The sequence below is a fragment of the Perognathus longimembris genome, chromosome 4, assembly GCF_023159225.1.
Source record: "Perognathus longimembris pacificus isolate PPM17 chromosome 4, ASM2315922v1, whole genome shotgun sequence".
Classification (NCBI taxonomy): Eukaryota; Metazoa; Chordata; class Mammalia; order Rodentia; family Heteromyidae; genus Perognathus; species Perognathus longimembris.
Genome location: NC_063164.1, coordinates 62,617,971 through 62,690,059, shown reverse-complemented (window position 1 = coordinate 62,690,059; position 72,089 = coordinate 62,617,971). Strand labels below are relative to the sequence as shown.

Sequence of the window (72,089 nt, the reverse complement as noted above, 5' to 3'; positions counted from 1 at the left end):
AGTGGTGGCCAGAAGGAGGCACCAGCAAACTCGAGACTGGATTATCCAAAGTGGGTCCTGGTGACTCTCATAGCCCACTGTCTTTATGCTTCAAGAGAAGGGAGAAATGTGGTTTTTTTATACGGAATTATCCATTTAAAAACCTTCAATTGAATGTTCTTTCATTCAAACCAAATAGGCTGGCCAGTAAGGGAAGTGAGAGGCAGTACAATTATTTTTTCCCCTAAAACTGATAACTGATGTAAATCCCTAGATACTTTTAAATCCCTTACTTCTTTCTTTCCTTCCTTCCTTTTCTCTTTTGTTCATTCCTTCTTTTTTTTTTTTTAATTTAAGATGAAGTCTCCCCAAGTAACTCAAACTCAAAATATTCCTGCCTCAGTCTCATGAGTGCTGAGAGTTATAGGTATCCACCACTCTACCTGGCTATTCCTCTATCTTACTGCCTGATAACTTTTTTTTTGTCGGTCATGGGGCTTCTTTTAACTCATTGAAATTTGTGTAGGGAGAAGTGAGACAAAGTTCAGAACAACAAAAAGTCATTGATTAGATATGATGTACTAAATTGAACTAAAAAAAAAAAAAACTAGGGGCCAATGGTTCACATCTGTAATTCTAGCTACTCAGCAGGCTAAGATTTAAAGATCAACATTCAAAACCAGCCTAGGCAGGAAACAAGAGTTTCATCTCCAGTTAACCACTAAAAAGCTGGAAGTGGAACTGTGGTTCAAGTGATAGAGTGCTAGCCTTGAGCACAAAAGTTCAGAGTTAGTGCCCAGGTCCTGAGTACAAGCCCCAGGACAAAAAAATCAAACAAACAGAAACAGTAGTTTTGAAACTCAAGAGCCAGGTTCTTGGGAAAGGAGAGTCTCTGGATTCTGAAAACGTCTTCTTCTCTTTCTAGAACAGAAGTCCAGCTGTCTCCGACTCCGAAGAATTTCCCAATGATAGGTTAGATAGGTCAATCAGAGAGGAAGGAAGCATCAGTCAGAGGAAGGAGCAACTGAAGGCAGGACTCTTGACTTCAGTCCCTCCTACATCCCAGAGAATGCAGCTCATCTGTGGCCCTTGTCAGCAGCTACATTGAAGTACCAACCTCAGTAGGATAGGTAAGAGAGGCAGAAAGAGGGTCTGGGCCATTTCTCCTTTTATAGGCCTCTCTGGCTCTCAAGAGGTCTAGAAAATTCTAAAATTTCCCATGGGCCTCAGCAGAGAGAGAGATGAGCTAAGAAGACAGTCCTGAGAGCTGAAAGACCACATGATAAACACACCTTGCCCCAGTGGCCAAGACCTTCAGGGTGTGCTATCTGGGTCACAACAGGCCTCAGGAAATCCAACAGGTCTACCTCCCTCCATTCCTTTAAAAAACCAAGTAGTCACATGAAAAGCAAATTAGAATTTGGACTTCCTTACACTTTTTTAAATTACTCTTGGGACATGTGCACCATAGTTTCTTCAGCACTCGGGACATTGAACCTGATCCCGCTTTTGAGATGGATACTTAGATGAGCCAAAAAACACAAGCTGGATGGAAAGAAGAAAAAAAGGAGGGGTCAAGGGTAATAGGTCTCCATGGGACCTGGGAATTGTCATTGAGGTGGAAGGGTGTAGGCAAGTTGGAGTCTGAGTTTCCTGAAAAGCAGGCGCTGTGCTGTGGCCACAGAGGTGGGTGACCAAATGGCATCAGAGACGGGCACAAAGTTGTTGAAAAGGTCAAGCAGAAACAATGCATTATACAGGATCAAATAGGGACCAGACAGGTGCCAGAGTCTTGTGGGAAAACCAGTGAACCTTCAATGCTCGGCAGGTGCTAAATTGCATTCAACTCACTTGCATGTAACCTACTAATCACACATTTTATAGCTGGATTGTCAGCAAATGTAAGGCCCTATGTAGAGAGCTGTGAGTTTAGGCTTCTTAATGTAGTGAAACTATAAAGTATACAAAACAATACACATTAGCTATTTTTCCTACATCTGTAGCAAAACTGAATGCCATATGCACAAGGTTAAGTCTGCACTATACTGTTTCCTGTTAACACACATAAAATTCAATTTCTCTTTCCCAATTATTCATTGGACAAAAGGAAATAGGTTGGCTTTTGAAGGTTTTATTTTAGGCCTTGAAGACAGACACAAGCCACCAGGGGACTCTATTCTATGCATTTTTTTATTTGACAAAGTGAGATTGCAGAGACTTTTATTTGACATAGATGTTTTATTTTTTTAACTTCCAAAGAAAATAGCTATCCAGAAATGCTGTTTTTGAAATAACTTGTTTTCATTTTCCCTGTGCCAAACTAAGTATTCCTGAGAGAAAACAGACCATCCAGAGAGACCTAGACTCAGTGTTCAGGATATCAAATTCTGAGCAAATTAACATTTTTCCCACTGAAGGGAATTTTTAAAAAGCCAGCTGTAAGAGAATCTGAGTTGACTACTAGTTAATCTCAAGTTTTACAACCAGCCCGGCTGTCTTTTCTCCTTAATGATTTAAGTATTTGGTATGAAGCTTTCCTTTCAAATAAACTACAAGTCTGGCTTTATTCTGTTTTGAAGTTTATAGCTAAATATTTATGTATGGTCTGAGGAAGAGGGAAAAGACACATTGGTAGATGCACATGTCATCAGAAAGGGTTGAAAATGGTGATGGTGTTAATGGCTATGTAAATGCTCAAGCTTGCCAGCAAAGGGCCATTGTTTTTCTGAAACTGTCTGCTTTATTTTTCTCTCATTTTTATTTTTCTCTGTTAATCAAGAGTTCTCCCAGATCTGCAATTATGCTAGATCTAGTCAAGGAATCGTTAGGGTGAGGGAAACTCTTGAATGCTTAGTTGATCTCCTTGATGGATCAGAGCAAATGTTCAAGAGTTCATGCAAAGAAAGGGAGCAATGTAGTGAGAAATAAACCACAGTAACACAGAAGTCCTTTTGGTTTCATTTGGATTTTTTGTCCTACATGCACATACATTTATATCACATAGCCATGTGCTATGATTGCAAATTATTGACAGAATTTGAAGGGAGAGCTTTGCCAGGCTGCTTTCTTGTCTCCATGGAAACTTCAAAAAAATAGCATGTTATGGCTTGTAGAGTCCTAGGTAAAGTTTTGAGAACTACTTAGGTCTCTTGAGTAAGAACTCCTCTTTGACACTTTAAACCAGATGTATTCTTTTGTTAACAGTAGGAATAGGAAAAGAATAAATGACCACAAATGTAATCATTTAAACATGGAAAGATTAACTGTTACAACTCTGAAGATTAGACATCCAAAATGAATCTCAGGGGTTTAAAATCAAGGTGTTGGCAGATCTGTGGTCCTTTCTGGTGGGTCTAGGAAGAGGATCTATTTTCTTGTAGTTGCTTCTTAAAACCTATGGGCTTCACTGCATCTTTAAAATGCACCACTCCAACTTCTATCATTGCATCTCCTTTTTCTGACTCGGATTCTCTTTCTTCTTGTTTGTGAATATTGTGGTCCACACTGGATAATCAAATAATAGCTTCATCTCAAGATTTCCAATTAGTCACATTGGCAAGTATTTTTGTTCAGTGAGGAAGCATATTTAGAGGCTTCGTGAACAAGAACAAGGCACGACTCAGTCTATCAATCCTGATACTTATCCAGTCCTTCAGTCACCACAGCATTATAAGCTGTGCCAGGACTCTTCAGATTCCAGACTTCTGCAATAGCCCATACTCGTGGCACTTCCCTAGATCCTGCATATGTTTTACATTCCATTTGGAGGCCTATTTTATCTGAGCAGCCAGGAGACTGAGCATCCAAGAGGAATTGTTCTCATATCTCCAAAGTAATTTCAATTCAGACGTTACAGATGTGGTGGATAAACATGAATGGGGACATATCAAAATGCACCTTTATTTTTGTCCCCCATTTTCTTTTTAAAGTGTGTCCAGGGAAGAGGTAATCCTGCCCTAGTCCATAATTGTGTCTCAGTGGGGGCACTGTTAGCATTTCCAACAGGACAATTCTGGGAATACTAAGATGGTTAGTATCCCACGTTCTTGCCTGGTATATGCCAAAGCATTCTCTCCATTAACCATTGTGACAATTAAAGCACACTCCCACACATTTCCTGATGATCCCTAGGGAGGAGGCATTGCCAAAAACACATAGGCAGGCCCATGACTTAGCTGTGCATGCTCAGGACCCCAGAGAGTGATTGTCTTATGATCCCTTTTGTCCCATGAATAGGCACCATCCATTCAGTAGAATGGCTGGTTCAATGGAAAACCCTGAAATGAGGGTTTAGGGCTGCTGCTGTGGAAACACACTAACAAAAGCCCTGGTCAACTTCCTCATTGTCTCACGCCCTTATCGCCAGAGTGGGCAAGGACTAGGGAAAGGGAGTCAAAGCGGACATAAGTGTCTTGCTGATAGGTTGATGCTATGTATGGTTTGGCCACTCTGACAATTACACTGAAATTTGGTTGTGATAGTGTTGGAAGGCAGAAACTTAAGAGGAATGGAAGCTTTACTCAAAGGACTAGCTTCATTGTCTACAAGAAGGAGTTGTTAGGTTATCCATTTGCTATGTTCTGTCTCTTTGCTCCCACTTGGTATTTTCTGCCACATTATGACATAGAACAAGACTATCATTAGATCTGGCCAACTGGTGATAGACTTACAGCCTCCATACAATGAGCTAAATAAATCTCTATTCTTTACAAGTTACTTGGTCTCCAATACTTTTTATAGCAACAGGGAGTGAATCAAGACACTTGATCACAAATGACCTTTTCTTTTATATGAGCTTTTGTGGGGTTTTCATAGCTCTGGAAATCTCTGGCATAATTCTCAGAAAGTACAGGATACATCCATCTTCAAGGTTATGCCCTCTATATCCCTGGATCTCTGATAGTACATTAAGAGTACACACACACACACACACACACACACACACACACACACACACACACACAGAGCCCACCTTTCTGCAAGGTGAGGAAGTCAAACATCAGAGAACTGCTTCTTTTCTCTGTTCAAGCATGATACCTCATTGAAGTTTGTAAAATCCTACTGTGGTCAAGAATTGATAATATTCAAAGCAAATAGCATAGAGTTGATTTCTCAATGACTAGAACCTTTGGGTCCCTGAGTTTCCATAGCAATGTCAAGCTCATTCAACTCATTTTTATGATCCAATATCGTTTCAAGTAAAATGTTGAAGATAGTCCTGGAAATTTCTTTTTGTCTAGACGAGTGTTTAACAAGCAGGTTTTTCTCCTTTGAAAACTCTAGGGAGCTAAGCATTGTGCTGTATGCCTATAATACTAGCACTGTGACAACTGAGGCAAAATGGTCACAAGTGCAAGGCCAGCCAGGGCTTCATAGTAAGACCCCATCTCAAAAATAAAATGCAACAATTTAAATAAAATCAGAGGCTGGGAATGTCTAGCAAACCCCAGTGCTACCAGTAAGTTAATTTTTTAATCAAACTTTTTTCCGAGCCTTAAGGCTCAGAACCCTTCTATTCAACTCTGGTCAAACAAGAGGTATTTTCTTTGTTGCTGTTTTTATTTTCTATTCCTTTTATTTTGTTTGCTCATTTATGTGTCATAGGAAGGGAAGGAGAGACATAGAAATGGAGAAACAAAGGGTGAACAAATACAGCAGTGGTACTCACTAGATACTATGTTGAAGATGAACTATACAACTTGTGGGTGGGGATGGGAGGGAAAAACTGGGAGGAGCAAGGGAAAGAGTAACATTGTCAAAAAAAAAAAAAAAAGGTACTCATTACCTGACTTATGTAACCGTAAACCCCCTGTACATCACCTTTATAATAACAATTTTAAGAATTGGAGGTTTTAGGGTCACAAATATCTTGTCATTCAAGCTGTGTTTTCACTTTAATGTTTGGAACACAGAGTAGTAACTGACTTAAATATGAGGAAAATATAATTGCCTGTTTCACAGTGACTACATGCAACCCTCACAGCTCACAAAGGGTCTACACGGAAGATATTGTTTTCTGGGTGAGGGTGTCCCTCAGCTTCCAAGCTTTCACACAGAGCCACAAGTCCCCAAGACTCTCATGAGAAGAGAATTTCAGGGTATCTCATAAAAGAGAGAATCTCACAAAACAAAAGTTTTAACAAGGATTTTAGTATAACAGGGTTAATGTATGGAGAAATGGAAAAGAAAGAAATAAAAATGGATAGACAAAAAGTAAAAGGCAAACCAATGCAACAGCAATACTTCCAAAACTGTATGCTGTAATCCAACTGTACAGCTCATGGGGAGGAGGAGAGAAAAATGAGAAAGGAGGTAACAAGTTTGATAAGAAATGTACTCAGTGCCTAATGTATAAAACTGTAACCCCTCTGTACATCACTTTGACAATAAATAAATTTTTAAAGCATTAAAAAAAGAAAGATATACATCCTGTTTTCCACATAGGAGGTTAAAGACTCAAATGACAGTTTCTATCTGTAGTTTTTGAACTTTCTGAGCTAGGAAAATATAGGTGGTCTAGCAACTCCTAATCCTCAGGCAATAGTTCTGAGTGGATAAGATGAGGGAGGCCCACATAACAATTACATCCTTTCTTTCTGAATCTACCCATTCATGAAGAATTCTTAGATTTTTATCATTTCAAAGAAAGTCCATTTAGATAGCCCTTCCTCTATTTCAAAGGAGAAAGCAGATTTAGAAAGCCCCTCTTAGGTCTTCTAATCTTATAACATAGCATCCAGAAATAAGTGTGGTAGGAAGGGAGCTTAGCTACTTTTTAGATTACTTTCTGATTTCAACTCCTGAGTCTGATCCTTTTGATATTTGTTAAAGATAATATAATTTCCCTGTCTTCTCATCTATCCTGCCTCAGTGAGGCAAAGATGAACAGTCCTCTTTTCAGAGGAAGTGAAGCTCAGACAAAAAGTAAGAGAACTTAGTGGGTGCTATTGTGTGGCTGCTGTTTTTTTTTTTTAAATACGTTTATTGTCAACATTCACTGGGAAATATATAAAGTTAGATTTGTTATCATCCCAGGAAACTGAATCTCTGAATGTGTAAGTAACTTATCCAAAGTCAAAGAGTTGGTAAGTATGCCTCAAAGATGTATGTTTTGGGGGCTGGGAATATGGCCTGGTATACATGAAGCCCTGGGGTCGATTCCTCAGCACCACACATATAGAAAAAGCCAGAAGTGGCACTGTGGCTAAAGGGATAGAGTGCTAGTCTTGGGTAAAAAGAAGCCAGGGACAGTGCCCAGACCCCGAGTTCAAGCCCCAGCACTGGCAAAAAACAAAACAAAAGATGCATCTTTCTTTCCACACCTGTGCCATATACTTAGCTTTCTCTCTGGACAAATATAATTAATCATTTAGTCATGAAATGCTCTGATTTTCACCCAATACCAGAAAAAATGTATGGGGGTGTTTGTAATCTATCTTAATAAATTTTAATGCCAACAGAAGGCCAGATGGCTAAAAAGAGTAGACTTTTATGATTCCCAATGTTGGCATTTAAGAGTGAGTAAGAAGGAAGAAGAATTGAGGAACTAGCAGTGCAAGACATTGTAAGCCTCTGTGAAATGAGTATGCTGGGACCAATCAAGCCAAGATAAACATGGGATCATTTCGAAGAAGACAAACACCAGCTCCTAGTCCCTCTGTTGCTCATTAGGAGCACAAAGCACAAAGCTCACAAGACTGGTAGTGTCGGGTTCAATTCTGGAACTCTGCTGCAAACATTTCCAGAGACCTCTCTTTGCCCTTTGTCAAGTGCACATTAAACAACTTCCTCAGACCTCTGGTCAGCTTCTTTTGCAGCCCTTTTGTAGGACAGAGCCTCCTCCTACCCATGGTTTCTCTCTCTTCCTTTAGTTATAGGAAAGCTCTGTTACTACCATCAAGGCTTGATAATCACTGAGTTGCAGCAAAAGAAACACAACTGCATAGTGCAAGCTCAGATAAGAGATGGTTTGCTGGACACCAAAGGTTCTTATGAGAACAAAGAGTATAAACACTTAGCAGTGCTGATGTTCTTACCAGTAAGCTAGAATCATACACAGAGGAGAATCTTCTCTGAGAGGATGAGGTGGCTTTTAGAAGGAAGTAAGGCAGAGAATGAAGGAAGGAGCAAAGCCTCACATCCAATCAACTCTCTAGAAGGAAACTTCTCTATAGATGACCAGTTCTGCCTTTCATAACAGTGGATGGATGATTCCGTGAGGAATGGGGGAGTGTGATACAAACTCATCCCCAGTGCCTGTTTACTATCAAAATGGTTAAAGTACAGACTTCAGATTCCCTAAGCAGGTCTGCATAGTCCAGGGGTACAGCTCCTTCTTGTTCAAATAAGTCAAGCGGTTTCAGTTCATCAGGCAAGAAGGCTTAGCTGACTACTTCTCAGTGATAGGTTATGATTAACAAGTGAAACCCAAAGGCCGGAATATAACTAAGTCTTCGGTGTATGAAGTCAGCTGGCTGATTCAATTCTGGCTCTCCCACTCCTCAGCAGTATGAAATTATCAACCACCTTCAGCCTTCATTTTGCTATTTGTAATATGGGAAGTTTGATGTCTAATCAAATGAAACAATGCTGCCAAAGCGTTTTGTGGCTGGTGCTCAAAACAATATTGGTTTGTTTCATTTACAAAACAGAAACTTGAAGAGGCTGGGGAGGGGGGGCATAGACCAATAGTCACAGCTATTCAGGAAGCTGAGACAGAAATATCATTTTGATTCTGAAAGTTCGAGACCAGCATACTGAATCTATTTAGCAGAAAAGGGAAAAGAAGGTGAAAGGGTGAGAAAATGACCAGGAGCTGATTGCAGTGGCTTACAGGCCTGTAATCTAGCTGCTCAGGAGGCAGAGGTAGGAATAACACAGTCTTAAATCAGCCTGGTCTGTGGAGGGGAGTGGGAAGCACAAGATCTTATCTGGAAAATAACCTCAAAAGCAAAAAGGAGGGGCTGGGAATGTGGCTTAGTGGTAGAGTGTTTGCCTAGCATGCTTGAAGCTCTGGGTTCAATTCCTCAGTATTCCATAAACAGAAAAGGACAGAAGTGGTGCTGTGGCTCAAGAGGTAGAGTGCTAGGTTTCGGCAGAAGGAAGCCAGGGACAGTGCTCAGACCCTGAGTCCAAGCCCCAGGACTGGCCAAAAAAAAAGCAAAAAGGACTAGGAACATAAAAGGGGGGGGGGGCCAGGATGTATAAGAATAAGTATGTTTACAGCATATTTATTTGAAAAAAGAACCCATACCAGAATATATAAAGAATTGTTACAAACAATAAAGATGCAGCTCATGGAAGACAATGCCTGAGTTGCAGCTCTACTGCCAGCACTGTGAAGCCCTCTGTGGTTATGTCTCAGGAGTTTGAAGAATAAAGTCCAGGACAACAGAGGAAGAGTGTGAAGAACTTCTTTATGAAATACCTACCTGGAAGGCGGCTGCCACTGCTGCTGCCACAACTGCTCCACCAACCATCCCTCTTCTTCAGGAGGCTGTCTCCTTGTGGTCTTCATCATGGTTGTCTGCCTGCTCCCAGTTTTGAGTCTTGGGCTCTTACACCCTAGGCTGTGTTCTGATTGGTTGCCCTTATTGGTCAGGTCCCATTACATTCTGATTGGTTGTTTCCCAGAGTCATGGGACAGTTACTGAAAGTAGAAGGGAAAGAGCAGAGGGGACATGATCCAAAACAATGTCTGTTTTGCATCTGGTTTCAGCCTGCTAGGCCAAGATACTGCCCAGGTGGCCTGAGCCATAATTTCTCTTTCATTAGGGTCAATCAGCCGCAAATGTCATCATCATCATTAATAAGCAAAAGTCATTGTTAGAAGCAGCAGCATCAATCAACCCTATAACTTAGAAATTATAGTATCTACTATTTAAGAAAATTCAAATGACATCCCGCAAACAACTTGCACATGAATGTTACAGCAGCCTATTCTTAATAGCCCTGACATGAAATTAATCTGAATGTTCATCAACAGGAGAAAAGATGAATTGAAGCCACCCGGCAATGGAACACTGATTAGCCACAAAAAGGAACAACTATTGATACTTACAACAGTGTAACTCATTCTTCAAACACTTAAGATCTATGTAGTGCTAAGAGTGTACCTCAGTGACTAGTGAGGCCCTGAGTTCAATCCCCACTACCACACGCACGCACACATTTTTCCATGTATATTCATGTGTTAAATTATATATGCCAGTATATCATAGCATAATACTTACTTTTACTTTTTTATTTACACAGTGGATTATCAGCAAGTCCATAGGCTGTGGGAGAACTGGAACAGGCATCATTACTGTTAAGAACATACCAGAAGTTCTCTGACTCCAATATGGTGTGACCCCCCCAAAAAACTGAGCATCTGTTGTTTCCTAATGGAGTGACTCTGTAGCTCCCATGACTCAGAATTTCTCCCAACCCCCAATTACTTCTGGCTGAGATTGTGGTTTTCCTCCCTCCTCTTTCAGCCCCAGGGGCATAGCATAGGTTAAAGTTAGTTCCAAATGGGCACCCCAGGAGTCTGATTTCTCATATCCAGCCCAGTCAGGAATCTCTGCTCTCTTTACTTACAACTTACAGAGTTCTTGGCAGGATCTTGTTTTGATCCAGAATATGTAACTATCTTGACATTACACACACACACACACACACACACACACACACACACACACACACACATAATTTGGATGGAAGGCAGGAGCTCAAGGGGCTGAGAAGGCAACTAGGCAATTAGGCAATTTAAAAAGTCCTTAAGTCAGTCACTGAAGTGACCTGTAATCCTGCCACAGGAAAGCAGTGGCCCCAGTTCCCTCTTTATAAGTCTCTGGTCCTAGCTTGGGGAATACCTTACCAAATGAGGGACCCATCCAAATGCATGTTTTATATATACAATGCTGCTCTCGCCTTATCGATAAGGCACGACGTTAGTGAAATTATAAGTTAAATAACTTCTCAAACCCAAGAGAAAATGTTTGTTGATGGAGTAAAGCTAAGAGAGAGCATCACTTTACATAGTCATCATGGAAACTCAACACAAGAAGTAGAGCAGGCTAGAATCAGGGGTTAGTATCTGGGCCTAGGGAGTAGAATGAGGCAGAGTTGATGGCATTAAAGCTTTGCCTTTGGGGCTGGGGATATGGCCTAGTGGCAAGAGCGCTTGCCTCGTATACATGAAGCCCTGGGTTCGATTCCCCAGTACCACATATACAGAAAATGGCCAGAAGTGGCGCTGCGGCTCAAGTGGCAGAGTGCTAGACTTGAGCAAAAAGAAGCTAGGGACAGTGCTCAGGCCCTGAGTCCAAGGCCCAGGACTGGCCAAAAAAAAAAAAAAAAAAAAAAAGCTTTGCCTTTGCAGGCTTGGTGAGGTGAGGGTCTTGATGAATAAGCCATAGTAGAAACTAAAAAACTATTTAATTGGCTCATGCTGTAATCTCCCAGGAGTAAGAATTTTCTGGAAAAAGCCATGGACTTATCTCTACTTGATCCCAGAGTTGTTTAACACAATGACCAAAAACTCTTTATCTCAACCGCCATTGAGATGATTTATTTGTAAAAATTTAAAATAGTTTCTCACATATTCTGCTTTGATCTTCCACTTTCTAATTTACTACTTGCAAGCCAAGGTTTCTGTGTAAGTCACAGCTGTCAGAGGCTTTGAGAGGGTTGTAAAAAGTTGGGGTTTTTTCTAAATTTTGGGGAAATCTGACAATGCCTTTTTAGATTTTCCCCTACTTTTCATTCAATTGACCAGCTGATCTCTTACACTCCTCAACTTCCTCGTTTGTGAAGCAGGATGTGGTGATTAGGTTACAGGGCTCCTTGCTTCCTCCAGATCAGTGTGCTCTCAGAAGCCTTGCTTTGAAGGTCTGGATTTGTGACCTTGACCAGGAAAGTAAGTTGTTACAAAGTGAATCTGACACTTTCCTATACTCTCTTGCACACATTTTCCTTTTTGTATGAAGATGTTCATCCTTCCATTTCTTTTCCACTACAAAGTATTGTGTGTAGCTCTCATCACATGTGGTCACCATATCTTAGATTTTCCAGACTCTCAAACCATTACTAGAGTCAAAATAAATTGTGTGTGCGTGTGTGTGTGTGTGTGTGTGTGTGTGTGTGTACTGGACTGGGGCTTGAACTCAGGGCACTATCTCTCAGCTTTTCTCTCCAAGGCTGGCACTCTACCACTATAGCCATAGCTCCACTTCCAGCTTTTGGGAGTTAGAGATAAGAGTCTAACTGACTTTTCCTGCCCAGGCAGGCTTCAAACTAGGATTTTCAGATCTCATCCTCCTGAGTAGTTAGGGCTACAGGCACGGGCCACCACCAGGCTTAAACTTCTTTATAAATTGCTCAATTTCTGGTATTTTGTAATAGCGTCCAAAGGGGATAAGAAACCAAATAATAATATGTAATCTTACAAAAATTTGAAGGTAATGGATAGATATGAAGTAAGGAGACTGTGTCTAGGTAACATGGCTTTGTTCTCACAGCCATCCTGTGCCTTGCTGGTGGGAGCTTTCTACCCAGCTCTGAAAAACCTAGAGGTGAGAGAGGCCGTTCTCTGAATTGCAGGTGTCATGCTGTTTAACCTTAGGAGAGTTTTGGCCTCAGGGAATGCTGGCCTTGGGTTTCACCAAAATGATCAGATTTGCTTTCCTCAGATTATCTCCCTAAATTTGAGATGTATCCCCTTAAATGGAAAAATTAAGCTGATCCCTGAGTTACTGCCCTACATGGTCTGTTCCTATTGGATTGGATCTCCACCCCAAATATGTGGTTTTGTCTTTAAAAGTTTGGTTCAAGCTCAATTCTAGGCTGAAAGTCTTTGAGACAAGTATCCACCTGCAGTCACCAGCTCTCCCTTAAAGACTCCCAACTCAACCTCTCAAGATATGGATTCTCTGTTTTTTCATGGATGAGTTCCAGTACAACAGCCATGGGTCGACATATGGGTGTTTATGGCTAAAAGTGAGAATCTCCATAGATTGGCTACTTGAATTGGATTCCATGTATGAATCCTCTACCAAACCCAACATTATTCCCAGCTAAGGGCATCCGAACAAGTTATCCTCTTCACATCCTTGACCAGAGAAGGCAGACTACATGGGCCCAGAGGCTGAGAGTCCTTTGTGTCAGTTCAGCCTCTGGCAAGAGAACTGCCTAGCCACAGGCCCTCTGCCCGAGCCTACAGAACTCAGCTATGACCTCAGTTTAGGTTGATGGCATGCTGATGTCGATGCCTGCAGCATCTGAATTAAAGCCCTTTTCTCCTCCATGAGCACTGTTTTTTGCTTTACCAGATGCTCAACTTCTGCTTCTCTCAGAGGCAGAGGCAATCAGTTGGCTTCCCCCTGGAAGGGAAGAACAGATTGCTTGTTCACTTTCTTCCCATTAGGGCATTGGACAATAGGAGCAAGTTGAATATATCTCCCACACTGAGACAGGCCTAGGGTGAGAACTGGGGAATGTGCTGCTGGCCTCGCTCTTTCTGATCCTTCTCCATAGCTGCAAGTGCTGGAGCAGAAGTTCTTTTGGCTCAGGAGGAGGAGGAGAGGAACAGATGGCCGTGGTAGGGTGAGGCTGAGTGCTCTCCACCCCCTATGTGGCTTGTCCTGTCAAGTTCTTCAGCAGTGTAGCACAACCTAGAGATGACAGCAGCCACTTCCCTCATCTCGCCACCTCCACTGGCTCCTACTGTCACTCAGCCTCCATGAAGCTAGAAGCATTCTCCTCAGCCTTTCTCTTTACCAGCCTTGATTAACTTTTGGGTTACAGGATACAATGCCAGCTCCTGAGCTTGGCCTGCATTACCTCCCATGTGCCACTACATGTGGTGCTGCTGTCATTCCTGTCATTACTATTCTCTCTAGACCCTTCCCCCAAGGCATTGGCTATGACTTCCACACAAAATTTCTAGAATTTCCTTCATCCTCTTCCCACCTGCAAAACTCTTATCCACCCTTCAAGACCCACTTTACTAAGCCTGGCACCTGTGACTCACACCTCCTCACTCAGGAAGTTGAAACCTGCAAGATCGTAGGTCAAGGCCAGCCCAAACGGAAAAGTTCGTAAGACTTCCTCTTCACTTAACCAGGCTTAAATGATAGAGGGTAGTCACAAGCAAACTGAGCAAGCAGAGGCTCTGTGTTCAAGTCTCAGTACCAACAAACAAGACCCATTCTACTAACCCTTACCCTGGAAAGATTTTCCCAAGGCCTTACAGGAAAACATCATACCTTTCTCGGAGTCCTCTGAGTACTAGGTTCATAAATCTGCAGGTTTTGTTGTAACAGATCTGTTTGCATATCTCTCTTCCCCTCTAGACTATAAGATGCTCAAGTATATAAGTCCTGTTGTAGGTTGACACTCAATATGTTGAGTGAATAAATAAGTCAAAAGTTGATTATATTTCAGCAAATGAATAGTTATAGCTTCCTCTTAAGCTTTAATATACCTCTCAATCATGTCAATATTCTTGTGCCTCCCTCCTCTGCCAGAAGAAAGGAAAAAAGATGAAAGGGGTAGGATGGAGTCTGGGGAAAGAGGGTAAATGAATGAAGAGCAGAAGGGGAGGAGAATGCACTCAAAATTTCAATGTGTATCCTGCAAAAATAAGAAACGTGAGGGAAGAGTTGAGTTGGGAGGGATGGATGAGAATGCTAAAAAAGAATGACATTAAAAAAAAGAATGACATTGATCAAGGTGCATCATATTTATAAACTGCTTTGTTGAATTTGTACAACTTTGTACAACTGCTTCAGGATAATTAAAGTATTTTTAAAAGGAAAATAAAAATGATACTGACTGTGATGTGAATCCCTATATATCTGGAATCTTCCACTTGCCCTTTCAAATGTCCTTTTTTCTCTCCACCTCAGATGCTCAGGAAAGAAAAACCAAATACAAACCAATGTGTTGCCATGGGTGTCAGGGATTCTTCTAGACTGCAGTATTTTATCTGAGAGATTGGAACAGGTGATATCAAAGGCTTTTGCAGTTTTGACAATCTATATGTAAGTCACAAGGAAGTAATGAGATCTCTAGGCATTTCCAAACAAGAGGAAAAGTCTTTCTGGGCAGAGTGCTCTTCAGCACTGTATGTGATACAGTCCTGTTTCTCTGTAAACAGGGCCAACTCCTTGCGGCTTCTCTTCCCACTGACATCGCCTCCTACCACTTCTGACTCACAGCTCCCTCCTGAGTTGCCAGCTGGACACCTTGGCAGATTTTAGTTCTGGCTTTGATGTAGCCATATTCTCAACCACTACAACCTGTGTAATCCAAGCTCTTCACATCAGAAACGTGCTTATCTTTTCCCATTTCTTGGGCCACCAGAATACCCTGGACCATTTGAGAGCCTTGTAGAGATGAGAAGCATTCTGTGACAAGCTTTGCTGGGAATTCTCAGAGTCAATGCCAAGGTCATTGTGGACTTGAACATGCATGAGGATAGCTTTCTAGAAGATGACAGCAAACATGTGTGAGGAAAAGACATTTTACTCACACAGAGGTGCTTTGGAAATGAACTGCAGGGCTAAGTTTTTTAAATGAAGCAATGCCAAATGTGGTTTCACAGATAGTGATGGGTCACCAGGGCTTTTGTGTTATGCATTAATGTACTTTCAGTTGTGCTAAAATACACATTACACAAATTTACCATTTCAATCTTTTGATTTTCATGCCAGTACTAGGGCTTGAACTCAGGGCCTTGCACTCTCATTTGGCTTTTTCATTTAAGGCTGGCACTCTACCATCCGAGCCACACCTCCACTGATGACTTCTTGCTGGATAATTAGAGATAAGAGCTTCATGGACTTTCCTGCCCTGGCTATCTTTAAATCACAGTCCTCAGATCTCAGCCTCCTGAGTAACTATGATTACAGATATTAGCCACCAGATCCCAACTTCATTTCAATGATTTTTAATTACACATTTCCATATTGTAAAAATTACTCATATTGCAATGCCACTCTCCAGAATGCTTTTCATCTTCTCCAGAACCCCTTTTCATGTTGTAATACTGGAACCCTATATGCAATCATCAATACTCCCCATTCTCCCCTCCCCCTGGCCTTTAGCAACTACCATTCAACTGCCTCTATGGATTTGTCTTCCTTAGGTATGTCCTACAAGTGGAATCATCTCTCCCCTTTCCCTATCCCCCCATGAGTTGTTCAGTTGGTTTACACCAAATGGTTTTGCAAGTATTGCTTTTGTAGTCATTTGTCTTTATCCTTTGTCTCTCGATTTTGATATTCCCTTTCACTTCCCTAGTTCTAATACCAGTATATACAGTTTCCAATGTACTCAGATAAGATACAGTGATAGTGCAGGTACAACCACAGGAAGGGGATACAAGAGGATCATCAACAATAGAAGCTACGGTTTCACATGGCATGTTGAAAGTAATTACAACAGTGATATAACAGTCGTTTCCATAACATGGAGTTCATTTCACTTAAGCATCATTTTATGCATTCATAAAGGCATAGCTATTAGGCTCTTGTGATCCTCTGCTGTGACTAGCCTAAAACTGTGCTAATTATTCCCTATGAGGGAGACCATACAGTCCATGTTTCTTTGGGTCTGGCTCACTTAGTATAATTTCTTCCAAGTCCTTCTATTTCCTTAAGAATGGTGCAATATCATTCTTTCTGATAGAGGCATAAAATTCCATTGTGTATATGTACCACATTTTCCTGATTCATTAGTCTACTGAGGGGCATCTGGGTTGGTTCCATGTTTTAGCTATGACAAATTGTGCTGCGATGAACATTGTTGTGCTGGTGGCTTTAGTGTGCTCTTGTTTGTGGTCTTTTGGGTAAATGCCCAAAAGTGAAGGACATAGCTCGTAAGATAAACAGAAAGCCCACGGATTGGGAAAAGATCTTTACCGGTCATACAACGGACAAAGGCCTCATATCTAAAATATATGGATGGCCTAGTGGCAAGAGTGCTTGTATCATATACATGAGCCCTGGGTTCAATTCCCAGCACCACATATACAGAAAACAGCCAGAAGTGGCGCCATGGCTCCAAGTGGCAGAGTGCTAGCCTTGAGCAAAAAGAAGCCAGGGACAGTGCTCAGGCCCTGAGTCCAAGCCCCAGTACTGGCAAAATAAATAAATAAATAAATATACAATAAAATAAAATATATAGAGAACTAAAAAAATTAAATTCCTCCAAAACAAAACCACAAAGAACCAACAGCTCCCTCAACAAGTGGACTAAAGACTTAAAAAGAGACTTCTCTGATGAGGAAATAAGAATGACCAAGAGACATATGAAAAAGTGCTTTACATCACTAGCCATAAAAGAGATGCAAATCAAAACAACACTAAGATTCCACATAACCCTCATAAGAATGTCCTTTATCAAGAAAACTAACAATAATAAATGTTGGAGGGGATGTGGCCAAAAGGGAACCCTACTTCATTGTTGGTGGGAATGTAAACTGGTTCAGTCACTCTGGAAAACAGTATGGAGATTCCTCAGAAGGCTAAATATAGAGCTCCCCTATGACCCAAACTAATCTTTTGAAACAATGTATAGCTCATACTTTTCCTGAGACTAGTGCTCCCATCTTGGTCTCCCAAGTGCTGGGATTACTGATAAATGCCACCACATCCAGCACAAATTACTATGTTTAATACAGCAGACAGCACTTCATATGAATAAGTTCGTGGGGTCTTTTGTTTGGTTTTGTTTTTGGAGATAAAGTATCACTACATAACCAAGGTGGGCCTTGAACTCTTGGGCCCCAATGATCCTCCTGCCACAGCCTCCCAAGTAACTGTGAGCCACTACTATGTCCAGCCCCTTTGGCTCTTTCTGAGTATTTCCGGGGTTATTTGATTAGTCAGATAAAGCTAAATATCCTGAAAAATAGATCTATCCCAGTAATAGACTATCGATTTTTGCTCAGTAGAGTTTCTTAGTCAGTAGGAGCTGCTATAGCAAAGTGCCATAGACAGGGTAACTTTAACAACAGACTGATTTTCTCACAGTTCTGGCCAGTGCAAGATGAGGGCACCAACAGATTCAGTTCCTCCTAGCTTCCAGACACCTGCCCTCCCATGGGCCTTTCCTGGTGTCTTGTCCCCTTCGCATAAGGATACTAATCCCAAAAGGACATCTCTGTCTGCATAACCTCATCGAAACCTGTTTACCTCCAAAAATCATCATATTTGGGGGTAGTACAGTCCACCTCATGCACATATTCGACACACATATTCAGCCTGTAACATAGGGTGAACAGCATCTTCTCAAAGCAATAGAGTACAAGCACAATTATCAAATGACTGTTTTCCTTTTGGGAGTTTTGTTGTTCATTGTTGTTCTGTTTTATCATGTTGGGGATTGAACTCAACACCTGACTCATGCCAGGAAAGCACTATACCACTGTTATATCCCCAACCTGATAGTTTACAGCTTGAAGATCAAATCCTAGCTTCATTCTATTCACCAATAGGAAAATAATTTAAAAAGTATAAGACAAAAAAGAAAACATGTAATAGATATTTTAAGATATGTTAATTTTTAAAGGAGGCAAAAACTTATACCAACACTTTGTCATATTTGTGAATAACATTACAGTTTATGCCTTCCAGATGTATCTTCTGAAATTTGTCAAGAACTGTCAATCTTCATGCGTTTAATAGTCAGAACAACCATCTTTATTTATATGAAAGTATACTTTTCCTTACTTTAATTGTGAAATACTGCTTTCCAATAAAACTATAATAGTATAGTTTTTAAAAAATATGCATCAGGATGAGATTGGTAGATTCATAAAAATGTATCTTACAACAACTATAAGATTATAATGCTGCCTATGTTGATAGCTGTGGATGAGGTAATAATTCAGTCATTTTCAAATGCTTCAGTGATCCAAAATATGTCTGAGTACTCTTCTATATCTTCACTAGGAAATCCATTACAAATTAACATTTCTCAATTTGTTCTCTTACAAACATCAGAGATTTTGATTAAGTTATAGTAAATATTAACTTTGGAATGAATGTCCAGTTGGAGGAGATGAAGCATTTAAACATGGTTCTACAGATCCCTCCCTTCTGCCAATGTAAGATCAAGCATCTTTTATTGCTTCTCCCAACATTTTTCTTTGCAATGTCCATGCCTTTATGAGATATTTTTGCAGAGTCTGCAATATGGTGTTCTCCACTGTTGCTACGTACCACCCTTCTGTAAACAATCCTACGGGTAGGGTGACACTAATAGATATTGTTCTAGGTTGATTCTGGTTTTATAAATAAATTGGATTGATCATTTAGGATGATGGAATAGAAGTAGCCCAAGTTGTTTTTCTTTGCAGTCACTACATTGTCATTGATCACTTTGAATGGTCTTTGAATATATAGATTCAGAAATACAGGCCCAACTGCATTCAAAGCAAGGTCTGACCTTTGCAACATGTGATGAACTTTCTCCTGAAACAAAAGGCTAAAGCTGAGTCTGCATGTCATAACTTCCATGGCCATAGAACACATTGTGCTTATGAAAAAGCAAGTACTAAAATGTGCTAACTGGAAACATGCACATTATTAAAACAAGAAAGACAGCATAGCCATTGTTTAGAACTTAGCATACTAAGTTCTTCTTGGGGAGAATGATTTTTATCACTGTCTAGATCTCTGATTTTTATCACTTGTTCAGAAGTGGTGACTTTACAGTGATAATAAGCAGCAGGCCACATTTTAGTAGTTTCTATTCTTATTTTTAAATTCCTTTCAAATCATGTACCCCTTATGATCCACAGGAGAGATCTCCTCCTGAGGTCATTCAAAGATCGGTAGGGGGTGGGGCAGAGGGAAAGAGGGAAAGGAAGGGGGTTTAAGGGAGAGGGGATGGGCCACAAGGGAGACTTGGGTTAGGACTGTGACAACTCCTGTAGCAAACTTTCTTTTGGGAAACACAATCTTCATTTTCCTCAGGTGTCCCCCCTCTTGGTTAAGGGGATCCTCTGCCCAAGTCAAGAGAATATGCTAGTTAATCTAAGATTTTGAGTTAATTCATTTCTCTTTGCCCATGATTGGCTTCAGAGGGAGTCTTTGTTGAACTTCCAACCAAAGTAGCTTAAAGGAAAATCCATCAACATAGTCCAGGCACTGTCTACAACTAAACATATAAAACACACATGCAGCTGTTTACATGTTTGTGAGTATATGTGTGTACATGCATATATATATATGTGTGTGTGTGTATATATACATATACACCCATGTATGTACAGGCTGCTTCCTATATGTGTAAGCTAATGAGGTCAATAAAAATGCACTTTGACATAGAAGATGTACTAAATCCTTAGAATCATTTAATGTTCGTGTATTTTTTTCTCAGTAAAAAAGGTATCAAAAACACGAACACTGAAGCATATGGGTTCATTCTTACTTTCATGTTAAAAGTCATCATCTTAAACAGACATTCTTTGTCAGAGCCATTACATCAGAATTTTCTACTGACCACTAGAGGGTAGTAGAGGCCAGCAAAAAGCCACTTAACTAATTAAAAGGACCACTTTAGATAAATCATTTCTGGCTTCATAGTTTTAAATTTTGAAATGAAAATTTGTTTCACTGACTCCTATGAGAAATATGTACAGTCCAACACAGACATTAAACAAACAGGCATTAAGTGCTAAGAGTGTAGGCTCGGAGTGACTGGGTTTATGTGACCTTGAGAAGGTTTAACATTTCTGTCTCCTTTTCTATAAAATAATAGCAAAACAGTATCTGTGACTACTTAATTAGGACAGTAATCATCTATCATATAGTAAGTATGCTCTGTAAGTGTTAAAACTTAACACTGTTAAAAGTTGAACACTGCTTAGATATGAAGCCTAACTTGCCTAAGCTAAGTAGCTTGGTGATTTAAGGCACATTATTTTCTTTGCCTCAGTTTCCTCATCTGTAATACGGGGCTGAAGTATTAGTCCCATGTCAAGTGATCGAAGAATAAGTGTACATACACATTTAACATAGTGCTCATCTTGTTTGGTCTTCTTAGACTTCAAACTGTTATATTGATTTGTTTCTGAACTCAGAGCCTCCCTGAAGCAATCACCAACTTGCCATACCCCTATTGTTTTTATTTTGTTTTATTTATTTATTTATTGCCAGGGCCTAGGCACTGTCCCTGAGCTTCTTTTTGCGCAAGGCTAGTACAACACTACTGGCTTTTTCTCTTTATGTGGTACTAAGGAATCGAACCCAGGGCTTCATGCATACTAGGCAAGCACTCTACTACTAAGTCATATTCCCAGCCCGCATTTTGTTTTTAAAGCAGGGTCTCTCTACCTATACCTGGGCTGTCCTCACACTCTCCACCATCCTGTTTCTGCCACAAATAGGATTACAGGCATACACCATCACACTTCATTTACTATTAGACATATAATGACAAAGTTTGCACTGATATTTGCACTTATTGTTTAAGGCATATTAAAGAAATAAAAATAGAGTGCATTTTCTGGTTTTACCCTCTGGCCACACACAGAAAATTGACTATTTATATAAAGCTTGCCTGTATATGATACCAAAATGGAAAGCTATGTAATTAAGTAGAAGACTTTATTTTGTCAGTCATGGGGCTTGAACTTAGGGCCTGGGCACTGTCTCTGAGCTGTTTTACTCAAGGCTAGCTCTCTACCACATTTCCAGTTTTCTGGTGGTTAACTGGAGCTAAGAGTCTCATGGACTTTCCTGCCTGTATTGGCTTTGAACTACAACCCTCAGATCTTAGCCTCCTGAGTGGCTAGGATTACAGGTGCAAGCCACAGGCACCCAGCTAATTAGAAGATTTTTATCTTTTTCAACAATTGTATAATCCATGTCCCTTTAAAATTTGTTTTCTTTTTGGAGGTAGATCTTTCCATTAAATCATAACACAGCTTCAAATTTCTGTTAAAAGACTGTGTACAAGGTGTCAACCTTGTTTATTTTTGAATAGACATCTAGAGATTAGAACAAGTATTTGCTTTCTAAGCTCATCTCTGCTCCTGGATCTTACTTGTCATTGAGCAAGGATGGCTTAATACAAATAAGCTGACTTATTTTTGTTAGGTCCTCTCCCTGAGGGCTCCATGTAGCTGCCCCCACCTCATAACCTGCAGACCTGGAGGCAGTTACCTCCCCTTTCCCTGAGGTCACATGCTAATCCACCTGGCCACACCCCTTGCCCCTGCCCTAGATATAAGGCAGGGCTGGGTGGGGGTCGCTCTCTCTCTCTCTCCCTTCTCTGGCCATGGATCATCTTGGCCACAGGCCAGCAGTTCAGTAATAAACTTTCTCTCCTGCCTGAATACCGCGTGGCGTTCTCCTTTACCGGGTACCTACTTTAAAAACCTAACAGTTTTGTTTTGTTTTTGTGCTAGTACTTTGCTCTTTCACTCAAGGCTGGTGCTCTACCACTTAAGCCACAGTTCTACTTCCAGATTGTTGGTGGTTTGGTTAATGAGAGTCTCGGACTTTTATGCTCAGGCTGGTTTTGAACTGTGATCTTCAGATCTCTACCTCCTGAAGTTAGGATTATAGGGATGAGTCACAGACACCCATTTTTTAAAATTAAAACTACTCAAAAATGATATAAAAACATCATATGTTCTGTTATTTTTCTATGTCTGCCAGAGCGTTTGATGGTGTTAAACTGTTCCTTAGGTTGTAATCTCTTTTCGTAATAAAAATAACTTGTTAAAATACTTGCAATAAAACAAATTGATTTCATGAGCCTATTGACATTTGGAGGTACTTAGCATTTGCCCTTATATACCAAAAGGGCCACACTGCCCACAAACTCCACAGTTGCCAGACCATCAGTAGACAGATTTCTTCCCCCCATCAGCTTTATTCACCTCTGAACTTCAGTATTCCACTGGACACCCCCACTACCAGCCCCCACCCCCACAGATCAAACCCATTCAGCATTGGGTTCTAGGAAGAAATAGCACCAAAAGTTGGAGAAAATGGCTGGGCCCTGGATAGCTTCCAGAAGACAAGTTCTCCAGTGGGTCAAGGAATCTGCCCAGTATTTGTTTTCGCCAAATTAAAGAGTTCAAAAGGCTTGTCTCCCTTCCCCACCCCCACATACACAAAAGTCGGAACTTCTCTAGCTGATGACTAGTATTCCAGTGTGATCACGCCTGCCCTTTAAATGTTGAAACTGAAGCACTTTGTAAAACCTGAAAACAGTTTAAGACATGAAAAAGATCTCTCCCCACCCCACCCCAAAACAGTAATTTTCATGCACTGTAGAAACCATTCAGAGGCAAAACATCACATCCTAGTAAACATAAGAGGGTCTTGCATCTCCCTCTTCTATGAACACAGCTCTCATTGACTTAAACGTGACATTTCCAAACGCGCTGCAAGAATGATTTGTCTCCCAAACAAAGCAGGCTCCATTTGTTCTGGTAGAATGGCTTCTCTTCTTTGTCTTTGGATAGTTTAATACAGCATTCGCTCATTCGTATAAGGCTGACTCTCACTTGAAAAATTTCTCAATGAGCCCATTTAAAAAATATTTTTAAATCCAGAGCTTTCATAACTTACTCTAAGACTTCTTTTGGCCTTCCAAATAGCAATGGCAAAAACCGATGTTTTGAAAGAAAAATTTTCATAGTAAAGTTCAGCCTAAAAGTGACAATGTTCCCCTACAACTTCAATTGCGTGATGTACACATCTGCAATTTTAAACTAAGGATTTTCTGACTTCATCGGAGTTGGCTTTTTGCTTTGTTTTTGTTTTTGTTTTTCAGTTAAAATGACAATTATTGGCCTTAAGACTCGCAAGGGAAGTCATTTAAAGGAAGAGACAGCCACATGTCTGAGGTCATTTCCAAAGGACTCACAAATTTCTTTAGTGTACAAACACAATGCTCTGGAAAACAGAGTGCTAGGCAGTGAAATTTTCTCTCCTGGGAAAAGCACCTAATCTGGGCCCAGCCTTTTTCCGGCCCACTTTCTTCAGTCCGGTGTACTTCCTGGCCCCTTAGGTCAGAACTCCTATAAATTTCAGGGCTAGCCATTTTCCCAGGGCAGAGGTGAAGTGGTGGGGGCGGGAGTAGCAAGGGAGTGACTCTGAAATCACATCTTTATTAAGTCAAACAAAACAGACATGCAGGGTTTACATCTTGGGCCTATGGATCTTCTCCCTGATGGTTCCCATGTCTCTTTCAATAAACAATGTGAGAAGATAAATATTGTGGTCTCTATTTGCAGCCATTCTGGACACAACCTGTGTTCAAGAGATGAACCTGTAGCATCTGTGGCCTGAGCCTGAGCAGAGCATTGTCCTCACTTCTGACAGGCACCTCTCCCTAGCAAACAGCCAACATACAGAGAGAGTACTTACATATATGGTTTTGGTTGCTTTTTGTGTGTTTTTTGTTTTGTTTTTGTGGGACCAAGCCCAGGGCATCACACATAAGACAAGTGCTTTATCACTGAGCCTCCTGCATACAATTAAAAGAAATTAAATTCTCTCAGATCAAAGGTAAGGGGTGAGGTAAATTCAGAACTGACTGGAAGGCAATCTGGTTAGTGGTTTATTTTTTAACCTTTTCACTTCGTATGTTTATACATGTAAATAGTGTCTTAAGAAATCATATTCAAAGTCAGTGTAGCCATGTAAGACATAAATAAGAGAGAGACTAATGAGATTGTTAAATATAAAAAAAATTACTTCTACATTCTAAATGTCCCCTTGAGTGAGAAGCGAATGATCAAATTCAGAAACACTTCATTTGATAGGGCTAAATGAGATCCTTCTCTAGGCTAATCTCCTGAGATTTTGCTCTTCACTTCAGCAAATTAACTGTGGGTGAACGATGATCAAAAGAAAAACTTATGAAGAGATAATTCTATAAATTGCTGGTGGGATTGTAATACACATCAGGAAAAAAATCTTTCTTTAGTTAGAGATGAGAAGCAAAAAGTACAGATATAGGCATGAAAGATCTGCTATAAAGTAAATAGAAAAGAGACATGAAAACACTTGGAGAGAGCTAAGGATGTTCCCGTCAGCAAAGGACTCTTCAGAACCTGGGCTCTGGCCTTCTGTGAGCTAGTCTTTCCTAGCAGACTGAATTAAAAGCTTTCCATTTGAAGCTTCCCCACACCCATCCTATCTTCTCCCTCCCATACAACAAACACCAATTTTCTTCTTTTTATAAATGGTGTTTATACAATCCCCTTGAGCAGAGTTAAAATGAACAGAGGAAGTTTACATGTGAGTTAAGAAAGCCATGAAAAATCACTTTGGGAGCACATGTAACTGTACACAGCCCAAAAGGCCTGCATGTGCATGTACAAGGTTATATACTATAGTGTTGTTTGTAAAGAAATAACTAGATTCAATCCCTAGCACCACACCAAGAAAAAGAAGTGATTGGGAATTTTTTTTTAAATCCCTCAATAAGAGACTGCCTCATCCATTAATAAAACAATATGGAACTATGGAAGAATGAATCTGAGGTTCTCTAGGATACACTGTGAGAACAGGGAGAAGACAGATATTAGAAGTTAGTGAAAGTGATCTCTTATTGGGACAAAGCCGATGGGCTAATGAGCCTTGACTGGCACATCCAGATGAATGGCTTTTTAAATCACATGGACTCTGCAACCCTATAAATGTACTATTTGTTCAGAATTTTTTATTTAAGGTGGTAATACAATAACAAAGCAATAAAACAAGGTAGTAATCCAACAACAAAAAAATAAGATAATACAAGATAGTAATATAACAACAAAGATAAGGTAGTAATACAATAACAAACTAATCCAATTTTAATAGACAACCAATTTTCACACTTCACATGAGAGAAGATGTGAGGAGCAAATGTGCGCACTAAGAGATTCTGAACATTAGGGAAATGCAAAGTAATATTAGAATGGTGCAATTTTTTTAAAAGCCTGATTGTACTGCAGAGGAAGATAGAGAACAACTGAAATTTATATACTACTGGTGCGAATACATAGTCATTTCAGAAAACAGCCTGTTTGGAGCTGGGAATGTGGCTTTTTAGTGATAGAGTGCTTGCCTAGCATGCATGAAGCTCTGGGATCCATTCCCAGTTCCACATAAACAAAAAGGCAGAAGTGGCACTGTGGCTCAAATAGTAGAGTGAGCAAAAGAAGCTCAGAGATAGTGTCCAGGCCCTGAGTTCAAGCACCAGTAGAGGGGGGGGAAAAGAGAGAGAGAAAGAAGAAAGAAAGGAAGAAAAATGGCCTGTTTGTATAAGATTTAATATTCACTTACTGCATTACCCACCAATCCCATGAGTACATAGTAACCAAGAGAAAGGAAGATATACAACACACACACATACACACAAACACACACAAATATGTACACAAGTGTTTATAACAGCTCTAACTATAGTTGCCCAAACTGTATATAACCCAACTACTGATTTGTGTTGATGATTTGGGTAGTTAAACAGTTTTATTGTAAGAATACTACTTAACAACAAAAAGGAATAAGCTACTAATATTTGTGACAACAAGAATAAATCTCAGATGCACTGTGCTAAGTGAAACTGGATCATATTGCACGTGACACTACTTCTGTAATATAAAGTCAATCATCCAGGGACAAAAACACAGATCAATGGCCTGGTATCTGACAAAAGGAAAGTTTACTGACAAAAGGAAAGTTTGCCTACAAAAGGATGGGTACCTGCTAAAACTCATAGAATTGTATACCTTCAAGGAGTGAATTGATTGTATGTAAATAATGATTCAACACATCTGACTTTTAACATGGAGTAATAAATAGAAGGGAATATGGTTGAACTTCTGTTTTGTAAGGTCACTCTGGTTGCTCTGTGGTCAGAGGGCAGGAGGGAGCAAGAGCAGACATGGTTTTGAAGCTGTTACAGTGGTCCTGGCCAGCAATGCCTCTAGATAGCTGGCAGGATAGTGCTAGGAAGATGGGCAGGAATAGATGGACTTTGGACCTATTGTCAGAACCACTAAATCGATGGGTGCTCAAGTCTCTTAATATAAAATGACATAGCATTTGCTTCGAACCTGCACATACGTTACCTGATAGAGGTTTTTTGTTTTTTTTGCCTCAATACAGGGGCTTCTTTTTTTTTCTTCATTTCTTTATTGTCAAAGTGATGTACAGAGCAGTTACAGTTTCATATGTAAAGCAGTGAGTACACTGCTTATCCAACTTGTTACCTCCTCCCTCATTCCCCCCTCCCCATTCCCCTCTCCTCCCCATGAGTTGTACAGTTGGTTTACACCATATAGTTTTATAAGTATTACTGTTGCATTGGTTTGTCCTTTGATCCTTTGTCTCTCAATATTGGTATTCCCTTTCCCTTTCCTAGTTCCAATACACATTTATACAATATCCAGGGTACTAAAATCAGCTACAGTGATATCAGGGGTAAAACCATGGGAAAGAAAGACAAAAGGAAAAGGGCATAATTTCACACTGCATCTTGAAAATAACAATACAAGGGCTTTGAACTAAGGGCCTCTTGACTTTCTCACTCACAGCAGATGCTCTCCTACTTGAGCCACACCTCTACTCCAGCTTTTTGCTGATTCACTGGAGGGGGAGTCTCTTAGACTATTCTACCCAGACTGGCTTTGAACTGAGCTCTTCAGATCTCTGCCTCCTGAATAGCTAGGATGATAGGCTTGAGCCACCCAGACTCAACCTTCCCTTGTATTTTAAATTATCTCTACATTGATTATAATTCCTAATACATGTAAACACTGTTTAAATACCTGTTAATACTGCATTTATTATATTCCTAAAACATGTAAACACAGTGATTAGCCATTATATAATTATAATGTATTGTTTGAGGAATAGTGATAGAAAACATTTATGGAATGGCAGTCCTGGGGCTGGAACTCAGGGCCTGGCCACTGTCCCTAAGCTTTTTTTGCTCAAGACTAGCACTCTACCACTTGAGCTACAACTTCACTTCCAGTGGCTTCAGTAATTGGAAATAAGAGTCCCATGGGCTTTCCCTGCTGGGGCTAGCTACAAACTGTGATCCTCAGATCTCAGCCTCCCAAGTAGCTGGGATTATAATCCTGAACCACTGGCACCTGGCTCTGAATGCTTTTTATCTGTGGTTGGTTGATGTGGAACCAAGGATATGGAAGACCAGCAGTGATTAAAAAGACTTTCTAATGTACTGATAGCAGTTAGGAAAAATCTAGACTTGTCAAAGGAGCGCCCAGGATTGGTGGTGGTGGTGGTGGTGGTAGTGGTGGTGGTGGTTGTGTGTGTGTGTGTGTGTGTGTGTGTGTGTCTTTTGCTTTGTTTTTTTAATCCTGTGCTATTTGAGACATGTGTAGGGAAAAGAACAACAAACAGTTCTATTTTGGATTGTACCATAAATCACCTGCAGCCTTCCATAACCTGAACAGTCACAGGCACACATTAGCAGCATCATTAACCACATGCTAGGGACTGGAATAGTAATAAAACAACTGGAGAACAAGAGACAGAGAATCATTTTGTTGTTTCTCTTAGAAACAAAATGGCAAAGAATCCAGCCAATATTTCAGATAAGAAAGGCTGCTCTACAATGAACATATGTGAAAATGAAACCAAGTAACTTGAAGAGATTTGGTAGGGAAGAAAATGATGGAAAAGGTGATATTGATTAAGAACTATTGTACTGGGCTGGAAATGTGGCTTAGGGGTAGAGTGCTCGTGTAGCATGCATGAAGCCCTGGGTTCGATTCCTTAGCACCACATACACAGAAAAAGCCAGAAGTGGCGCTGTGGCTCAAGTGGTAGAGTGCTAGCCTTGAGCAAAAAGAATCCAGGGACAGTGCTCAGGCCCTGAGTCCATGTGCCAGGACTGGGGGTGGGGGGAAACAAAACAAAACAAAACAAAAAAAGAACTATTGTACTTAAAAATTGACATGTTGAATTAAAACCCCTTTGTACAACTACGTAAAGATAATAAAGAAAAAAGGAAGGAAAGGAAAGGAAAGGAAGAAGGGAGGGAAGAAGGGAGGAGAGAGGGAAGGAGCTGAGAAAGGAAGGAAGGGAGAGAGGTAGAAGGGAAAGGAGAAAGAGAGGAAGGGAAGGAGGGTAGGACCAAGAAAGAAAGGAAGATCTGTTCTGTAAGATATTTCCCACACCAAAATGACAGTAGAGGGCTGGGAATATGGCCTAGTGGTAAAGTGCTGGCCTCATACACATGAAGCCCTGGGCTCGATACCCCAGCATCATATATATATAGAAAATGACCAGAAGTGGCACTGTGGCTCAAGTGGCCAAGTTCTAGCCTTGAGCGAAAAGAAGCCAGGGACAGTGCTCAGGCCCTGGGTTCAAGCCCCAGGACTGGCAAAAAAAAAAAAAAAACCAACATCAACAAAAATGACAGTAGAGAGGAGATGGAACTGTCAGTTCTATTTGCTGATTAACATAAAGCAGCCTGGCAAGGAAAGGGAAGAACAAAATTGTTTGAAATTAATCACATTAGTCAGTTGTTTGTGTTTGTTCTCTTTTTATCTATAAAGTTCAGTGTGTATGTTTGTCTATGCATTTGCTTAAGCTGAGTATGGACTGGCAAGTATCTGTTGTCCTACCTTGGACACTCCCAGCCACACCATTAATTAGCTTCCCCTACCTTAGATCTTTTGGTCTAGAGCAGAGCAGTTGCTTTTGGTCACCTCAGTTCGGGGTCATTTGGTCAAAGTGGCTAAACCCAATCTTGGAATGTCATATTAAATCCAACAGGAAATCCTTTTAGGCTTGTTTGGGAAACTCTTTTGTGATGAAGGGGCCGTAGCTCACAGGTAGAGAGCATGCTTAGCGTGTGAGGCCTTGAGCGAATTCCCAGCATTGTAAAAGAGAAGACAAGACCTATGGTAGTACACTTCAATCCACTATAAACAACCCATTTTTTCATTTTGCAGATATGCATATACACACAGAAATATGTATACAAAAGTACTTTAACTATTAAAAAGAATAACACTCAGCAGCTATAATAAAATACTCAGGGGAAAAAAAGCTTCCAAGCCCATTTCTCAGAGAAATTAGCTTTTCGTTATATATTCCTCCAAATTATTTTATGCATAACTACATGCTTATCTTAAGAATATTACTTACACAAATGTAATTTAAAGAGATTCAAACCAAGATACATACACTGGATATTAATACTTCAACTGTGATTAGAAAGAGGAAATTACATGGGAGGATATATCTAAATACCTCTAAAAGATATGTCTAAATAATTAATTAACTTTAGATGTATTAATCTCAGGCTGTTTCCTTTGATATTTATTAAGAGAATGTGATATAAAATTTGGGTAAATGAGTAAAATATGATTACAGAATTAGCTGAGTGTACAAAATGTTTTTTAACAGTAGTATTTCAAAAAGAGCTATTATATATGTGATAAAAAATATTTTACTCTGATAGAAATGCTTTCTAAATAATATGTTTATCCTAAATAATAGTATGTTCTCTCATGAATCTAGCCTATTTGACTGAAAGAAAATGGTAATTAAACAGGAGACAATTGACATCAAGATACTGTTTTTGTTTAGAGTCAACCTTTTTAAAGGATGATTGGGAAAAACCTTACCAAGGACGTGGGATTTTTAATCACCTCATACACAATTTATTTTGGGTAGTAAGGAAATATCCAGCCATGGCTTGAATGGTTAAGTAATACTGCAACATTTATTATAATAAAGAGCAATAACAACAACTAAAAAACCAGCAGTACTTAGCCCTAAAGATAGATTCTCCAAAGACAGAGGCAAATTTCAACTTGGTTAACTGTGTTTCCCTTTGCCAGTGACTTCTTATTTTAGGAATAAACTTGCATTGCTAGTTGTGGTTTAAACTATTAAGGCATTGCAATGAACTGAGTGTTTGTGTCCTCCAAAAACAAGTTGGCAGTTAGCAACCTGGAAACAGTCCTTTCCTTACCAAAACCCAATGTCCTACACCCAGATCACAGACTTCCATCTTCTACCCCTGTAAGAAAGGTTTGTTGTTAAAGCCATTCTTTTTTTTTTTTTTCCCATTCCTGGGGGCTTGATGAGCTCAGGGCCTGGGCACTGTCCCTGAGCATCTTTTTGCTCAAGGCTAGCACTCTACCACTTGAGCCATAGCACCACTTCCAGCTTTTTCTGTGTATGTGGTACTGAGGAATCAAACCCAGGGCTTCATGCATGCTAGCCAATCACTCTACCACTGAGCCACATTCCCAGACTGTTTAAGCCATTCTTATAATAAAATCTGTTATAAGAGCTTGAACTGACTGAAGATACAGATTATTTCCTTCCTATTAATACCACTTAAACACACATACACATTTTTCTGCGATGTGTTTTAACCATAATTTTATATTAATGACTATTTAGGTTTTACAACACAATAATGCAAATATTGCCCATGAAGAAGCAACAGTTTACCTCTCTGTGTGTGTGTGTGTGTGTGTGTGTGTGTGTGTGTGTGTGTGTGTTCGTTCCTAGGGGCCAACTTAGGGCCTCTCACTTTTTAGTAAAGTGCTATATGTTTGATTCATGCTCCCAGTCCTTTTTGCTTTAGTTATTTAGGGGATAGAATCTTGAAGTTCTGGACCACAATCTTCCTATTGATGCTTCCCACATAGCTGGATGATAGGTGTAGACAAACCCACCCAGCTCTTAGTTGAGATAATGTCCCAGATGGAAATCTCACAACCATGTGCTTTGGTAGAGGTCATTTTCATTTCTCATCTTCAATGGGCATTTCACCCATAAACATCCTTCATTCTGGGAGTGTTGTTATATTAAATCTGGGATGGTTAATTTTATGAGTTACCTTGACTGGTCATGGGGTCCCTAGATATTTAGTAAAGCCTTATTTTTATTGTGGCTATAAGGATATTTTTTGGTAATGTTAACACTTGAATTGGAAGAATAAAACAGCCACCTTCCCCAAGGTGACAGCCCTCATCCAATCCATTAGAAGCCTAACTAAAACATAGTAAAGGCTGAAAAATAAACTTTTAAAAAGGCATTGAGAAAATAGTGCAAATGGTAGAGTACTCACTAGCAAACTTGAGGCTATGAGTCTGATCCCAATAACACACATACAAAATAATAATAATAACAACAACAAATATTCCTTTTTTCCTGCCTCTGGATTGGAACTCAGAATAGAAAGTGGAACTATACTGTGGACTTTTCTGCAAATCTTGGCATGTCTAGGCCTCCATAATCACAAGTCTGTTCCTTATATTCTCATGGTACTATTTCTCTTGAGAAATTTTCCTCTTGGGTATCTTTCACATTTTTGGTTTCTCCTTTCTCTCTCTTTCTGTATTATTTTAAGGAGTTAGACAAAGGGGTTATAATTTCATAAGTAAGGTTATATATACAATGCTTTTTATGCATTTTCACCCCTTTCTTTGCTTTCCCCAATTTTTCCCCTCCCATCCCTACCCACAAGTTACTTCATTCAACTTTTACATAGCATATATTGAATACACCCATTTCCCTGCAAGTGGCATAATACTCCTTCTGATGAATGAGTAAGATTCTGTGTATATGTACCACACTTTCTTGATCCGCTCATCTATTGTAGATCATGTAGGCTGTTTCTCTCTTTGTTTATGCCAGCATTGGGGCTTGAACTGAGCACATCAAGCTCTCAGTTGGCTTTGTGACTCAGGATTGGTACTCTACCACGTAAATTATACCTTCACTTCTGGCTTTTTGGTGGTTAATTAGAGATAAGGGTCTCATGGACTTTTCTTTCCAAGCTAGTTTGGAACTGAGACTTTCAAAACTCAGCCTCCTGAGTAGCTAGGATTACAGGCATGAGCTACCAGTGACCACCTCAACCTCTCTTTTATGTTAAGTCCTTACTAAAACGATGCTGAACCTCTTGTCCTATTTTTTTCTTCTTTTTTGTTCTACTGTGAGGAATTCTTCAACTTTGTCTTTCAACTTTTCTATTGAATTTTTTTACTTAAACTAGTATATTTTGAATTTCTAAAGCACCTCTTATTCTTTGGTTGTCCTATTGTCTTAGCATCCTGTGTTTATTTCATGGATGCAATATCATCACATAAGCTTATTTTTATCAACACAACAATAACAAATATTTTATTGTTGTAATTATACAGATTTTAATCTTTTTATTGTTATTAAAATTATGTACAGAAGGATTTCCATTTCATAATTGTTGAGAGTTTTATTTTCTGCTCCTGTATTGTTTTTAATTGTTCTGAGTTCCTTTGTTTGTTCCTGTTTGTGTCATGCCTATTTTTTATGTAAAAGATTTTTTCAAAAAATCTTCCCATTCATACTCAAAAGAAAGATGCTAAGTGGTGGGTTAAAAACTCTGAACATATTAATAGAGCTTGCTGATCGGTAGGTTTCACTGTCAGATGATCTGAGGTAGAACTGAGACATTTCTTTAGTAACCTTAAAATTAGGTTGAATTTGTTTTTCTTAGAACTTCTCCAAAAAGAGTCCATTCAGGCTCCTGACTGAGCTTTCCTGCCAACATGGTCAAAGTTTCAGAGGAAGAAAGCATAGGGTGTGGCCCTCTGTCTGTCCAGGGCCTCATCTTCATGTCTATGTGTGCCTGTTGTCCCAACTTCAGTCAGGGGTTAAACCTCCCATTTCCTACTAGGGTGGCGGAATGTAATCACTGGACATTGAAGTTTAGAAAAAAAGTTTGAGGGAGCTAACTGTTCCTTATACAAACTCTTGACTAAGTTTCCCAAGTTTACTCTATGTCCTATCCTTTCTAACAGATACACAGTGTTGTCTAGCTGCTAAGTCTCTTATTGTTCTGGGCTGTGAATGTTTGGGCTTTTTGAAGGGCCTGAGAACTGTACCTGAGCTTCTTTTGCTCTACCACTTGAACCATAGTGCCACTTATGGCTTTTTTTATATGTGGTGCTGAGGAATTGAACCTAGGGCTTCATGCATGCACTCTACCACTAAGCCACATTCCCAGCCCCAAGTGTTTGGTTTTTATTGGCAACTACCTTGCAGAAACAGAAACTTCAGCTATTGTGATTAAGTTTCCATTTTTGAACCTTCCAAAGTCTTGTTGATATCTCTAAGCCACTATTGTCATCTACCACTCTTATCTGCCCTTCATTGTTTCTTATGTCTTCATTGTTGTTTGGTGATGTTTTAGAAGAAACATAGGTGAACACAAAGTATGTGTTGTAAAAGATGCCTATGAATCCTCCATGTGCATGTGTAGAAAACAAGATGTGAGACACCTTTCAATATCCCTTTACTCAGAAATCTTCATTATAAAGTTATACAGAAAAAGCCAGAAGTGGCAGAGTGGATAGCCTTCAGCAAAATAAGCTCAAGGATAGTGCTCAAGCCCTGAGGCCAAGCCACAGGATTGGCAATAAATAAATAAATAAATACAGAAATAAATTTATGTCTAATAGAGACGGAGTAGACCATTTGTAAGGCCTCCAAAAACAAATGTTAAGGCTGGGTTTCAGTGGCTCATACCTGTAATCCTAGCTATAAGGAGGCTAAAATCTGAGGATCACAGTTCAAAGCCAACCAGGGAAGAAAAGTACCTGTGAAGCTCTTATCACCATTTAACCCCTCCAAAACTATAAGTGGTGCTGTGGCTCAAAGTGATAGAGTGCTAGCTTTGAGCAAAAAGAGCTCAGGAACAGCACCAGGCCCTGATTTTATCTATTTATTGTTTTATGTTTATCAAATTTTATTGACAAGTTGATGTACAGAGGGGGTATACCTTACATAATAAGGTAGTGAGTACATTTTTTGTCACATTTGTTACACCTTCCCTCATTTTTCTTTCCCTTCCCTAGTTCAGATAAGCGTACATACAATATCCAGTGAATCATAATCATACACAGTGACCATAGGGGGTACACCAAAGGAAATTGACCTAGTACATTAAATATAATGACAATAAAATCCTCCTGTTTCCTTCTCTTGGAGTTCATTTTGCTTAGCCTCATCTTATATAATTGTATGTACGTAGCTGTTGAGCTATTGTGATCCTCTGATAGGTCTATCCTAGACCTTTTTGTGTCTATTTAGTAATTGTTTGGTTTTATATATATAATGTAAAGTCACTGACTCAAACATGTGGAAATACCATTTGAAAAGAAGTTTGTTATTTTACAGACATGATCTCTACTGTTCTCCGCCTGCCCCCCCCCCAAGAATCATATATCAAGGAGACCATGCCCCTTTGTTCTGTGTTCTAGGCTTGTCTCGCTCAACATTATTTGTTCAAGATCTGACCATTTCCCTGCGAATGTCATTATTTTATCATTTCTAATCGCTATGTAGTATTCCATTGTGTACAGGTACCACATTTTTTTGATCCATTCATATTTTGGATCCATTCATATTTCCATATTTAGGCTATTGTGAATTGTGCAGCGATAAACATGGGTGTGTGGGTGTCTTTGTATCCTGGATCCTGTTGTTCAGGATAGATACCTAGGAGTGGTATGGCTGGGTCATAGGGTATATCTATGCTGACTTTTTGGAGGAACCTCCATACTGTTCTCCAGAGTGGTTGTACTATTTTACACTCCCACCAACAGTGGAGAAGGGTTTCTATATCTCTGCATCCCCTCCAGCATTTGTTGTTGCCTAAGTTCAGAGTATAGGCCATTCTAACTGGAGTGAGGTAGTATCACAGGGTTGTTTTTAATTTGCATTTTCTTTACTGCCATGGATGTTGAACATTTCCTCATATGTTTCTTTGCCATTTTTATTTCTTCTCCTGTGAAGTCTCTTTTTATCTCCTTTGCCCATTTCCTAATTGGTTTGCTGGGTTTGGAGGGGGTTACTTTCTAGAGTTCTCTGTAGATGACGAATATTAGGCCTTTGTCTGTTGCTGTGCTGGTCAAAATCTTTTCCCATATGGTTGGCAGTCTTTCTAGTTTAGTGGCTATCTTTAACTGTGCAGAAACTTTTTATTTTGTAGTAGTCCCATTTGTTGAGTCTCTCCCCTATCTGTTGTGCCCCTGGGACTCTGTTCAGAAAGTTCCTGCCTATGCCTATAAGTTCTAGTGTCTCTCCTACTCTGTCCTTCAGTAGTTTCAGGGTTTCAGGTCTGATGTTGAGGTCTTTAATCCATTTGGAGTTGATCTTGGTACATAGTGATAGGCTAGGGTCCACTTTGAGTTTTCTACATGTGGCTGCCTAGTTTTCCCCGCACCAGTAGTTGAAGAGGTTATGTTTTTTTTCCATTGTATGTCTTTAGCTCCTTTGTCAAATATCAGCTGACTGTAAGTAAGAGGACTTATTTCCCGGTATTCTATACTATTCCATTGATCTTCAGGTCTGTTTTTATGCCCATACTAGGCTGTTTTTGTTATGATGGCTCTATAATAAAGCTTGAAGTCTGGTATTGTGATACCTCCTGTGCTGCTTCTTTTGCCTAGAATTTCTTTTCCTATTCTAGATCTTTTGTTGTTCCATATGAATTTATGGGTTGTTTTCTCTATTTCGGTGAATAATGTAGCTGGGACTTTGGTGGGGATTGCATTGAATTTGTATAACATTTTGGGCAACATGTCCATTTTCGCTATATTGATTCTTCCTACCCATAGGCATGGGAGGTCTCTCCATCTCTTGGTGTCCTCTTTGATTTCTCTTTTTAGATTTTTATAGTTCTCATTAAATAGGTCATTCACATCTTTGGTTAGGTTAATTAATCCCTGGGTGTTTTATTCTTTTTTAGCTATTGCAAATGGTATTGTTTCCATAATTTCCTTTTCTGCTTGTACATTGCTACTGTACAGAAAAGCTGCTGATTTTTGTGCATTGATTTTGTAACCTGCTACTTTGCCAAAATGGTTTATTAGTTCTAGGATTTTGGAGACTGAGTTTTTCGGGTCCTTCTCAGGCCCTGATTTTAAATACCAAAACTGACAAAAATTAAAATGTACCTCCAGGTGAAGGTATATCACAAATTAAGCTAAAGAACTAAAATTGCATAGAACCTTATAAGGCAATAGCTCTATAATTCAGTCTATAATTTATATTTTTACAAAATATAATGTATTCTTCACTAGTCCGAACACTTTGTTCATTGGAGACCTGACAAGAAACAGATAACTCTTTCAAATAAGATTTTGAAGAAACTTTAATAAAGGGCCCTTTTAAGGTGGTGTGGCAGGGTTTAAAAAAAACCAGAAAGCAATAGTAAAGCACTAGAGAATAGCCACAATAATAACCATCACCACCCCCAAGCTAGAATGTCAGGCAAAGAAGTTACTGGTCACAGAGAGCAGCTGATTATCAGAGAAGCCATCTGTAGGAGTTGTGGCCTTTAGAGAAGGACACAGTCAACCACCAGCAACCAGAAAAGGAAGGACCTCTTAGGGAAATGTCTGACCTTATTCTGCTTGCATTTTTTATTACTAAACTTGGCAACTCTAGGTGAGGAAAGGTGAGACTACTCATGCATAAAGGCCTACATAAAATTATTTACATTGTAAAGAACTCTTATTAGCTGTGTATGGTTTAAAGATTTTGTTGTGTTGTTTGTCTTGCAGTACTAGGGTTTGAATTCAGGGACTTGCACTTTCTAGGCAGATGCGGTCCTACTTGAGCCACAGGCCCCAGCCCCAGGTGTATAAGGATCGAAAGGCAAAACTAGTCACTGAGAAACACAAAAGATACAATTTATTCAATCACCATAATCAGGGCTGAGAATGTGGCTTAGCAGTAGAGTGCTTGCCTAGCATGCATGAAGCCCTGGGTTCAATTCCTCAGCACCACATACACAGAAAAAGCCAAAAGTGGTGCTGTGGCTCAAGAGGTAAAGAGCAAAAAGAATCCAGGGACAGTGCTCAGGCCTTGAGTTCCAAGCCCACAGGACTGGCCAAAAACAAAACAAAACAAAAACAATCACCAAAATGAATCACCATAATGAATAGTCTTCTATGGATACCATGGTTTATAATTGTATCAAAAAAAGGGATTATATATAGTCAATACAAATAAATAAACTTTGGGGAAAAAGACTGTTTCCTGCTGCTATCTGTTAGTATTTAGCTCCTTTATTATTCCAGATGGGTTTCTTCAAAAAGATATGTCATCAGAAGCTAAATGGAATGTCCAAGATTTAGAAGAAAAAAAATCTTATTATTACCAGAGGCTAAACTGACCAAAGAATGTTAGAGGAATAACTCATAGTGACTGGAAACCATCTTTATGTTGATAATAAATACTAACCAAAGAGAAACAATATGCAAAAAAAGAAATGGATGGGGTTGATAAAAAGACAGAGTCCTCCACAAATCAATATGATTAGACAATATTCTGGGAATTGTAAAACAGCAATTTGCTGCTTTGTAATAAATAAATAAAATTTATTTCAATTTATAAACAAGTAGCACAAATTGAAAAATTGTCTTCAGCTATTCCTACCTGAAAGTAATAAGCCCAGTTAGTTGGAAAGAGAACCAAGAGAAAGTACTAAGACTTTATGGATTTGGAAACTACTTTTTCCCTAAAAACAATGTTAAAATTTAAAAATAAATTTGCCCTAGCTACTCAGGAGGCTGAGACCTGAGGACAGTACTTCAAAGCCAGCCTTGGCAGGAAAGTCCATGAGACTCTTATGTCCAAAAGGCTACTTAGTAAAAACTAGAAGTGGTGCTGTGGCTCAAGGGCTAGAATATTAGCCCTGAGCATGAGAAGCTTAAGCTTAAGGATAGTGTGTCAGGGCCCTGAGTTCAAGCCCCGAGACCAGCAATAAAAATATTTGCTTCATCTTATTTCTAGTTTGTTTGTTTTGCTACTACAACATGATACTACTTGGAGGTTTAGCATATCACACTTTTTATTAAGATATATGTTTTCTGATCTGGCACCAGTGGCTCATGCCTATAATCCTAGTCAATTAGGAAGCTGAGATCTGAGGATCAGGACTCAAAGTCAGCCAGGGCAGTAAAGTCCATGAGACTCTTATCTCAGAAAAAGCCAGAAGTGGTGCTGTGGCTCAAATGGTACAGCACTAGCCTTGAGCACAAAGAGTCTCAGGGACTGTGCCGAGGCCCTGAGTTCAAGCCCCAGGACTGAAGAAAAGAGTCTCATGGCCTTTCCTGCCCCACACTGGCTTTGAATCTCTATTCTCAAATCTCAGCTTCCTGAGTAGCTAGGGTTATAGGTATGAGCCACCAACGGCTGATACACTGTCAATTTTATGTATCTTAATTTTCATCACATTTTATCATCTTAAACATGTCTTTAAAGTGTTGAAAGTTTTGGAATCAGCAGGATTTTATTTAAGTATTAAGATATTGAGCAAGTTAATATCAGTTTCCTTATCTATAAAATAGTAATGACACTACTGATCCTTGTAATATAAATATAAGGGCCTTAGTACTCCAGTGGAAAACTATATTGTCTAGAACATACGTTTGCTTTATCTGCATCTATCCTTACACTGACTTGGAACCGTTGTATAATTCTGTAATTTGTTAATTGCAAATCCTCAACCTGCTCTAACTGATAACAAAATGTATTAATAAATTCTGTGGTAAGACTGTAGTATGGTGGTTTCATTTGATTCTCCTCTACCCCAAGTTCCCACTCCAATGAAAAAAGAATCCAGTTTTGTGTTCCTTTTTAAGTTCACATGAACATTTCTTTCCTCCATATAAAACTGTGGTGCTTTCAGCTTCTCCTTTGAACCAGTTATGATGTATTTCTAATTTTTCATTAAATAATGACTTAAAGATTCTGACATATGTTTTATAACCTTCTGAGAGTCATGATTTTACCTTTTTCTGGAAAACTATCCCTTAACAGTTTTATAAGTGGAAAATGCTCAGGGGCAATGGTCAATTTTAATAAAAGCAATCTGCATAGCATCTTTCATACTGTCATTTAGGCTGTTTTAAATTAGCTGCAATTTTCAGACCCAGTTAAAAAAAAGAATAGCCCTAATAATCAAATGCAGTTTGTATCACCCTTAGCAATATTGGTTTTGAGAAAGGGGCTCATTATGTATCTTAGGTTGGCTTTCAAATTAGAATCTTCAGTCTTCCATGTGCTAGGGTTATAGGTATATACTACCATGTCTGGCTCATTGCCCTTCATTTCATGTTTTGGGCATAATGAATCCTCAATATATATTTAATATATAAACTAAATGAATCAAGTAAATTGATATTTAAACCAAAATATCTCAACAAGATAAAAGAAACAAACTTTAACTTTTGTACTCATGGATGAGGCAAACATCCACAAATGTCTTCATTACTTAAGATTGCTCAGTCAAGGATTAGATGGTAATAAATGGCATAACAAAAGTCCATTCTTTACTGTTCAGTGTCCATCTAAAGGAAGCTCTTATAATCATTGTCCAGTTAAGACCCAAGCAACAGACATTTCAGTTCAATATTTACTTCTGTAGTCACCACAGCAGAGGAATCATATGCTGGCTTTTAAGTTTCCCACCTAGAAATGATACAGTTCACTTCTCACAATCCATTGGCCAAAACAAATCACATCATCTCACTTCTGAAAGAAGGCACAAGGAGCATGAACTGAAGCCATTCTGGGCTATATAGGGAGACTCTACCTCAAAACAAAACAAAAATGAACACAGAAGGTGATGTCCTGCAATGACTGCTAATGAAATTGCTAATAAAAGCTGTAACAGTGCTAGAAAATGACAATACACCTGGCCCCCCTTCACCAATAACAAAACTGCACCCTCCTTTCCCCATCACACTTTTCCTGGTTAACCAAAAGAGAAAGAGATGCTTTGCTTTTCCTTATCACCATCAGAACACAAGGAGGTACCTGCAGAGGTAAGGAGAGATGGTGGGCACTAATTAATCCAAGGAAAGTAGTAATGCAAATGTCTAGAGGAGAACTGAATATGTAGAAAGGGTCAAAGTAAAAGTTCAAATGAAGTAACAAGACAGGAATGAAAAAATACTAACTAGGTAAAGAAAAAAGTCTTCAAACAGCAGACAGATAGTTTGCAAACCGCATGTATTTGTTAATCTACTCCTGGCATTTCACAGAACCTGACTTGATTTTTGTATGCTCCTCAGTGAAGACAAAATGATTATGCCCAGGCACAGGCTTACAACAGGAAGAATGAAGGTTTTAAATCATGTTTATTGAAGGAAAAACCAAGTCTGCAGCGAAGGACTCAAAAAGCCCAGGAAGTGAAGTATAGCCAACTACTGCCTAGAGGGGAGGAGGGGAGAAAGAGGGGAGGAGGAAGGGGGAGCAGGGGAATCTGGACCTGGATGCAGACCAAGTCTGTTTCAAATTTATTTCACTGAGAATTTTACTTTGAAAAGAGTACTTCATGGGACCTTTGGGAGCTGTCAAACCCTGCCCTGGAGCAGAAGATTAACTGCTCTGTAGACTAGCAGGGAGAAGCCTAGTAAATCAGAGGCTCCTTGTTAGTGGCTGTGTGGACTTACAGGTGGCAATGTAACAGGCAGTGCCTCTCTGCAGGCGCCTGGGGGACTTAGTTTATGGCTCAGAACAAACCATGTGAATACATTCACAAAAGCTGAATACATTCTCTAAACTGCTGATTGAAAGGCAGACTCAATGAGCCCACAGAAGAAAAAGGTTCCTTGAATTATCTGTCTTCTGGAAGGATCCCCAGGAAGTGGCCTCTGGAAGGGGAATATCCCTTTTGAGCCTTAACGGTGAGGACAGAGAAATTAAGAGCTGGACTCTTGGCTCTGCCCTTTAGTGTCTGTGTGTATACTTGTGACTTTAATTGTTCCAATTGTATAGTGGACATCGTGATGTGGATTCCTCAGTCAATATAGAAACCAACAGTGAACATTGTAAGTATAACATAATGATTGATTTTTATTCTTGCACATCATATGATTGCATTCATTACCTATTGAAAAATATTTTAAAATTGTTTTAATCAAATATTGGAAATACTTAATTTTTGTGCTAGTAGGTCTTAAAGTATTGGAGCTTTCTGCAAAGCAACTCATTATAATTCCTCCCTTTTCTGGGGCTTAATTTTTGTATTTTTCTTTTACACTTTGACACAGCTACTATCCTTTTCCTTCCTTACCCATTCCCCCCCCCTTTTTTTTTTTGGCCAGTCCTGGGCCTTGGACTCAGGGCCTAAGCACTGTCCCTGGCTTCTTCCCGCTCAAGGCTAGCACTCTGCCACTTGAGCCACAGCGCCGCTTCTGGCCGTTTTCTGTATATGTGGTGCTGGGGAATCGAACCTAGGGCCTCGTGTAGCCGAGGCAGGCACTCTTGCCACTAGGCTATATCCCCATTCCCCTTTTTTGCACTTTCTTTTCCCCGTTTAGTGTTAGACTGAACCCAGGACCTCTTGTCCTCCTTTGATTTTTCCATTCAAGGTTAGTGCTCTGCCACTTGAGCCTCACCTCTAGTTCCAGCTTTTTTTTTTTTAAGTTTTTATTATAAAACTGATGTACAGAGAGGTTACAGTTTCATACGTTAGGCATTGGATACATTTCTTGTACTGTTTGTTAGCTTGTCCTTCATACCCCCCTCCCCCTTTCCCCCCCTGAGGTGTTCAGTTCGCTTACACCGTACAGTTTTGCAAGTATTGCTTTTGTTGTTGTTTCTCTTAATTTACCCTTTGTCTCTCAATTTTGGTATTCCCTCTCAATTTCCTAATTCTAATACCAGTATACACGGTTTCCAATATACTCAGATAAGATTACAGAGATAGTGTAGATACAATCCAAGAAAGTGATACAAGAACATCATCAACAGTATAAACTATAGATACACATGGGATGTTGAAAGTAGTTACAACTGTGATATAACAATCATTTCCATAAAATGGAGTTCATTTCACTTAGCATCATCTTATGTGATCATAAGGGTATTGCTATTGGGCTCTTGTGATCCTCTGCTGTGGCTTGCCTAATCCTGTGCTAATTATTCCCAATAAAGGAGACCATAGAGCCCATGTTTCTTTGGGTCTGGCTCACTTCACTTAGTATAATTTTTTCCAAGTCCTTCCATTTCCTTACAAATGGGGCAATGTCATTCTTTCTGATAGAGGCATAAAATTCCATTGTGTATATGTACCACATTTTCCTGATCCATTCCTCTACGGAGGGGCATCTGGGTTGGTTCCAGATTCTCGCTATGACAAATTGCGCTGCAATGAACATTGTTGTGCTGGTGGCTTTACTGTGATTTTGTTTGTGGTTTTTTGGATAAATACCCAAAAGTGGGGTTGCTGGGTCATGGGGGAGTTCTACATTTAGCCTTCTGAGGAATCTCCATACTGCTTGCCAGAGTGGCTGAACCAGGTTACATTCCCACCAACAATGAAGTAGGGTTCCCTTTTGGCCACATCCCCTCCAACAACTGTTATTGTTAGTTTTCTTCATATATGACATTCTTACTGGGGTGAGATGGAATCTCAATGTTGGTTTGATTTGCATTTCTTTTATGGCCAGTGATGTAGAGCACTTTTTCATATGTCTCTTGGCCATTCTCATTTCCTCATCAGAGAAGTCTCTTTGTAGGTCTTTAGTCCACTTGATGAGCGGGCTATTAGTTCTTTGCGGTTTTGTTTTGGAGGAAGGTAATTTTTTTAGTTCTGCATATATTTTAGATATGAGGCCTTTGTCCGTTGAATGGCCAGTCAAGATCTTCTCCCAGTCTGTGGGATTTCTGTTTATCTTGCAAGCTATGTCCTTTGCAGTGCAGAAGCTCTGCAGTTTGATGCAGTCCCATTTGTCCAACCATTCTTTGATTTGTAGCCTTTCAGGGTCTTTGTTAAGGAAGTTCCGTCCTGTGCCAAGGAGCCCAAGTGTTTCTCCTACTTCTTCCTTTAGTGTTTTCAGGGTGTCGGTTTTGATTTCAAGGTCTTTAATCCATTTGGAATTGATTTTGGTGCAGGGTGATATATAAGGATCTAGTTTTAGTTTGTTGCATGTGTTGAGCCAGTCCTGGCGCTTGAACTTAGGGCCTGAGCACTATCCCTGGCTTCTTTTTGCTCGAGGCTAGCACTCTATCCCTTGAGCCACAGTGCCATTTCTGGCTTTTTCTATATATATGGTGCTGAGGAATTGAACCCAGGGCTTCATGTAGATGAGGTAAGCACTTTACCACTAGGCCATATTCCCAGACCGTAGTTCCAGCTTCTTATTGACAAATTGGAGATAAAAGTCTCATGGACTTTTCTGCCCAGGCTGATTTTGAACCACAATTTTCAGATTTCAGCCCTCCAAGTAGCTAGGATGACAGGCATAAGCCACTAGCACCTGAATTGGCACTTCTTTTTACTGCTCTGCCCTGCATAATGCTGAGCTCCCTAAAGCTCAGAAGGGTGAGCAGGGTATAGATGCTCAACTGGAAACACTATTCTCCTTTAAAAACAACTAATAAACTTTGCTTTTTCAGAGCAATTCAGGCTCACAACAAAAGTAAATTAAAAGTAACCCATATAATTCTATACCCTCCCTAACACACACAATCTCCTCAATGCCAACATCCTCCACCAGAGTGCTACACTTGTTACACTCAATGAATCTCCTTCACTACATCACTACCACCCAAAGTCCATAGCTGACATGGGAATTCCCAATGTTCTTCACCTCTTCCTCCCTCTTAACCTTCTGTAGTAATGATTAATTTCTTCACTGTCTCCATAGCTGACTCTTTGAGAGTGTATCATACAGTCTGTCCCCTTTTCAGATTGGCTTCTTCCACTTATTAATATGCATTTAGATTTTCTCCATGTCTTTTCATGCCTTAACAGCAAAACACATATTTATTTAATATTTATTATTAGCATTTGAAAGAGGGTCTCAGTATGGTGTTTGTGCTGTCTTTCAACTCCTGGATTCAAGTGATTCACCCACGTCAGCATCCTGAGTAGCTAGGACTATACTCATATACTACCATGTCCAGCTACTTCTTATCACCAACTTATATTTCATTGTCTGGATGTATCAGTTTATCTGTTCTCCAATTGAAAGATATCTTTGTTGCTTCCAAGTTTATGCAATCATGAATAAAAATGCTATAAATATCCATCCATAACTCATACTCTTAAATTTGTGAGAGTATGTTTTGTGGTATAGAATGTGGTCTATCGTGATTAATGGTCCATACGAGCTTGAGAAGAATGTGCAATCTGCTGTTGTTGGATGAAGTAGTGTATAGAGACCAGTTTTGTCAGTGGTTGATAATGCTATAGAGTTCAAGTATACCTTTATTGATGTTTTGCCTCAAAAAATCTCTTTAATTCTGGTAGGGGGGCCTTAAAATTCTTCAACTATCATCATGGATTCAGCTATTTATCCTCACAGTTCTCTCAGTTTTGGTCTCATATATTTTGATGATTTGTTTTTAGGATCACAAACTAAGGATTGTTACACAAGGACCAGTGGCTCATACCTGTATTCCTAACTAGTCAAGAGGCTGAGATCTGAAGACCACAGTTCAAAGCTAGTCCTGGCAGGAAAGTCCATGAGACTCTTACCTCCAATTAATAACCAAAAGTAGAAAGTAAAGCTGTGGCTCAAGTTGTAGATCTCCACCCTTGATCAGAAAACCTAAGGGATAAGACCCAGGCACTGAGTTCAAGCCCCAGTGCTGATATGCACTCTCTCTGTTTCTCTCTCTCTCTCTCTCTCACTCTCTCTCTCTCTCACACACACACAGATGGTTTCATCTTGTTGAGTATTCACTCCTTTATTATCATATAATACTTTCTTTTATCTCTATTACTTTCCTTGATCTGAGGTTTTCTTTGTCTGAGATCTCTGTTTCCACTTTATTTTGGTCCATGTTTGTTTGTATGGATGTATAAATGTTGTATGTGTGTCTCTACTTCTTTACTTTCAGTATACACACACACACACACACACACACATCTTTATACTTTCATTAGATTTTTTTAACAATGTAAGCTTAGGTCTTGTTTTTTAATCCACTCTGGCAATCTCTATCTTGTATTTAGTATGTACAGACAGTTGACATTAAAGTGATAATTGATAGAGTTGGATTGATCTTTACCATATTTGTTGTTTTTTATTTTTTGTCCTTTCTCTTTGTTGCTATTTTTTATCTTCTATACTTTGCTTTTTCTGGTTTGAAATCAACATTGAGACTCTTATTTGTCTCTCCTCTTCCTCTCTTTCTCTTTCTCTTTTTCTCTCTCTCTCCTCTCTCTCTCTCTCTCTCTCTCTCTCTCTCTCTCTCTCTCTCTCTCTCTCTCTCTCTCACTAAGGATTGAACCCAGGGCCTCACTCATGCTATGCAAGCTCTCTGTCACTAAAGCATATTCCCAGCCCCTCCTGTAATGAAGGATAATTTTGCAGGATACAGACCAGACTTCTATCTTGATGCAGTTGTTTTTTTTTTCAACACTTACAATCTATGTAAACAACAAGACTGAAAACACTTTAAAAAGTCAAGTGCAATATTTATCTTACATACAAAGAAAGTTTACTGCCCCCTGCTCCCCTCCTACTTTTTTTTTAATGTTTTCTCTTTGTCTTTAATTTTCTTTTATTTTTGTTTTTTGTGCCTGTCCTGGGGCTTGAACTTGGGGTCTAGGTGATGTCCTTGAACCTTTTTTTTTTCCCACAAGGCTAGTACTCCACCAGTTGACCCACAGCTCCATTTCTGGCATTTTGGGGTGGTTAATTAGAGACAAGAGTCTCATGGAATTTTCTGCCTAGGCTGGCTTCAGACTCTAATCCTTAGATTTTAGATGTCTGAGTAACTAAGGACTGCAAGCATGAGCCACAGTAGTGGCTTTTATTTTTTCCTGAGAATCAAACATCCTGGGTGAGCACTGTATCATTGTCTTATATCCCACTGATTTCCTTTTTGTCTTTCTTTTTCTTTTTCTTTGGTCATTCATGGAGCTTGATTTCAGGGTCTGAGTGCTGTTCCTGAGCTCTTTTTCTTAAAGCTAGTGCTCTACCACTTTGAACCACCATGCCATTTTCAGTTTTCTGATTAATTGTAGATAAGAGTCTCACTGACTTTCCTGCCCTGGCTGGCTTCAAACTATGATCCTCAGATCTCAGCCTCCTGAGTAGGTAGGATTACATATTTGAGCCACCCCACTCATTTTCTGAAATTTGAGTATGAGCTAGGCATGGTGATACAGATTTGTTATCTCAGCACTTAGAGGATTAAGGCAAGGAGATCATGGTTCAAAGCCTGACTGAGCTATGTAAAAAGACCCCTGTCTCAAAACACTCAGGACTAAGGATGGGACTTAAGTGGTAGAGTGATTTCATAGCACATGCAAAGACTTAGGTTTGGTCATTAGCATTACTCCCCAAAATTTAAGTATGGTATACCTTGGTATAGTTTTGTTGTTTATCCTTCTTAGTGTTGCCTGAGCTTCCTGGCTCCATTGTCTGGTGACTCACATTAATTTTGAGGAATTCTTAGTCATTGCTTCAAATACTGTTCTGTGTTTATTTCTTTCTCTTCCTCATCTGGAATTCCCATTATAGATACTTATGCCTTTATAGTATCATAATTCTTGGATAGTCTGCTTCTTTCAATGTATTATTATTATTTTAATTTTTTAATTTTAGAAATTTCTATTTTCATATCCTAAGTCTAAAACTTCTTTCCTCAGCTACATCTAGTCTACTAGTACAACTCTCAGAGGCATTCTTCATTTTCATTAATGTGTTTGATGTCTGGCATCTATTTTGGAGCTTTTTGGAATTTGATCTCTATGCTTAGGATGCTCATCTATTCTTGTACATTGACTACCTTCTCTATCCATCCTATAGCATATTAGTCACAGATTAAAAAAAAATGTTATCTGATGTCAGGTATCAGCTTGGCATAGAGGAGGAGAGGTTGGTCCCAAGACGCTGTCTCTCCTCCCGCCCTGGGGCTGTGTGGCTGTTAGTCACTCCTACCTCCTTCCCGGTCCGAAAAAAAGCAGGCTTTAAGGGTCTTAATAGCTGGGAAGATCACAAGAGGGAGCTCCTCTCCCAACTCCACTTCCTTGTCTTCCAGTTCCCGCCCCAGCTGATCCCATGTCTCCCATGAGAGTGGGTGGGCTCCAGCGAACCACGGAACCCTATGGGTCAACTCCTCCCAAATTCGTATGGCTCAGGATTCTGAAATACTCATTCCAGTGTTTTGGAGGGTAAACCTCAGGATTTTAAAAGACCAATTATTCCACCTACTCTGACTCTGCTCCGTCGTCTTTGCTGACCGATGGGGAAGCTCACACGCCCCGGAGAACACGCTCTAAATTGCCGAGGGCTTACCGGTTGCTCCAGACTTTGCTTCCCATGGGCTTCCTGCCCCACATTGGGCACCAGTTGCCAGGCTAAATTTATACCTCTCCTTCGTGGAGATGCCAAGCCTTTTATCCCCACTGTGTTCCCCTTCGACTCTCTCGCCTTGGCCGCCTGACCTGCAGGCGAGTCAAGGCTGGAATGGAGGCCATGGGTGACCTCGGTTGCGTGTGGCTGCGAGAATGCCCTCCCCCTCCCTATACTCGCCAAGAATAAGGAAGCCGGGTACGCATGGGCACTTCGGAGTAAGCTTCAGGAGCTTTCCATTTATTCAAGGGAGGGGCAATCAAACTTATAACAGTAATGACGAGGGAAGGAGAGGGACTGACCAGGTGCTAACGATAGGCTAGTGAGCATGTCCATCTAAGAGCAGCGCCCTAGGACCTCCCCCACAGGCTAACGTCATTTCCCACAGAACCGCCCTCTGGGCGCCTGACCGCGCCATTACAACACACGTGCTCACAGACGAGAGGCGAGGCTGGTTTGGCTGCCTCTTCCAATTTTGGACCCGAAAGGAGGTAGGAGTAGCTAACAGCCACGCAGCCCCAGGGCAGGAGGAGAGACAGCATCTCGGGACTGCCCTCTCCTCTTCCATGCCAAGCTGATACCCGACAATCTGATAAGTCCAGAATTCTTTCTATGTCTGACTCTGGTTCTGGTATTTATTCACCTCTTCAAACTGCTTTTGTCTCTTAGCATGCTCTGTAATGTTTTTGTTGAAAGGCAGACATGATGGACTTGGCCAAGGAATTGTGGTAAATAGGCCTTTAGTAATTAGTAATAAAGTGCAGAGGGGTGGCAGGATTTTATAGTCCTAGTTGATTAGTACAGCTAATCAACCTTGATCCTTGAATCCAGCATGAGAGTTCAGGAAAAATTCAAATGTAGTAATACTAATAGGAAAGTTTATTAGGAATGAAATTAGACACAGAAAGGAGATTTCATGCCACAGAAAGACATAATTCTTCAGATCTTTGGTCATCTTCAGGGATATAGACATTGGCTTTAGGTTAAATGGAAAGAATGGAGAGCAGGAAATGAGAAGGTATGCCTAATATTCAAATAGTCCAAGTCACATGCAGATTCAGAAGTAGCCAAAGGTGGTATCTGGTGGTCTGATAGCCCATTGTCTCAGGATTGGTCGAGTGGGGACTTGTTTTCACAGGAGACCCATCTGATGTCTTTCAGGTATTCCAGCCTTTCCTGTGTTTCAAGATGTCCTTAAAGTGAGTACAGGAAGACTGGGATGGTTTGAGAGCACAGGAGTTGTGTATTTCCTCTTCCACCTAGAAGATGAGAGGAAGCTAGAGTTGGATATTTCCTTTGTCACAGGTAAGGCAGGCTCTCATAAAACTCCCATAGGTAAGGCTCAGTAAAATAACTTCTCCTGAGAATGGGCCTTGATAAGAAAACAATGTTTCACTCTATTTGAAAGTGGTTCTTTCCCACCTACCTTCCTACAAGAGACAAGCAGAGATTTTTCTCTGATATTTACAAGGACCTAGTACAGCTCCTGTAAGTAAATTCACCAAAGTATCAGGCTCCTGTATAACCATCTCAGACAGTCATACTCATACCAAGCTTCTCATCATTTTCTTAGCCCAGGCTTCTACTCATGTAGAAGCCCAGGCTTCTACATGGGCTTCCACTCATGGTTTTCTGCTCAGGAAAGTTGTAATTCTGTCTCTACCTATTTAATATCTCAATTTTGGAGACAGCGATTTACCGCATGACCTTAATTCTCTGATAAATCTAAGAAGAAATGTTAGTTTGTTTTTTCTTTTAAATTTTTTGTTTTACTTTTTATTAGGACAGAGTGGCAACCTCTAATCTCCTCACACATCACACCAGAAGGTAGAAGTTCATTTTGTTAACTAACAACAACAAAAAAGTTCCAAGAGCCATAAGTGTAGGTACATACCTACTAACATCCTAATACTCTAGGAATAGAGGCAGAGGTGGAGATCATGAGTTGTAGGCCAGTATGGGCAACACAGAGAATTCTGGACTATCTAGGCTACTTAATGAACCACTACTGAGAATCACTGAACTTTCCTGAACCTTGGTTTCCTCAACTAAAAATAATGTAGATAATTTTGATCCAAAGTCTTTACTTCAAAGTATCTGTGAAGTAGAAGTGTTTATTTACATTAGAAATATACTAAACTCTAAGTATAGGTCTGCTTTGAATGGTGAGATTGTGAGCATACTATTGTAGTAGTTTTCATTTTTACAGTTCTGAGGTTTAACTCAAGACCTCTAGCTTGCTAGTCTGGTATTTTTACACATCACACATTCAGGTCTTTTCTTTCCTTTTTTTATGAGATAGGAACTCTCAAACTTTATTCTCTGGGGGCTGTCCTTAAGCCCTGATCCTCCAGATCTCAGCCTTTTTTTTTTTCTTTGCCTTTCCTGGGGACTGTACTCTGGGCCTGTGCACTGTCCCTGAGCTTCTTTTTGCTCAAGGCTAGCACTCTACCACTTGAGCCACAGCGCCACTTCCAGCTTTTTCTGTTTATGTGGTACTGAGGAATCAAACCCAGGGCTTCATGCATGCTACATCCCAGCCACATTCCCAGCCCCAGATGTCAGCCTTTTGACTAGCTAGGATTCCAGGAAGGCATGAGACATTAGCACCTGGCTTATATTTATTCTTAAAACTCTGTGTGATCCAATTTTATCTAATTAATAACAATTACTTCTTAAACAATTAAAATTATTTTAAAATTTGCCTTTCCTGCCTTTATCAGGAAAGTAAGATTCTCCTTACTTCCTCCCCATCCACCAAATCTAACCACTGTAACTCTCTTCCAAGGCTCTCTAATAGCTTCCTTCTGGCCATGACCAAGACCTTCTTTTAACTCTTATCCAACTTGACTTCTTTGTGGCATTAAGACAGCTCTTTAAAATTTTTGAAAATCATTTTTGAAACTTTAGAAGTATAGGTTTCATTTTATATTTACTTATATATTATAAATTACTTTTTAAAATTGTCCATAAAGGCTACTTTGGCATATTTCCCACTAGCCTATTTATGTAAGCATTTTTAGCATCAGAAGATTTTTTTTTTTTTTTTTTTGCCAGTCCTGGGGCTTGGACTAGAGGCCTGAGTGCTGTCCCTGGCTTCTTTTTGCTCAAGACTAGCACTCTACCACTTAAGCCACAGCATCACTTCTGGCTTTTTTTTCTGACTTTGTGGTGCTGAGGAATTGAACCCAGGGCTTCATGCATGCTACGCAAGCACTATACCGCTAAGCTACATTCCCAGGCCCTCAGCAGATTTATGCATAACTAGGGTTTTAATATACATCCAGTTTTGAACTCACTACTTTTTCCCTGAAAGTCACCTTATTTCCACAAAACAAGTACTTCTTGGTTTTTTCCACAATTCACCTATCTCACAAAATTGAAAATCCAAGAACTTTTTGTCTCTCTGATTAAATCAGGAAGTGGCTAAATTCTAAGGCGAGAAATTCTGTGAGATTCTTATCTGTAACCACCAAACAACCAGAAGTAGAGCTGTGATTCAAGTGCTACAGAACTACTCTTGAGTGACAAAGCTAAGGGACCTCATCCAGGCCTTGAGTTCAAGCCCCAAGACTGGCACATTTAAAAAGCTGGGTATTGCAACACCTTAATAACCTGAGCTATGTAGAAGAATAGGTAGCAAAAAAGAAAGAAAAAAAACGGGAGGGGTGCTGAGTTCATGGCTCAAGTGATAGAGTTCTTGATTGTCTTGAATTCAAACCCTATCAAATTTAATTTTTAAAATGTGGCCATGCACTAGCTCATGCCTGCAATCCTATCTACTCAGGAGACTGAAATCTGAGGTTTACAGTCTGAAGCCAGCCCAGGGAGGAAAGTACATGAGATTCATATCACCAATAAACTACTAAAAAAGAAACAAGAAACCTGGAGGTGGAGGTATGACTCAAGTGGTAGGATGCTAGCCTTCAGCAAAAAGTTTAGGAACAGCACCCAGCCCCTGAGTTCAAGCTCCAAGATCAGCACAGGAGAGGGAGGAAGGAAGGAAAGATGGAAGGAAGGAAGGGAGGAAAGAAGGCAGGCAGGCAAGAAGGAAGAAAAGGAAGGAAGAAAATAAAAGTAGAAGATTATACCCTAGCCTACCCCAATGCAAATATCCTACTTCCCTACTTCACAAAGCTTGCTTTGGACCAAAGACTTGAATAGCATCTGATACAAAGACTACTGATAAAGCTGCAGCGTACACAGGTCTCCATAGCAACCAACTTACCAACAACCAATGAACCAACCACCCACCCAACAAAACTAGGAGCTCTTAACCAGTGATGCCTAATCACCAAATTCCCTGGCAGTGAAATCTGAGTATGTGCACCATTTTAAAAGTCTCTGAGGAGGCTGGGGATATAGCCTAGTGGCAAGAGTGCCTGCCTCGGATACACGAGGCCCTAGGTTCGATTCCCCAGCACCACATATACAGAAAACGGCCAGAAGCGGCGCTGTGGCTCAAGTGGCAGAGTGCTAGCCTTGAGCGGGAAGAAGCCAGGGACAGTGCTCAGGCCCTGAGTCCAAGGCCCAGGACTGGCCAAAAAAAATAAAATAAAATAAAATAATAAATAAAAGTCTCTGAGGCATTTTGATGAACTGTTGCCTTAACCACACTGTTCTATTTACATTTCCCTGACACACCATTCACTTTCAGACCTTACAGCCTTTGTTTGTGCCTTTCTCTTGGCATAGATTTTCATTCTTTCTCACATTTATTCATCTTTAAAGTGAAGTTCAAAGGTCATGTCTTCTACAAAGCCTTTACAGAGGTATCTCTACCTATCCTATTCACAAAATAGAGCTAGCTACTAATGTCTATATCTTCAGTCTGGGTGATAAGGTATTTAGAATTAAGTGTATCAAGTTTACTATATTTGTTACTATTACTGAGTAACAAACCATTTCAAAATGCATCAGCTTAAAACAACTATATCTGTCTATCTATCAATCAAATGATAGCAGCTTAGCTGGATGGTTCAGCCTCACATTTGCTCATAAAATTGAGGTCAAGATGTAGTCCATTGTACCTATCTGAAGGCTTGTCTAAGACTGGAAAATCCACTTTCAATATGGCATCCACAAATGTCTGGCAAGTTAGTACAAGCTACTAGCAGAAGGCTTTAATTTCTTAAGTTGTTTTGTTTAGTTTGTTTTCAGTACTAGGGAGTGAACCCAAGGCCTCACACATGCAAGCTCTCTTCCTCTTGAGAAATACACCAGGCCTCCTTAGTCCCTTTCCATGTTGATCTCATAATAGAGCTGATCAAGTGTCTTTAAACATGTTGGCTAACTTCCTCAACAAATAAAAGAAAGAACATAATGAAAACTTCAATGTCTTTTATAATCTAGTCCTGAAAGTCACACATCATTACTTCTGTAGTGTTCTTCTATTTGTCAATTAGACCAACCAGGGACAGGCTTTAGACTTCAAGGTATAGGAGAAGATAGTGCAAGGATGTAAATATCAAAAGTTGAGAATCATTTGGAAACATCTTGCAGGCCACCACAGTAAATATCTGCTCTTTTCCTTTCTATCTTTTGTTCCTTTGCTGTTTGGGAAGCACACTTCATGTAAATTAAACCCTCCTATTAGAGGGAAGGAGAACAGACAATCTCAGCCAAGTAGCAGTTCAAACAGGCATGTGATCAAACAGGGACAATCAAAATCTCTATTTTTACCTTCTTTTTCATATTAAAGATTTAAACCAAGTCCTCCAACATGCTAGCAAGTATTCTACTACTTGAGCAATGTTCCCAGCCCTTTTGTTTGTATTTTGTTTTTGATAAGATTTTGCTTTTGATAAGATTTTGATAAGATTTGGCCTATAACTTGTGATCCTCCTGCTTCTGCCTTCTGAGTAGCTGGATTACAAGCATGTACCACAACACTTGGCTTAATATCTTCTTTGAGGAAGTGGAGCTGTGGTTCAAATGATAGAGTGCTGGTATTGAGCAAAAAAAAGCTAATAGAAAGAATCAGGTCCCTAGTTCAACCCCCAGCACACACACACAAATGTCTCTTTATTTGAATTCTTAGCAGATAGATTATCTTTATTTGTGTAATACTTTGAGCTCTAAGAATGATTTAGGGACTCGAGATTATAGCTAACTAAACTGTTGGTTCAACTCCCAGCACCCAAAACCCAAATCTAGACAAGAATAATCTATGCTGAGATTCTTACAACCATTTGTTCAAGTTATATTGAAGAAAGATACTTTTAGTCAAAGACAATTAGGCTACCACACAAAGAAAGGCACAGATGATCAGAGGCTTTTTTTATTTTAAAGTTCTAAGGAAGCCCATGACCTGATGGTACACACCTATAATCCTAGTTACTCAGGAGGCTAAGCTCTGAGGACCAAGCAGGAAGGTCCATGAGACTCTTACCTCCAACTAACCACCAGACAACTGGAAGTGATGCTGTGGCTCAAATGGTAGTGTGCTAGCTTTGAGCTGAAGAGCTCAGGGACAGTGACCAGGCCCAGAGTTCAAGCCCCATGACTGATCAAAAAAAAAAAAAAAACAGTTCTAAGAAAAGTAATTTTATCTTCTTGATGCAGTTAGGCCCAAAAATTGTAAGATGGTTTATTTATATGAATCAATAACTTTCCTTTTTTTTTAACTTAAGGTTTATATCTATCTAGTTTAGTTTTTACTTTTGTGAGACAGAGTCTCTCTTGCCTCATTCTTCTAAAAGCTTCAAGTACAGCTCAGCTCAGCTGTTTTAGTTGGGATACTACCACTATCTAATCAGCTCCAATAAATCTGGAAGGCTTATGTCTTATTCCTCTTGAATTTCCAATTTGGAGTTCAAATCCTGGAACAATGATGCATTCATACATAACATCTTATCTACCAATAGACAAATTGTTGTGATCTTATAACACATTGAGAAAATTGACAATGGTCTTATAGGAGTATATCACCTAATGATGTCACCGCTATCTTATTTTATGTAAGTATAGTCTATGGTCTTAACACAATGACAAAATTACCTACCACCATATTTCTTAGGATTCATCCTTGTTAAGTGGTAAGTAATTGTATTAAAGTTATATTTTTACATAAAATGAATCTGATATATGCAAACACTGGGATTTTTAAGAACTGGCAGCAATTGTAACCACTCTGTACACTGCCGCCTTTATAATAACAATTTGAAAATTTTAAGCCAGGTGTTGGTGGCTCATACCTGAAATCCTAGCTACTCAGAGGGCTGAGATCTGAGGATCATGGTTTGAAGCCAGCCTAGGCAGGAAAACCTGTGAGACTGTTACTACCAATTAGCCACCAGAAAACCAGAAGTGGCGCTGTGGCTCAAAATAGTAGATCAGGGCTAGGAATATAGCCTAGTGGTAGAGTGCTTGCTTCATATACATGAAGCTTCATGTATATGCTTCATGCCCTGGGTTCGATTCCTCAGCACCACATATATGGAAAAAGCCGTAAGTGGCGCTGTGGCTCAAGTGGTATGAGTGCTAGCTTTGAGCAAAAAGAGGCCAGGGACAGGGACAGTGCTCAGGCCCGGAGTTCAGTCCCCAGTACTGGCAAAAAAAAAAAATATATATATATATATATATATATATATATATATATATATATATATATAGTAGAGCACCAGCCTTAAGTGAAAAAGGCTCAGAGACAGTGCCCAAGCCCTGAGTTCAAGCCCCATGACCACCACCACCAATAAGAGAGACAGAGAGACAGAGAGACAGAAAGGAATGATGAAAGAGTGAACACACACTGTATTCATAAACTGCTTTGATGAATGGCAACTTCTTTATACAACTACTTAAAGACAGAAATTTTTTAAAAGAAACTGGCAGCTTGCTAAGTAACTGTTATAAGAGCCCCAGAATCTCAGAACCTCCAAAAGTGTGGGGGTCTGGCGTCCTCCACAAATCATTCTGTTAGTCTGCTAAACCAAAGATCTTCTTTCTACATGTGTTCTTCGTTCATGTGATGTGTTGAGTAAGTACACAGGGAGGTAGGAGGAAAAAACACAACACTGCTGTTAGTGGGCAAAATAGGTAGTGTGGGAGAACCCCCTCAGTAGTCCTGAACTCCCTATGTGAGCAAAATCATCTTGCAGGGATTAAAGTGAGCAGATGGGTGATGAGTGTGCACTGGTGGTGCCCATCCCCTTTAAGAGCCATGACCAGAGATGGACTTGCAAAGAAAAGATGGAAGGGCACATTTACAGCTGTAGGTGAAGAGCTCACCAAAAGCTCCTATATCACAGTATCCCCACTCCTGCTCTGGCTGAGGGGCTGAGAAGAACCAAGAAAAACCTGACTGGTTTGCTGTAGTTTCGATCAATGACTTCACATATGTAAATGGCTGTTCTAGCATAGGGTGTCAGGGAGATATTAAAATTAAATGCGGAAAAGAGAGAGGCAAGTTGCCTGCCTTTTTCTTTAAAGCTTCCTGAAACTCAGCAGCTTTGTTGCGTCTAGGAAAACTGTTATACACATCATCAACCGAGTGACAGGTCTTTATTTTTAATTCATCACAGAAGCCTTGCTACCCAAATGATGCTTGACGGAAAAATCTCTTGTTGGAAAGGGCCTTTGCAGAAGCCAAGGAAAACCTCAGAATTCCTTAGTTTTCCCCCTGGGTTCTCATAGTAAGTTTAGTTTTCTTTAACCCTATGTTCTCCTGTGCTGGCTTGTAATTATATTTCCAGAAAGGAAACCCTGGTATCTAAGGCAGGTACAAGCCTGGGGTCCAGAGTCAAACTCCTGGCTTCCTACCATTTGCTTTTCCTATTACTTGAGCTAGGTGGGATGGTTCTAACTGGTGTCTCAGTTCCCTCATCAGTAAAATGAGGATACTAATATGATAATATCTCTTTGTAAAATTGTGGTTTAGAACAATGCCTGGTACACAGTAAGTCCTATATAATTTTTACATTATTACTACTATTATTGATAAATCTACACTTCTTTCTTTGAATATTCTTCAATATATGTAGTTTTTACTTGTTTTGTTTTGTTAGCAGTATTTGGGGGTTTGAATCATACTCCTCATACCTGAGCTATGCCTCCAGACTGATTTTTGATTCAGGCTAGTTTTCACATAAGCTCTCACTCCCTGCCAGGTTAAGAGACTGTGTAGGATTTGCCTACATTTTTAGGTTTACTAGTAGCTGGGAGAAAAGGTAACCTGCTACCACATCTAGCTCTCATCACTGAGAAAGAGTCTTGGGAACTTTTCTGCATGGACTGTCCTCAAACCATTATCATAACAATCTCAGCCTCCCAAGTAACTAGAGTTACAGGAATGCACCACTGCTATTGGCTTCCTTTTTTCTTCCTCTTCTTCTTTTTTCATTTATTGGATACATCTCTTGGTAACTTTTTATAGACCACACATCAACGGGCTCAGGCTTAGTTTCTTCTCCATTTCAGGCCAGGCTCCAGTACACAACTGATAATGTCTTGAGGGGTGAATGGCTATGACCATTCAGTTGTTCAAGCCTTAGAATTGTGACTCCCATAGAGCCACCTGGGACTAAAGCTTTGAAGGTTAGTCTTAGTAAGTTACCCTTGAACTATTTTTGCAGAGTAAGCCTAGTGGTAATAAAACCTTTGAGCTTTCAGTTATCGAGAATAGTATCGTAATATTTCACTCACTAAGAATAGAATTGTTGGATATGCGATTCTTGGTTGAAAAGGCTTTTATGTATTTCTTTCTAGTTATTTTCTTTATCATTTTGAGTATGATATCCCACTGCCTTCTGGATATCAAATCTTCAGATGATGAGAAATCTTTCTTTCCTTTTTTTCTCTGTTTTGTTTCCTTTTTTCCTCAGTTTTTTTTTTAATTTTTATTGTCAAGGTGGTGTACAGAGAGGTTACAGTTACATATGTACAGTAGTGAGTATATTTCTTGTCAAACTTGTTACCTCCTCCCTCATTTTTCTCCCATCTTCCTTCTTCTCCTATCCCCCCAGTTGTACAGTTGGTTTACTACATATTGTCTTATAAGTATTGTTATTGCATTGGTTTGCCTTTTACCCTTTGTTTCACCATTTTGATGTTTTCCTTCCCTTCCCTGATTCAGACAAACATATATACAATACCCAGAGTATCAAAATCAAATATAGTGACAGCAGGGGCTAAACCATAGGGAAGATAAAAAAAAAAAAGAAAGAATTTCACATAGTGCGTTAAGAATAACAACAATGGTAGACCACTTGTTTCCATAACTGGTAGTTCATTTCGCTTAGCATCATCTTATGTGATAATATGTACATAACTATTGAGCTACTGTGATCATCTACTAGGACTATCCTAGACATGTTCTAGTTATTACCAATGAGTGAAACCATAGAGTCTATATTTCTATGGGTCTGGCTCACTTCACTTAGTATGATTAGAAAATCCTGTAACTCATGGAGAATGAACAACACACTGTTGAACCACCAGTGGGTTATTAAAGAAATCAGAAAGGAAAGTCAAACATTTATGGTATTTAACCAAAATGAGCACACAAAATATCAGCTCCTCTGGGACATAGCAAAGGTAGTAGTAGTACTCAGAGGAAAATTTGTAGCTCTGAGTGCCTACATCAACAAATTGGAGAAATTGCAACCCAACAATTTAATGATGCACCTTTAGCTCCTTGAAAAAGAGCAACAAACCAAACCCCAGGCCAATAGACAGAAAAAAATAATTAAAATTAAATCAGAATTAAATGAATTATAGTCAAAAAAAAAAAAAACAGAGAGAATCAACAAAACAAAGAGTTGGTTCTTTGAAAACAATTAACAAAATTAACAGACCCTTAGCAAATCTTACCAAAAAAAGAAGTGAGTATATCCAAATAAACAAAATCCGAGATGAGAATAGAAACATCACAACAGAAACAACCAAGATTCAGAATATTATAAGGGAATATTTCCCAAACCTTTATGCTAACAAATTTGAGAGTCTGGAAGAAATGGACACATTTCTAGCAAATATTGACATGCCCAAACTAAACCAAGAAGATTTAAACCAACGAAATAGATCCATATGAAGTAATAAAATAGAAACACCCCCTAAGAATTTTCCTTAGTTTTCTTTCCTTTTTTCTTTGGCTTTAGTCCCTTCTGTTAATGTTTTCTATTTCTGTCCCCTTTGTCTTGTATATACTTTTATCTGATTTGGGGAAGGGAAGGGGAAGCACAGAAACAGTGGGACAAAGGATGAGCCAATTCAGCAGTGAATCCCACCAAACAGTATGTTAGAAATAAGTGATACAACTTTGGGGCGAGGGAAGTCAGGAGAAGAAAAACTAGGAGAGGATGAGGGAGAGGTAGACACTGTTCAAAAGGAAATGTACAAAAAAAAAAAAAGGAAATGTACTTATGGCCTGACTTATCTAACTGTACCATTCTGTACATCACCTTTACAATAAAAATTTTTAAATAGTTAATTGAGGGTAAAAAAAAATAAGAAAGGTAGTCTTAGACAAAATTCATGTTTCAAAATTGGCCAGAAGACATGCACAAGAATCACACCAATCATCCTGGGAGGTCTCTAGCAAGGACTTTGCATGGAGTACTCAAACTAGACACCAACATATCTTAAAGTGGATGGAGTGACTGCCTCCTTCACTAAGCAGCAGGCATGGGAGAAAACAAACAACATTCCAGCCTAGAGCACTGTCCTTGGCTCATAGAAAACTACTTGGAAGGATGAGGTGCCTGTGGGGTACACATACCTCAAATACCAAGCATTTCACCAATAAAAAGTTATCTCTAACATCTCCACCCCTAATCATAAATTATCTGGTGGAGGTTCAGACAGGCACAGTTGAGGCAGCTCATAGATTCCTAGTCCAACATTCTGAGTAGAGCCCTTAAATGCTAGCAAATCACCCCCTGGAGTGTGTATTCTGGGTTAGGGTATTTTTAATGTTAATGAACAGCTCCAGGGGTGAGTAATAAAATGAACTTTTGAAGCATACACACATGTCTTACTGCCCAAGCTGCAATGTTTAAATTATAACAATCATTGCTATATATCTGTGAAATCCTCAAAAACCCACTCTTGATTTTTTTTCTTATTCTGACAGCCTTTCTTTGTTAGAATGAATAATTAAAACATCAGCTGAAGAAATGCTGTTTGCAAGGAGTCTTTACAGCTCTTGATCTTATAATCACTGAAAAATGTGTTTAGAGAAGTGTGGGTGGGTTGGAAGTGAAACTGCATGTGACTCAGGCATAGTGCGGTGACAGTCACCATGGCTTTTCCGTGGCATGATCATCACCAGCAGCACACCGTCCTCAAAGGAGTAGAAATGGAATTTCAAAATTTAAATATCAGCATGTTGACATGCTCCCTAACCTGTAATCATACTGGGTCTTGAACACATGGCCTCATGCTTAGCAGACTGTTGCTCTACCACTTAGTCCTGGCTCCCAGCCTCTTGCTGCTAGTTCTTTTGGAGATGGACTCTAGCTAAGTCTTCTGCCCTAGCTGGCCATTAAGCTTGATCCTCTACAGCCTTACTCACTTGAGTAGCTAGGATTGTAGTCATGAGCCCTTAGCACTCAGCTGTTATGTTTCTCTTAGTGAATTTCCCTCTTTATTATCAGTTATTAGGGTTCTCCTCTCCCCTAGTGTTCTTGAGTATTAGAAGTTGGTTCTTAATATCTTAATACTACTACCACCACACACACACACACACACACACACACACACACACAAAAGATGTGATACTGTCCAAAGTGAAAAAGAAGAGGCCAGACAATCAGAACTCATAAAGCCCCACATCAACAAAGCTGTAGGCATCCCAGTTACAGATCTGAAGAACAGTTTGTCTGCTCATTCTCCCTTGGGTGGATTGAATATAGTCCACATTACTGCTCTTGAACCTTTCTTTCCAGAAAAGTTTCATTTTTTTAAATCTATGGAATATAATGTGCCTATATTTTGGCCAGACCTGAGTAGATAAAGAGTGAGATAAAGAGTGAGTGGAATATGTTGATGCATAGATTTTATATGGAAGGGGAGAAAAATCTTGTTCATAAAAAGGATGTGGAATACCTAGCTACCAAAAGAGGGCAAATGTGTGTGTGTGTGTGTGTGTGTGTGTGTATCTTCCACTTTCTTGTTATTATAAATAGAAAAGAATTCTGTGTATATAAATTTTACTGTGTAAAGTAACTGTAAAATAGTTCAGTTATTGGCATTCAATCTTAGTTGATAATTTTTACCAGTGTATTGAAGTCCAATTATATTTCAATTGTAATATCTTTTCCAACTCATCAACTAACAGAGCAACATAAGATTTTCTTCACGTTCTTTTTTAACAGATGTTCATTAATTCATTCATTCAGTCAATTCATTTATGAGTTGTTCTGAAAACATGAGACTCAATTTATCATAACGAGTGAGTAGAAAACTGAATCTGAGCTCCGCTGCTCATAGTGATACAGTGACTTGAACCCAGAGCCTCAGGCTTGTGCTCTTCTATTTGAGCTAGGTATCTAGGCCTTTTTCTTGTTTTGGAGCTACAATCTAGCTAACTTTTCTGCGCCTGCTGATCTCAAAGCTTAATTCTCCAGATCCTACTCACCTGAGTAGCTAGGGTTACAGGCACACGCCACTCATGTTTAACTGGTGTATAGCTAAGTGGATTTCCACTTGTATTATCAGTTAATAGGGATCTTGACTTCCTTAATGTCCTTGTGTTTTAGAAGAGGTATGGATAGTCTTTTCCTCATTTCTCTGGGTCTTACCTCTTCCCACCTGTTTTCCCTAGTATTCACTTCACTCTCCCCACACACTTCTGCCAGAAGTACTACAATCTTAATTGAGGGGAGGGGCAGGGTTCTGATCAAGATTTCCTCATAGGAACATTTTGGACTGAACAATAAGTGTTATTTTATCCATTAGCTTGCCTGTTAGATTTATAAAAGTATCTTGTAATTCTTGACTGCAAACAATAGGGATCATGCTTATACAGGAATAAAGGTCTCATCTTCTTATTTAAAAACAAACATTTTGCCCGTTTGTTCATTTATATGTCTTTGGGAGTAGAAGGGGAGACACGGAAATGGAGGGACAAAGGGTGAACAAATGCAGCAGTGGTACTCATTGGACACTATGTTAAAAATGAACTGTACAACTTGTAGGTGGGGATGGGAGGGAAAAACTGGGAGAAAGGGAAGGGGTGACATTGTCCAAAAATAAACGTGCTCTTTAACTGACTTATGTAACTGTAACCCCTCTGTACATTGCCTTTATAATAACAATTTAAAAATAGTTTTAAAAGTTTCTCAATCTGAAAAACACAAAACATTTTGGACCAATTTGATATAAAAAGTAGAGCTTGCTCACTGTGGATGAGAATCTATGCAATGCTTTTTGGGAGAATAATAAAAATACATCAGTCCAGTACCTGGCATGATAATAACAGCACTTAATTTATTTTTGATGAGATAGCCCCAAATTTGTGAGTTCAAACTATCCTCCTGACTCACATTTCCAGGTAGCTGGGATTATAACTATGTACCACCACACTTGGATAGGAAATCTTATTTTAGATATGAAGCAAGGAGAACATTCCTAAACTACTGGGTGGAAATTTATATGGGGAGTCCACTTGGGAAACATTTTTCTGGTCAAGATTCACATGCTCTATCACCCAAATTTCCACTTCTATTTATATACTCTAGAAAGTAAGTAATGTACAAAAATACTCATGGTGGCATGCTAGGAATAGCCTTGAACTAGAAACAAACCAAGTATTTATCAACAGTAGTCCAGACAGATAAACATGTATGATCATACTGTGTGGTTCTTTAGGATGTACCTTTTAGGTGAAATAAGTTAGACAAAAGAGCTAGAGAGTAATTATTAGAAAGGTCAAGCTGTGGTTCTCTGTGGCAGGACAGGTTCTCTGACCAAGAAGGGACACAGGTGGAGACTGCCAGAGTGTGTGCACTGTTTTCTTTATTGATCTTAATGGTAGCTACATAGATATTGGATTTATAACTTATTGCACTGCACATTTTATGGGGTTTTTTCCTGTGTTCTATATTTTGTAATAAAAATGTATTTATTTTTTGTCAGTTATGGGTCTTGAACTCTGGGCCTGGGCACTGTCCTTGAGCTCTTCAGCTCATGACTAGCACTCTACCTCCTGAGCCATAGCACCACTTCCAGTTTTCTGGTGATTAATTGGAGTTAAGAGTCTCATGGAGTTTCCTGGCCAGGCTGGCTTTGAATGGAGATCCTCAGATCTCAGCCTCCTGGTAGTTAGGATTATAGGCATGAGGAAGTGATGCTGTCGTTCAAGTGGTAGAGTGCTAGTCTTGAGCTGAAAAGCTCAGGGACGGCACCAGGCCCAGAGTTCAAGCCCCATGACAGACAAAAAAGAAAAAAAAAAGAGAGGGAGGGAGGAAGGAAGGAAGGAAGGAAGGAAGGAAGGAAGGAAGGAAGGAAGGAAGGAAGGAAGGAAACAGTTTTTGCTTGAGAACCCTATAGCACTCCACTAAAAGGTCCCAATTTGCTGTTACCAGCTTTCCAGGACATAAATGTGGTAGGCTTACTAGCGTTCCGCTCAGCAGCTCTCCTGGCAGTGCCCTGGATTGAGAATGTGCAGTCGCGGTAATGTCTATCCACATTAGTACTGGGCACTTGGTCCCATCCTGTTACAGCACTGGGACTGGAGCACCTATCCCATGCCAAAGACTTTGCTAGCTTTTTCACATGCATTGTGCTAACTTGCAAAATGCTAAGCTGCGAAGTCTAATTACTTCCACTTTTCAAAGAGGCTGTTGAAGTACCTAGGCCATTGTCCTCTCTAAAGTAACTATTGTTATGCCAAGTCCCGAGAAGACCACCAAGAAGGCCACTGAGATTCAGACGTTCCAAAATGCAAAAGCAAAGCAAGGCTTTATTCAAGCGGTCTGTGGCCCGGGCCTCGTCCTACCCACCAACACAGCAGAGGTTAGGAGGAAGCCCTGAGCTGCGATTGCACAGAGCTTATAAAGGCAAAAAACAAAGTTACAGCAATCAGGTGTTCAAGCAAGCAAGATTAGGACACGGCTACAAATCTGATTGGCTCAGGGCTCGAGTCATTCTGGGGGTGGTTAGAGTTAAGCATTCCCAGGCGGTTAGAGTTCTTGACCGGCTGGGCCCTAATAAGCTTGCCCTGGGTTTGCTCATAGTTTAAACAGACAACAAAACGGGAGCTGCCTGAAAATGGGGTTTACTTTACCTCTTCATTCCCCCCTTCACTATAAAGGACTCCATTCTCCTGTCTCCATTTTCCTGTCACTGAATGTGGACTGGACTTAGGTTGTATGCACAATTCCTGAAATGAAGTCATAAAAGTCAGCTCTTCCCGGGGAAAGCAAGCTTCCACACTATGAAGCAACTGTTAGGGGAGGTCCATGTGGTGAAGGAATGAGGCCTACAGCCAGCATTCACACCAGGTGTGTGAGTGAGTGACCTTGGCAATGCATCTTCCAGCCCCTAGTCAAGCCCTCAGGTGCCTGCAGCCCCTGCTGGCACCCTGACTGCTACCTAGGAGAGGCCTTGCACCAAGAACCACCCAGTTAAGCCACTCTGGATTCTGTGGATTCCTGAACCACAGAAACTAGGTGAAAAAATAAATGCTTATTATTGTCTTACACAACTAAATTTGAGGGGAGTAACCTGTTAATGCAATAACAGATAACTAAAATACATGGGAAAAAGTTAGGGAAAAATAATTTACCTACAATTTTTATGTTCTTTCCCTGCATTTTTATCATTAGCATTGATGGATTGATTAATTGAGCTAGGGATCAAACCTAGGGCCTTAATAAAGCCAGACAGGTAAGTACTCTAGTACTAAACTATATCCCCAACCAAAAATTGCAATTGTTGATTTAAATAAGTAGATAAAGGTGAAAAAGAGCAAACTCGAAGGAAACTTTCTAGCTGTTGATTTGCAGGAGCTAGAAAGAATAATAATGTATTTCAAAAAATATATGTAAGAAACTCAAGCTAGCCATGGTGGCTTATGACTATAATCTCCATATTTGGGAAATGGATGCAGGAATATCAGAAGTTCAAGACTAGCCTGGCCTACATATCAAGATCCTGAATTCCACTAAAAAGTGGGGAGGGGGGAAGGGGGAGAAGAGGGGAAGAAAGAGAGAGGGAGGGAAGGAGGAAAGAAGGGAAAGAAGGAGGGAGGGAGGGAGGAAAGAAGAAAGGAAGGAAGGAAAGAAGGAAGGAAGGAAGGAAGGAAGGGAGGGGAGGGAGGGAGGGAGGGAGGGAGGGAGGGAAGGGAAGGGAAGGGAAGGGAAGGGAAGGGAAGGGAAGGGAAGGGAAGGGAAGGGGAGACAGATAACAAACTCTTTCAATCACTAGTAGTATGACTGCATACATAAACAGGCCAAAATATGTTCCTGGTGATATAAAACATAAGATATTGCCAGTCATCTATCATTATTATGTTTTTCTGACTGAACATTACTCACTCATCCCTGACTTTCAGAGGAAGAAACCACAGAATGGCATTTCTCTCTGTTACACAAATGTTTACATTTGTGTTAACAAAGGACAAAGAGCCCCTTTGTGTTTTCTTTCTCTTAGAGAACCAGTACTTCAACTTGTGATGGTGATTAATGGTAAGGCCACTAGTTAAGACACCAATTGAAGAAGTACATTTTTAACATCTGCTCCTTTCTTCTTCCTCATCATCTCCATAGCCATCTTCAGTGTTACACCCATAGAGCTTCAGTATTGTCTTTGCTCACATCATTTATTCTCTTGTACCTAATTATTTTATCTTAGTATTCCTTGGGCAGACCTAACAAATCTAACCATCCAGTGTGTACAGTAAAGATTTCTCCAAGAGAAATTTCTCCAAGAGCACCAAGAGACTGAGTCTGCATCCTGTAGCATATATTCTCATAATTTCTTCCTCTCCATTCAAAACCATTCTTTAATTCTTACTAAAATTAGAAAGCTGTCCAAGACATCTTTCAGTATGTGCTATTATATAGATTTTATTCATGGATCATATTTTGTTTAAAGTGAATATTAATCTTGCCTGATATATAAACGGAATGTCTGCAACTTTCCATATGTAATGGCACCATCAAAGGAAGGGGGAGTATAAGAAGAGAAGGGGGAAAATCATTTTTAAAAAACAAAGGAATTTAGACAGAGATCAGACTGTCTGGCTGAAAAGTGAAAGTAATTGTTCTCTTTGAATTACATCATTGGCCTAAGTTGGGGTGCTCTATTATTCCAGTTATGCTCATTCCAGCTATCCACCCGAGTAGCACAAAAACTGTGTGCAACCTGTTCTTGCTCATCTTAGCATACAAGCTTAATTGGTGCTCAGACCAACAGGAACAGGACACCTATTTGACACACTTAAAATGTGTTAGTAAAACAATTCTCCCCAATGTTCTTCCCTCTGTCCATTTGCTAACAAAGTATCCACTATAGCATTCCCGGAATTCCATTTCTATTTACCCTATTTCCACTATGGAAAGCAGGACTTCGGGGTATAGACTGTTTTATGGTCTCATTTGGGTTGCACTGGGCAAATAGGGTGAGACAGAGTCCAAATAAGCTAACTCTGAAATTCCCATGCTTGTGTGAATTTATTTAATGCTTTGATGTCTTTTTTTGTTTCTCTGTTCGGATGTTTCAAATATGCACTTAAGTCACCCATAGAAAAGGCTGCTAATGTAAATGGACATGTGTTTAGAATGGGCTGTCATCTTAACCTTCCCAGAGACACAAAACCATAAAACACAAAGGGTCAATTGGAATTACCTCTTCTGTTTCTTCTTTTAAATATGGGAGGTTGCAGAGTTCACATTACCCCCATTTTTTTCCTGTCTCTATTTACTCAGCTGATTTAAATTTTAGCTATTAAAAGGAGTGACTGGCCCTCAAGTTGTAGGGCATTCCTCTTAAAATTGAATTTTGACTTCCATGTCCAACTGATTATTTTAAGAGTGCTACTTGAGTCTCTGATACTCATATCATCACAAGATTTTCATTTAAAAAAAAAACACTATAGGGAGTATACAAGCATGTAATCTAAAATACTTGCATTCAGATTGGAAATGGCCTTTTGAGGTTCAAAAAATATTTTATCATAGAATCTGAAAGTGTAACTCAGTGGTAAAGTGTGAATGCATGGGCCTCAAGTGTCCTTTGGTTCAAAATCCAGCAGTAGAAAATGTTTTTAGCATAAAAGAAAAATCCATATGCACAGGGGGAAAAGTCACCCATCATCTGTAACTTACTCACAAACACTGCTGAAATAGACATAATCAGAGTTGAGTTGGGGCATCAACCCTTCCTAGCACCTCTGTTGGCTTGTTGAAGTTAGTATGGACTGGAGCCAGCAGGGCTGGGTAAGCTCAGAGACCACGTTCTACATGTGACATTATATTTCAAGACTTTTCAGAATAGTTTTACACTAAAGGTAAAATTACATTCCTTCATATCTGTAATTCATTTTACAATATAGAGAAATAAAAATCTAAGCATGGCACTAGAGGCTCACTCATATAATCCTAGCTACTCAACAGGCTGAGATCGCAAGATAGTGCTTGAAGCCAGGCAGGGCAGGAAAGGCCGTAAGACTCTTATCTCAAGTTAACCATAAAATGCCAGTGGTGGCACTGTGGCTCAAGCAGTGGAGTGCTAGCCTTGAACACAAAAGCTCAGAAACAGTGACCAAGCACAAAGTTCAAGCCCCTGGACCGACACCACCCCCCCCCATACACACAATTTAATTATATCAGTATCTTTAACTTTAGTTGAATATTTACAGTCTTACTGTTAACTATGTAACCAAAATACGTCAGTGTTAAACCTGTTTTCAAAGCTTGAAAGATGTCTCCTTCCTTGCTTGAAAATTGCATCTCTTGTTGAAACAGGTCAATGGTTTTTACAGCTATGACCTACCTGAGTCTTCTAGACTCAGTCTCTCACTGTGCTAGAGTGAATACTTCAATATGCAAATCCTCACCAAATTAGTACATTCAGAGCAATAATTTTAAAAAACATATCATTCTTTTACTACTTCTCAAAATTGCAAATGCTCTTTAGGTATGAAAGGTGAGAATTATGTAACAGCCATAAGAGAGCTCTTCAAAGGAATTGGGTATCATCTGGGTAATAGGAGATTTCCCAAAGTGATCACTTGAAGGTTGAAGGTTTGAGAAACAGAAATAGAATTGTGCTACTTCTCAATTTCAGTACTGTCCTTTTGACCCACTTGGCATCCCAAGTGTCTCCTTTTCCACAATCTTGCTTCATGCATTTTTTGTTTCTGATCTTGCAATCCGCTTTGGATCTTTGGCTAGGTTAGTTTATTTGATCACTTCATTATCTTTTTGAGACCAACACAATTCCTTCGTCTCTATTGTGAGAAGTACTCATTAAAAATCCTTTCCTCCCACTCTGTCTTCCTCTTCTTTCCCCCACCCAAAGGTTGCAAGGTTGTGAGGAGCTAGATATATTACATTGGAAAGCTGGGAGGATAATGGAAAAGGCATAGATTTTAGAATTTGATGAAACTCAAAGCAAATCTACATAATAGATGGAATTTATGTTCAAACTGTTTGACCTGTCCAAGTCTCAGATTTCTCATCTGACAATGGAAGTTAAAGAATCTCACGAGCATTTGATAACATAAGTGGAAGGACAACCGGAGCACTCCAGCATACCACTGGTATAATTTGCCAACTCTTTCTGGTGCCATCTTCCTGGATTGGTTCCAGTTCATTAGAAGTTCTGACTCTTACCACAGCCAAGATCCTCTTGCTTTTTATATGGTGACTTCCAATTTTCAAGATGGTGGCGACTCTCTCATTTGGGGTCCAGTCACTATAAGGTGTGTGTCCCAGCGGATCCATGAGAGATCAGTGGAATTAACAAGAACCAATTTTTATTTTTCAGCCACTGAGATTTTGGAATTGTTCTTCCTACAGCAAAACCATCTCATCCTATCACTTCTGTTGCTTTTCTCTTCTTGACAAAAAGGAATAGATTGTAGTTAGTAGTGAAGCGGTCTGATAGGGTCTTTTACACTGATCATATGGTGAAGTCACATTTCAGGATTAAAGCTGGAATCACTTTGTGGTCATGGAGACAGATCCACACTTCCTTCCAAGCTTTAGAAAGCAGAGACATGAGAGCAAATTGTTGATGCTATCATACATTTAGCCTTGGGAAAATCTCAGAAGACCTCTTAGCCTTTTTATGTGTTTTAAATTGACTCTTAGGTAAGGTGAGGACATTCTATTCTCTCCATGCTCATCATCAGTCTTACTTAGAAAGCATTACTACGTTTCTGAGTATGGAAGAAACTACTTTATTACATTCATGAATAAAAATAAAGAAAACATTGTTTAGAAATAGACATTCCCCTGGCTCAGTGGTAGAGTGCTTGTCTAGCATGCATGAAGCCCTGGGTTTGATTCCTCAGCACCACATAAACAGTAAAAAGCTAGAAGTTGCACCATGGCTCCAGTGGTAGAGTGCTAGCCTTAAGCAAAAAGAAGCCAGGGATAGTACTCAGACCCTGAGTTCAAGCCCCAGGACTGGCAAAAAAAAAAAAAAAAAGGAAGAAAGAAAGAAAAGAAAAAGAAATAAACATTCCCTCAAAATTTAATTTCAGGGGAAAAGTCCCAATAGTTAAAATATTTAAATGTCCTATTCCTTTTGCCCTCATAAATTTGCTAGATTTATCAATAAAATCATCCCTAAGATCTTGGACTAGTTGAATATAGCTTAGCAACCAAGAAATGTTACTCTAGAATGTCCAATTACATCTCAAAGGATGTTATTACAAGCCATGTCTCAAAGTAATAAAAATATTTACTAGCCCTAGTTGATCATTAATAACTTTTTACAATACTTACTAAATTTCAGAACAATAACTATGAATGTCTCTTGTGTTCTCAATGCCATAACAGATGACTTACAATTGTGAGATTTATTTACTTTGCAAGTCCTGGGCTTGAACTCGGGCCTGGGCAATGTCCATGAGTTTCTTTTGCTCAAGGCTAGCAAAAAAAAAGTAGTTGTTATTCAGGTATTATTATTGATAGAGGGTATGTTGAATGCTTAGACCAGAATTGTATGCAGTGGGATATAACATAAACCCAGCCACAGTCACTTAGCCAAGTGGAGTTCATTTTTCCCACTCAAGAGGAGGTCTGGAGGTTCAGTGTCCACTGCTAGCACAGTTACACAACAATTACCAGAGACCCAGTTTGCTCCTAGCTTCCTGTTCTATCTTTTCCTTGTGGCTCTGTCTCCTTAGTTTCAAGATGGCTGCTTTCCTTGCTGGAATTCCTATGTTAGATGGAATGGGAAACGAAGGGCAAAGACCAAATGACATGTTTTTGGCTGAGTCTGTCTCCTTTTCCTCAGAAACTGTTGCTTTCTTGGAAGTTTCTTCTTATGGACTCATCAAGTCGCTATAGCAGAAAAGGAATCCCAGGAGGGATGATTTTTTTATCTGGGAATTTTGCCACCAGAAACAAAATATTGTTTCTACTAATGAAAAGAAGGATAGAGGGGCTGGGAATGTGGCTTATCAATAGAGTGCTTGCCTAGCATGCATAAAGTCCTGGGTTCAATTCCTTAGCACCACATAAACAGAAAAAGGCAGAAATGGTGCTGTGGCTCAAGTAGTAGAGTGCTAACCTTGAGCAAAGAGAAGCTAGGGACAGTGCCTAGGCCCTGAGTTCAAGCCCCAGGACTTGCAAAAGAAAAATAAAGGATAATATCAGGCATCTGTGGGTCATGCCTGTAATCCTAGCTACTCAGGGGCTAAGATCTGATGATTATGGTTAGAAGACAGCCTTGTCAGGAAAGCTGGTGAGACTTTCTCTCCAATTAACCACCCAAAGGCTGGAAGTGGTGCTGTGGCTCAAGTGGTAAAGCAATAGCTTTGAGTACAGCACCCAGGCCACAAGTTAAAAAAAAAAAAAAAGAATACACATCGAATAGACAACTAGCAACTTCCTTCAGTGAACTATAAATGCATTATTCTCAGATTTTTTTTTTTGCAATAAAACTGTTCTTTCTCCATTTTATGCAGGAAGCTGAGGCTTAAATAATTTACCTAGGGTCAGCCAGGCGATCGGTGGTGAAACCAGAATTGGAAGTCAGTCCCCTTTGGAAGATAGTTTTTATGTAATAACAAAAGGTACGTAGGCTGGATTCAGGAGGTTGAACTCTGGAGATCTCAGTTTGAAGTCAGCCCCTGCAGACAAATCTGTAGACTCTTACTTTCAATTAACCAGAAGTGGTAGTTTGGCTCAAGTTGTAGAACTCTAGTCTTGAGCCTCAAATCAAGGAAGAGGATAAGAGCCTGAGTTCAAGCCTCAGTGCTGACATACATACACAAAAAAGCATGAAAAGTTGGTCAAGTTTAGAGACTGGATCTCCTTTAAGTTACCTAACTACCTAATCCTCTGTACAACCAGCCAGCCCAGGGCATAGCCAAGGTCCCTTGGGCAATCTGCCAGCCAGTCCCCATGCAAGGCAGTTATGCTGTCATTCCTTCCCTGCTATAACCACAGACTCCAATCATCTTCAGGCAGCTGTGACATGCATCTGGATTAGCTTGTTAGTGAGGCAGAGTTCATGAGTCCAGAAATGCTGGCACATCAAAGGTTCTGGGAAGTGACTTGGGCTGGGGGAGGGATGTGTCTCAGATGTGGTATAAGGCATTGCAGGCTCAAGGAAAGAATCAAATCATTTTGAAACAATAAATATATACAGACATACAAGTAGCATTAAAATGCTG

General features: G+C 39.7%; 2 long non-coding RNA genes across 2 annotated transcripts; both read left to right on the top strand.

The window, feature by feature from the left end:
• Window positions 1-32,677: 32,677 nt before the first annotated feature.
• Window positions 32,678-51,706, top strand: LOC125350646. Its single transcript, XR_007210782.1, has 3 exons — window positions 32,678-32,687; window positions 35,575-35,578; window positions 50,836-51,706. It is a non-coding gene; the product is annotated as an uncharacterized LOC125350646 (long non-coding RNA).
• A 742-nt stretch (window positions 51,707-52,448) lies between these two features.
• On the top strand, window positions 52,449-54,573 carry LOC125350644. Its single transcript, XR_007210780.1, has 2 exons — window positions 52,449-52,635; window positions 52,874-54,573. It is a non-coding gene; the product is annotated as an uncharacterized LOC125350644 (long non-coding RNA).
• The last annotated feature ends 17,516 nt before the right edge of the window (window positions 54,574-72,089 follow it).